General features: G+C 46.2%; 4 protein-coding genes and 1 pseudogene across 4 annotated transcripts; 2 read left to right on the forward strand and 3 right to left on the reverse strand.

Moving 5' to 3' along the window:
• The first annotated feature begins 905 nt into the window (after positions 1 to 905).
• LOC132357904 (uncharacterized) lies at positions 906 to 2,841 on the forward strand. Its single transcript, XM_059911727.1, has 3 exons — positions 906 to 1,212; positions 1,356 to 2,748; positions 2,838 to 2,841. The coding sequence occupies exons 1-3, from the start codon at positions 906 to 908 to the stop codon at positions 2,839 to 2,841; spliced, it is 1,704 nt and encodes a 567-aa protein (XP_059767710.1).
• A 191-nt stretch (positions 2,842 to 3,032) lies between these two features.
• On the reverse strand, positions 3,033 to 4,661 carry LOC132357905 (transcription factor SPT20 homolog; the record flags this gene model as incomplete). The annotated part of the gene is made up of 1 exon (XM_059911728.1): positions 3,033 to 4,661. A coding segment is annotated over exon 1 (1,629 nt), but the record flags the coding sequence as incomplete, so codon positions are not given.
• Positions 4,662 to 13,281: 8,620 nt separating this feature from the next.
• Positions 13,282 to 36,653, reverse strand: LOC132357906 (ferritin light chain-like; annotated as a pseudogene).
• An 11,476-nt stretch (positions 36,654 to 48,129) lies between these two features.
• On the forward strand, positions 48,130 to 49,758 carry LOC132357907 (transcription factor SPT20 homolog; the record flags this gene model as incomplete). Its single annotated transcript, XM_059911729.1, has 1 exon — positions 48,130 to 49,758. A coding segment is annotated over exon 1 (1,629 nt), but the record flags the coding sequence as incomplete, so codon positions are not given.
• A 191-nt stretch (positions 49,759 to 49,949) lies between these two features.
• Positions 49,950 to 51,930, reverse strand: LOC132357908 (uncharacterized). The gene is made up of 3 exons (XM_059911730.1): positions 51,624 to 51,930; positions 50,043 to 51,480; positions 49,950 to 49,953 (listed from the first exon to the last, which is right to left on the reverse strand). Exons 1-3 carry the CDS (start codon positions 51,928 to 51,930, stop codon positions 49,950 to 49,952), a joined length of 1,749 nt encoding a protein of 582 aa, XP_059767713.1.
• Positions 51,931 to 71,245: the final 19,315 nt, after the last annotated feature.

The following is a 71,245-nucleotide window of genomic DNA, read 5'->3' on the forward strand; positions in this document are numbered from 1 at the left end:
GCAAGTGCCCCTAAAGCATGCTGCGCACTTGGAGGTATCCCATGGCCTCAATATCAAGATGACAAGCATCAATTTTTGGTAGCGTTAGCTTGTTTTTGTTTTTTTCCCAAACCAAATGTATAAAAATTGCATTTCATACACTGGTGCAAAAAGCTTTTAAACTAAATAAACAAATAGGAAAGTGCACTCTCTTCCGAAGGACGTTTCTGATACTTCATAGGCCGCTTCAGTATATCTCATGTACACTGAAAGCACTTGTCAACAGCTACAACCTTCCTGTGGCACGCTAACATGGATGGACCTCGAGGACAGGACGTTAAGTGAAATGAGCCCGTCACGAAAGACAAATCCTGTGCGATCCCACCTCTACGAAGTATCTAAAGCAGTCACGCTCAGAGACACAGAAAATAGAGGGGTGGGGGCCAGGGCTGGGGGCGAGGGAAACAGGGAGCTGGTGCTCACGGGGATACAGCTTCACTTCTGCAAGAAGAAAACAACCCTAGAGATCTGTTGTACAGCAACGACAAAAGTCCACTTAACACTACTGAGCTGTACACGTAAAAGGGTGAAGCTGCGACAGTTATGTGTTAGTCACATCTTGTTAGAATAATACTAATTTTGACTTTACTGGTGTTGCAGTTTTATTGCTTGAGAGAAATTACAGGCTTCAGGAGTTTAAACTGACCCTAGTTTGGGTCTGGATACACTTGAGAACATCGCAATAAAAACAACTGTCAACAGCCACCGCCCAAGCGATGGCTTCGGCGAAACCATGCCAGTTTAGTAAAGCACTTCCCCATCTCTATGTAAAAATCACGGGCTTGTGCCTCTGCAGAAAGTCTGTACGTCTAACAACGTAAAAGAGCGACACATTAAAAAACCCCCAAATGCGGGTGAAACTCGCAATGCATTCGGTCGCTGCTCTTGTGTTTTCAAAACGAGAGGAAATCAGCCAGGCCTCAGGGCTTGGGAGCGGCTGGCGGGCCTCTATCCGCGGTCCCCGCGGCCTGGCTGCTGGGCTGCGGGCCCCGAGGGGGCGGCAAGTCGGCGCCGTGCACGGTGGAGTGCACCTGCGGCGGCGGGGCCGCGGAGGCCCGGCCCCTCTGCTGCAGGGGGCTCAGCCCGGGGCGGCTCCAGCCAGAGGCCGGCGGGGACAACAAGGGCACCTGGGGCGGCAGGAATCCGCCCACTGCACTGAGGTGAACGAGCAAGGCTTGCTGGGCACGCACGACCCAGTTGGAAACGGCGGCGCCCTCTGAACCTGAAGCCTGTGCCCCCGGACCCCGTAACCCCACACCCTGTACCCCCGGACCCCGTATCCCTGCACCCTGTGCCCCCGGACCCTGTACCCCCAGACCCTGTACCCCTGGACCCTGTGACCCCGGACCCTGGACCCCTGGACCCTGTGCCCCCGGACCCCATACGCCTGGACCCCGTACCACCGGACCGTGTGTCCCTGGACCCTGTACCCCCGGACCCCGTACCCCCGGACCCTGTACCCCCAGACCCTGTACCCCTGCACCCTGTACCCCCGGACCCTGTGCCCCCGGACCCTGTACCCCTGGACCCCGTGTCCCTGGACCCCGTACCCCCGGACCCCATGTCCCCGGACCCCGTACCCCCGGACCCCGTACCCCCGGACCGTGTGTCCCCGGACCCTGTACCCCCGGACCCCGTACCCCCGGACCCTGTACCCCCGGACACTGTACCCCTGCACCCTGTGCCCCTGGACCCTGTACCCCTGCACCCTGTACCCCCGGACCCTGTGCCCCCGGACCCTGTACCCCTGGACCCCGTGCCCCCGGACCGTGTGTCCCCGGACCGTGTGTCCCCGGACCCTGTACCCCCGGACCCCGTACCCCCGGACCCTGTACCCCCAGACACTGTACCCCTGCACCCTGTGTCCCCGGACCCTGTACCCCTGCACCCTGTGTCCCCGGACCCTGTACCCCTGCACCCTGTAACCCCGGACCCTGTGCCCCCGGACCCCGTACCCCTGGACCCCGTGCCCCCGGACCCCGTACCCCCGGACCGTGTGTCCCTGGACCCTGTACACCCGGACCCCATACCCCCGGACCCTGTACCCCCAGACCCTGTACCCCTGCACCCTGTGCCCCCGGACCCTGTACCCCTGCACCCTGTGTCCCCGGACCCTGTACCCCTGCACCCTGTACCCCCGGACCCCGTGCCCCCGGACCCCGCACCCCTGGATCCCGTGCCCCCGGACCCCGTACCCCCGGACCGTGTGTCCCTGGACCCTGTACACCCGGACCCCATACCCCCGGACCCTGTACCCCCAGACCCTGTACCCCTGCACCCTGTGCCCCCGGACTCTGTACCCCTGCACCCTGTACCCCCGGACCCTGTGCCCCCGGACCCTGTGCCCCTGGACCCCGTGCCCCCGGACCCCGTACCCCCGGACCCTGTGTCCCTGGACCCCGTAACCCCGGACCCCGTACCCCCGGACCCTGTGTCCCTGGACCCCGTACCCCCGGACCCTGTACCCCCAGACCCTGTACCCCTGCACCCTGTGCCCCCGGACCCTGTACCCCCGGACCCCGGACCCCCGGACCCTGTGTCCCTGGACCCCGTACCCCCGGACCCCGTGCCCCCGGACCCTGTACCCCTGGACCCCGTACTCCCGGACCCCGTGCCCCCAGACCTTGGGATGCCGGCAGCCGAGGAGGCGGGGCACAGGGCCACTGCGGGGGCCGCTTGGGAAGCAGCTGGGAGAGGCGCGGCTGCGGGGCCCGCTGCTGGCTTCTCCCCAGGAGAAAACCGTGGGGCAGCTGCACCACAGCAAAGGGCCCGAGACCCGAAGCGTCTTTCAAAAACAGCTGAACCTCTACCGGAGGAGGAGGAGGAGGCGGAGAAGGAGGAGGCGGAGGAGGAGGCGGAGGAGGAGGAGGCGGCGGCGGCGGAGCTCCTGCGGGCAGGTGGCCCGGCTGCATCCCCCCGGGAGCTGGGGCCCTGGTGGCACAGCCTCTCCCCGAGGCCTGGCCTCTGCGACTGGGGCCCACTACTCTGGTTACCTCCACGCCAACGGACATGACCGTGACCCGGGCATCCGGGGTCGTCCGTGATGAGCCCGCAGTGGACAGGGCGGTGGCAGGAAGCGTGCTAAACGGGCTCAGCTCCACAGAGGATTTCTGGGAAAGACCTGGTGGCTTAGGAGCAGGGCCAGGAGATGGACATGGCTGAGAGCTCCCTGCCTGCTGTGAAGTGAGGCTGTCACCCCAGGAGCTCCTTCGCGAGCGCCCAGGAAGTCTCATGGGTGGAGCTGGATGTTTGGCTCCTCTGCCGGGCACTGAAGACTGAACCCACCCAGTCTTAGGCTGTTCTGGTTCTTTCCCTGGAGAAGGTTGCCCGAGACCGGCGGAGCCACTGGAGCTGTGTGACATCTGCACTGGACACTGGGTGCTCTTCTGGACCGACTCCTCGGGCCGACTGACCACTCTCCCAGCATCAGTCTTTGGCCTGGGCAGGAAACTGCAGGGATGGCCATCTGCGGAGGGGCGGGGGGGAGACAGCTGTCTCTCCCACGTGGCTTCTTTACCGGACCCTTTTCCAGAGGCAAGTGAATTATCAGTCAGCTGCCTGACGGTCAGCCTTGTTGCCTGGGACTGGTAGCCAGCCTCACATCCAAATGCAAGACCACCTTGTACCTCATGCACGGGCCAGACTGTTGGTTGTGAATCATCGTATCCGACAGACTTTTTCCCTTTAGCATATTTCTCCACGTCCACTTGAGAAGGTACGGCCAAGTCACAGGGTCTCTGTTTCCACGTATCTACACAACTTCCTGCTTTAAAAGTTTTGAGGCCGGGATTCCCACCTGTTTTACTTTCTCTTATTCTTTTGCAGGAAGTCAGGGCTCTTAGCTCAGGAGGAGGTGGACGAGACAGCTCCTGCTGCCGATTCAGAGAGGCCATAGAATGCCTCTTGAAGTTCCTTTTCATGGGAAGAGTGTTCAGCTTTTGTTTGTTATAGAGCAGTCTGTTTTCAGTGCAGACCACTGATATAGAAGGGTCTAGACACAGTGGTTCAGCTGTAGCTAAGATCAGTTGGCTCTCAAGCAAAAGTTTGTCCTCCTGGGTCCAATTCTGATTATCGCTGGCTATGGCCTCTACATCGCAGGCTAAAGTCTGCATCGTGGGACGTAGGAGAATATGCCTGCTTTGGTAATGGGGAGGTTCCCGGCCGCTGGACTGCCTGTAGTCCCGTATTTCTGCTATGACACACCCACGACGAAAAACGTTAACCTGAGACTTTTCCAGGAAATCCACCAAAACAGGAGGTAATTCTTCTGCATCCAAGTATTCGAGCAATTGCCCTTCTTCATAGGGCAGTCGAATGGTCTCTGCAGACGATCCATGTTCCCCCTTGAGCATCAGCGAATAGCCCTCTTTTCCTGGGTACAGGTTGACCACCAAACACGGCAACGACTCTCTCCTAAGAAGCTTCTCTAACAGGTTCACATTGCTTCTTAATTCCTCCGTAACCTCAGGCTCCTTTTCACATTCTTCAACATAAATGTCATAAAGTTTTTCATAGAGAGACTTCTCCCCATTAGATGGGTATTTCCTTTCCGGAGGTCTCTGTTGGGCACTTGCAATGACATACTCCGCACGATCCAAAGCTCTTTCTAGAGCCTGCTGCATTGCGGTACAAAACAAAATGGGGGCCCTAAGAGAAGAGAAAACCTAAGTGAGCGGATGAACCGGGTGAAAACCCTGTCTGCAGTATCGACGAGCATTCTTGCAAACGCGGCCACTCCACAGTGGCGCGACCAGCCTCACCTCAAAAAGGACACCAAGACACCCGCCCCCGAAGAAGCAGCCCGCAAAGTACCTGCGTTTAGGGAAAGACCTAACAGTGTTCGAGCGGCCACCGCGCTGGATCTCGCTCGCCTCGCGCTGCAGCAGATGGCCCGGATGTGAATGTAAGCGTTCCCCGCCCCCCCACCCCGCCCCGCACGTCCTCCCCGCACGTCCTCCCCGCAGGCGCGCGCATCCGCGTGTGCGCCTGCGCAGATCGTAGGCTCAGGCCTCATCCTTCTATTGCCTGTTGGGCGCAGGCCCGCCCCGCTCACTTCTGGTTCTCGGGCCCGCACTTCCACCAAGGGCTGGGCTTCGCCACCCCTTCTTTTCTTGGAACCTTGAAAAGCACAAGCAGGCAACCAAAAAATCGATCATTTTTTGGTGCGGCTTTAATACACACCAATTTTCGTGGTACTGCAGTTGCCGGGAAGGTCATGAAAGGTGGTCATTTCTTGGCGATCACTTCACCAAGCATTATTCACTGTTTTTGGAATGTCTTGTTTGTTCCCGGTGGCAGGACTGCTCCTGGTGTCCATCGCCAATTTAACACACCCAAAGAGTCCCCATACATAGCTCTTGCCTACATGGAGGCTCGCTGTATGTGGTGCAAGCATCAGAATTCTTCATTGATTCTTCCAGTGATCTCCTGCCTAATGGTTTTCAGAGAGATGTGCACGTAACATGACATTCTTTTACAGAAGTACTTACCTTTTATTTCTCTAGGTATTTCAGAAAGGGCTTTATAGTCTTTTTCAAAGTATGTGGGAGGTATGTTATATCGTCTAAGAATTACATTCAGGATTAAATTGTTTGTTTTAAAAGGTGGTTTGCATCTGATAGGGTTGAGAACTGTTGTTCCAGGTGACGGCAGTACAGTTTAAATGGTTACTCTAACTGTAGACCACAGCTACAGTCCTAGTGGTGGTTTGGAGTGGTATGATTGAGTGGTAGGTAATTTATGGGCCATTGTTTTCCATTAATATTGTTGCCTTGCAATCTGCCAGCCTTTTTGGACAGGTTTTTTTTCTTTTTTTTTAAAGAATCTCTTGATGTTTAGGTGTAGACGTAATGATAATACAATATTCATAGTGAAGTCACAAATGAGAAGAATCCAAGATAAACTGGTGAAATTCCTGAATTACAGACTACCATAAAATAAATGTGTTTTTCTAACCAATAGCAATTATGATAATTACATATTACAGTAGATACAGTCTACTGAAATAGGATTAAAAACTCCTTGACTAAGAGTTCCTTAAACATGTCCCTCGTTCAGGAATGGACAAGAATAATTTTCTCCTGGCATATCAGTTGCCTTGGGGCAAATGTATACAGTCATCCCTCGGTATCAGCGGGTGATTGGTTCCAGGACACCCACCCGCCCCGCTCCGCCCCGCCTCAAGGATGCTAAAATCCTCAGATGCTCAAGTCCTTACAGTAGGCCCTCCGTATCCCCATCCCTGGTTCTCCCTCTGCAGATCTGATTATATTTGATCCGTGGTGGGTTGAAACCGCAAATGCGGAACCCGCGGATGTGAAAGGCCAATGTGAATACTTGTGGATGCCTCAGGGGGGGCTTGAAGTCGGTTTAGTTTCTTAGCTCTTTTAAGCATCCTTCCCTGTCTCTCTCTTTTCCCCTCCACATGCCCACCTTTAGGCTAAGTGTAAGACTGGATAGTTAAACCATAGTTTGCTATCCAGTCATCCAAATAGCCAACTGTAATCCAGCCCAACTGAATGAGGTGAGCGGGAGCTCTGACCCTCACCCAAAGCACTGCCTGTTCTTCCAGCCTGAACAGGTGAACTTAGCTGCCTGCCAGACTCTTGCAGGCTTCTCACCAACCATGATCCCGTTCACCTCCTGTCCTCAGGAATTTGCTGTGTGTTGGGTCTGAAAAAGTACCGGTCTGGGACAGTATTCCGTTTAGGTGGAGAGGCTAATTAGAAAGGGAAAGCTCTGCTTTCTTGGGGATCTGAAGTAGACTCTGTTGGAGGGGAAGTGGCACAGTGGACCTGTGTTTGAGTCAGGTTATCCTTCTAAAAAGTGAAGAAGTGCAAGATTTCTGGGGGCTGCTCCCAGCCTGCAGACCAGGCCCCGTAGCTTCTCAGCATGACAGGGGAGGAGGGCTGGGACTAGGGTGAGGCAACCAGGAGCCTAGGGCGTAGGGTGGAAGGAGACAGCCACCCTCGGCTTGTGCAGGTCCCAACAGGGCCGGTGCCCTGGATGCCTGGCTGGCTCACCTTGTCCCAGCCCTGCAGACAAGGCCCCTCACCAGCCGGCGCCTGTCTCCTCCCCACCTCTTTCCTCTCCTCTCTCTCCGTTGCTTTCTGTGCTCTGAGCGTAGTCACGGGGCACCGACAGGCCCACCCCTTCAGGGCTCTGTGCCCTCTCTGCTTAGCCACCTGCCGATCTCCACCCATCACCTCAAACATCCCTTCCTGACTTCCAAGGAGCTCGCCTCCTTGTCTCTGCTGTTCTGCCAAAGCACACGTACCACACGCCGTATCAGAGCCAGGCTTCGCGTCGGAAGGGAATCGAGTGTTTGCACCGTTCTCCACACCCAGCCTCTGGATTCTCTGAGGGCAGACACGATGCCTTTCCCATCTTTGTCTGCTCACCAACTTGGCACATTACTTGGCACAAAGTTGGCACAAGAATGAAGGAACGATTGAGCCCCTGCTCTAGTTACTTTACTTCAAGACTCGTGTGAAGAAATATTTCATCCCCTTTCTAGAGGTGAGAAAAGTGTCCCGAGCCGGGTCTTCTGAGTGTTGTGCTGTAGAGCGCCAGGGTGCCTGAGCCTTGGCACTAGTGGCACTTGTTAGGGGGCATTTTCCTGTGCACGGTAGGATGTTTAGCAGCATCCCTGGCCTTACCCGCTAGACGCCAGCAGCACTCGTCCCCCGTTGTGATAACCCAGAATGGCTCTAGATATTGCCCAACAGGCCTTGCGGGGGCAAAATCATCCCCCTGGTTCGGAACCCCTCCACTACCCTGCTCTGTAAACCATGAGCTTGATCCAAATGCAGCCCCTAAGCTGGCGTCCCCGGGTACCCCTCTCTCAGTAGAGAGGTGTATCTGCCCACTCTGTCATGGGACGGACTAGATGTTCACTTGTCGTCTTGACTGTGCCTTTGGTTGGGTTCCCCAGAAGCAAACCCTGACGAGAGGATCCGAGTGCAAGGACTTTATTTGGGAGCTCATCCCGAGAAACACTGGTCAGGGCAAGGGCAGCTCGGTCAGGGATGGGCAAGAAGGTGATCAAAGGCCCAGTCATGAGCAGAAGCCGGCTGTGGACAACTGGTCCCTGCTGGGCCCTTGGGAGACAGTACAGGACAAGCTCAGGTGGTTCCACCCTAGAGGCAAGGAAGCTGGGCTGTTTCTCCATCCACTCCTCTCTCTCACCTGACTGACGACAGTCCTGAGGGCATTATTCCCCGTCACTCTGGGTTGCCACATGTGAGAGCCACTCACGCTCCTGTGGCCTGGATGCCCTCAGAGAGAGCGTCAGGAGTGCTCACAGTAACACTCAGTCCTCGTGTACAGGATGGCAAGTACCCCGCGGAGATGGGCAGGGCCCCGGCAGCACCGGCTACACCTGCGGCTGAAGAGCCATGGAAGAATGCGGCCACTCACTCTTGGTGATGGAGAGAGTGTGCTCCGTAATATATCTGGGCGTGTGGAGAAGTGAAACTGTACTCCATCCGAGTGAACTGGGCGATCCCATGTGAGGTTTTCGTCAGCTACTACAGCCCACAATGCCAACAGTGGAGAGTGTGGCCCACGCCTTACTCTTCCCCGGGAGGACCCCCAAGGCAGTCTGGCCACACGTGCACTGGCTGAGGCTCTGTCCCTGGCCGTGCGTGTATTCCAGCGAGCTTTAGTTGGCCCGACAGCGCTTACCATGGCTCAGCACCCCCTGCACTTGAGCTCCCTAATCGCCTGGCTTTCCACAGGATGAGGCCTTTGGAAAACGTTCTCGGTGCCCACCATCTTTGGAGCCTTCCGAGCACACCAACGAGCACGCTGGCTGATTCTAAGGAGTCCAACTGCTGCCGTCCCCTACAGCAGCTCGACAGAGATGCACATGCTGAGAAAACCCATGGCCAGAAAAGACACGCTAGAGGAGGCAGAGAACTGAATTAATTGCAAGATGATTAACCTAATTTACAGTAGTCAATTGGTTCATTCTCTACCCACTGAGGTCTAGATCTAGGTTTTTGCCACCTCTCTTTCTGCGGGTAATTAGAGGGACCAGCCACAGCCTTGGAACTGCAGGGATCAAAGACTGGGGAAGGTAAAGAGTCATTGCTTGTTGGTCTCATCTCGGGTTAACCCTCCATCACTGGCATTGAGACTTAATGTGTTACTCCTGTGATCAGGCCCCAGATTCAGTAAAGCAAATCCCAGGGAACGTTGTAGCTCTGTGAGATTATGTGAGCGAAGATCACTCCCACAGCCTGTTACGTCATTCTGTGCTGCCACATCTACTAGTTGTTTATTGAATCTAAGAACTTCTCAGAGCCCGTAAGTGTTGCACTGCATATTTATTTTCCTCTTTTCCCCTTTTCTTGAACTGTGTCTCCCCTCCACCTTCTTCCACTTGTGCACCTTTTTTATCACTTTACTGAAAAATAAATGAAGTCGGATGTTTTTCTGGTGTTATTGCTCTGTTATAAACTCCCTGAGATAAATAGCCGTAGCCTGAGTCAGGGTTTCTCAGCCTCTGCTTGTTGACATTGCTGTGGGCGCTGTCCTGCGCAGTGTAGGGTGTTCATTAGCATCCCTGGCCTCTACCCACTAGACGCCGATAGCAGCCCCATCCCAGTTAAGACAACCAAACACGTCTATGGACATGGCTAAGTGTTCCGTGGGGGCGCAAAGTTATCCCCAGCTAAGAATCACGACACCATGGTATCACAAAATAGCTGGGTTTAGAGAAAGGAAGCAGCAATCTACAAACCACAAAACACTTTGCACCTTAATTTCTAGGACAGTTCCAATGATTAGGTGTGACTTTTACATTTTTTGTTTGTTTTTTGCTGCAATTACTGCTAAGGTTGGCCCTGAATTATCTTGCTAATGCTCTAAAATTTCCATTGGACCTGATTAATAAATAGAGTCTGGCCTGTAGGAGAGATGCAAACAAAAATATCATTAAATCTTTAGAAAGTAGATTTTCAAAAATATACTAGCAGAGATTTTCTTTTTTAATTCATCTGCCTGATAATAGTCACTAACGATTTCCAGATTTTCCAAGTTTATTCAACAATTGAGAATTTTTGCTCATTTCAATAATTTTTCTTTAATCTTCATTCAATATTTGCTCTTTCAATGTATGTTCTCTGCACTTTATTTTGCTTTCTTAATGTCAGACTGTCCCTGGACTCACTCCTTCTCCCACTTTTCTCTATTTACAGTCAATCCTTCAATGACTTCATCTAGTCTCATGGCTTTAGGTACCATCAATACATAGATGGTTCCTCAATTTATATCTCCAGGCTGGACCTCTCCCATGAGCTACTCATAACGTCAACCTTCCTATCCAAAAATCTCTACCTGGGGACTTCCCTGGTGGTGCACTGGTTAAGACTCCACGCTCCCAATGCAGCGGGCCCGGGTTTGATCCCTGGTCAGGGAACTAGATCCCATATGCATGCTGCAACTAAGAGTTCGCATGCCACAACTAAGGAGCCTGCCTGCCACAACTAAGACCCAGTGCAGCCAAAAAAAAGGTAATAAATAAATAAGTAAATAAAATAAAATGCTATGATGAATGTGGATAACTGAGAGCTATCAACTATCTGTAAAACAAAAAAAATCAGGACTTCCCTGGTGGCGCAGTGGTTAAGAATCTGCCTGCCAATGCAGGGGACACGGGTTCGATCCCTGGTCCAGGAAGATCCCACATGCCACGGAGCAACTAAGTCCGTACGCCACAACTACTGAGCCCGTGAGCCACAACTACTGAAGCCTGCGTGCCTAGAGCCCGTGCTCCACAACAAGAGAAGCCACCGCAATGAAGAGTAGACCCTGCTCACCGCAACTAGAGAAAGCCCGCACGCAGCAACGAAGACCCAACTCAGCCAAAAAAAAAAAATCTAGTTTTTAACTAGGAGACCCATGGATGGGTTTCAGAAGGTCTTTGAACTTTCTAAAATAGTAGATGAACTTCAGATCATTCCTGAGAACCTGTATGGTGTTTTTGGGTTTTTTTGAAGGAGGAGAGAAAGCATAGGGTGGCTGAGGGAGGTGAGAAAAAGACCAGAGACTGGTGGGGCCAGGAAGACATATTTCAGCTACCCTACAACTTTCTCATGAAGTGGAGGAAAAGTCACCACCCAGGAAGAGACCACTGTGTGTGTGCCACGTGGGCGAGTAGGACAAGCTAAGCCAGCCTGTGGGACTCATGGGCTATGGCCTAAAACATTACCCCTGGGAAACTGTGCACAATAAAACCACCAAGGGAGTTAAAACACTAAAACCAACTGTTCAAGAACGGCCTTTTCCTTCCTAAACCCTGTAGGCCAGATGCCACTTCCCAGCTGTTTCCTTTCATAGTTTCTCTGCTTCTGTGGATCCCTCAGGGGCCTGTTGATGAGTAAAGAATGTGGAGATCAAATGATAGCCCAGCCCATTCGAAAAGGGTAATTCAAGAAGAGCACAGGTCCCCATTGCTGCTGCTTCTGTCTGCCCAACCTACCAATCACCAGGTGAGTTTCCTTTGGAAAGCCGCAGACCTAACAATAAGGGCCGATGAAAACCATCCTGGAATTCATTTTAGAAAGAACCACTTTCTCCAAGTGATCTCTTCAGTGAGTTTCCCCAATCCCTGCACAAGTGTCCCCTCATCACAAAAATGTTCACTGGTCCTTCTTATTCTGGACAGTGATGTCAGCATTGGCAGTGAGTTTGTTTTGAACTTCTTTCCTTAAGCTGAGAGTTTTCTTCCTGAATTATAGCAGATTATTTAATGTAGACAAAGACCTTAGAATCATCATAGTAGACACTCCATAAATAGGGCCTATGTGCCACATAAAATAGGTGATATGCTTCCCAGTTTATAGGCAAGGAAATAGGTGCCCGGAGACTAATCAAAATCATCCTGGCTGACGACGGTCAGCCTTTAGAGCAGAGGTTTGTACCCGTGGCTATTCATTAAAGTCACCTAGGGAGATTTTAAAACTAGCAACACATGGAACCACCCCCAGAGATTCTGTTTCATTGGTCTGGGTGGTACCTGGGCATCCTTCACTTTCAAAAGCTTACCAGAGGATTCTAATGTGTAACCAGGATTGAGAACCAATACTTTAAAACTTCACTCTAGTCTACAAGCTCTGTTTGCCTCTTCCAGACAGCATTTGGTCCAATGGCACAGTTTCACAGATGAGAACACTGAGGTCCAGGGGAGATGAATGATTTTCTTAAGGCATCAGAACTGGAACTAACCATTTAAAAAAATCACATTTTATAACCCTTCTTTGCCTCTGCATCGTCTAAACGCAAACTTGGTTGAGCATAAGAATCACCTGATTGCTTGTCAAAAATAAAAACTCCCATGTTCCTCCCCTGGATATTATTATTAAGTAGATCTGTGGTAGGGTCCAGCTGTCTGTAATTTAATAAGTATCCCAGTGGTTAATATAATGTGGCCAATTTGTAGGTTCTGTATCATTTTTGTTTAAGATTCCACATATAAGTGATATCATGTGATATTTGTCTTTCTCTGTCTGGCTTACTTCACTTAGTTTGATGATCTCTAGGTCCATCTATGTTGCTGCAAGTGGCATTATTTCATTATTATTTTTTTTTAATTTTATTTCTTTTTGGCTGTGTTGGGTCTTTGTTGCTGCGTGCGGGCTTTCTCTAGTTGCGGCGAGCGGGGGCTATTCTTCTTTGCGGTGCTCAGGCTTCTCCTTGTGGTGGCTTCTCTTGTTGCGGAGCAGGGGCTCTAGGCGCGCGGGCTTCAGTAGTTGTGGCTCGCGGGCTATAGAGCGCAGGCTCAGTAATTGTGGTGCACAGGCTTAGTTGCTCCGCGGCATGTGGGATCTTCCTGGGCCAGGGATCGAATCCGTGTCCCCTGCATTGGCAGGCAGATTCTAATTCACTGCGGCAACAGGGAAGTCCCTATTTCATTCTTTTTTTTTATGGCTGAGTAATATTCCTTTGTGAATGGAATGTTACACACATGTGTGTGTAAAGAACACCACATGTTCTTTATCCATTCATCTGTCGATGGACACCTATGTCGATTCTGAACTAATGTGACGGTATTTTCTTTCTTTCTTCCTTCCTTTCTTTTTTTTTCCTGCAAAAAGCTTTATTGTTTCCATTTGGTCCAAGGCTTGGGAGAGGGCTCCAGGGTGGTCCAAAAGCTGCCTAGTGGCTGCAGAGAGGGGCTTCAGGCAGAAGCCCTGACGCCAGAGGGGCTCCTCAAAGGCCGCTGGGCTCCGGAGGCTCCTAGTCGTGCTGGAGGGTGAGCCTTTCGACGAGGGACTCGCCCAGCCCCGCCTGGGGACCGGCCGGCCTGCGGAGGTTGGTCAGGTGAGCGCGCATCTTCTGGATGAGTTTCACCTGCTCATCTAGGCGGCGGCTCTCTGGGAAGTCATAGAGGCGGGGGTCTGCGCGGGCAGAGCCCAGGGCGTGCAGGTCCGCAGGGGCCTGGTTCAGGTTCTGCTCCATGATAATGGCGGCTTCCACAGCGTCCTGGGTTTCACCCCGCTCATCCTGAGACGCTTCTGCACGTCCTGGAAGAGGGCGCGGCCGCCGCGCTGTTTCTGCATTTTCAAGAGGCGCTGGGCGCCCTCACGCTTCCCCTCGGGCACTTCGCGGAGAAAGTGGCCCAGGCCCTCCAGAGCCGCGTCGTGGCGGTGGAAATAGGAGCCCAGAGAGAGGTAGGTGCGCGAGGCCCGCAGGTGCATGTTGACCAGGCGGTTGACGGCGGCCTCCACCTCGGCGGAATCATTCTGACGAATCTGGGAGCTCGTGGTGGATCGGTAATACGGCGTTAAGCTCAAAATATGGTGCTGGCGGTCCCGGTGGCCGAGGACAGCTGAGCGGCTGGTTCCGAAGGTTGCGAGTGGAACACAGGTTGGAGGTGGTCGGAGGCGGGAGCAAGGGGCGCCCCTGGGTCTGTTCCGTCCATACACCGCCGTAGCAGGAGACGGAGCCGCGGGACTGCCCAGCGCACTGCCTGTTGATATTTTCTAAGCTAAAGAAAATGTTAGCTCTTTCACGGTGGTACAAAAAAGAACTTAAATATCATTTTAATGATTTCCCCTGTGTGAAGACATTAAGAAAAGGTAACAGCCCTGCTTTATCAAACTCTAGGCTTTAGTTACAATTCCGTAATTCTTATTTTGTTTGGTTGTTGTTGTTGAAGTGGGTAGTTCTTTACGCAGAAGAACATGGATATTCGTTTCAGTTTGTAATGAGTTGTGAGCTGAACTCAAATGGTTATGGCTTCCGGAACAGAGAATAAACTGGCTACTACTGTGACCAGTTATAATGACACATGCCACTCTGTTCTCTGCTCCAAGTTTGGTGGTTTCCAGTCAGGAAGGGTGAAGCAGCCGTAGTCTTAGGTGGCCAAGCGAAGAGTGCAGCTCAGCAACCATTTGTCGTAGGACCCCTGATGACCATGTGACTCCACAGGAATGCCCTTAAACTCCACTCTTCCAGGCAGCTTTACTAAGAGGTGTGGTGCAAAGAGCCCTGGAATCCAACTCTGAAAACCTAGGTTCTGAAATATTGTTCTCCCACCTACTTGCTCTAGAACTATGATCACATCATTTGACTTCTATGAGGCTCATTTCCACATCTGTAAAGAGAGGATAATGATATCCGTTCTACTTATCTAGTGAGGGATATTTGAGTATTATATTAGCTAACATATTAGTTAGCATTTGCCTTGTAACAATCACAAACCTCTGTGGTATATGACAATAAATATTTATTTTTCATAGATCTACAGGTTTTAGTTAATCTAGGCTGGGCTTCCTGGGCAACTCTGCCGATGTTGGCTGGATTCACATGCCTGGAACATTGACCGATCCCCCCGGGGCTGCACAAGGGTGATTAACCCAGATATATCCTTCTCATGGAAATGGCAGGAGTGCAAGATTGCAAGAGAACAAGCCCCATTGTGGAAGCACTTTTACAAGCCTCTCCTGTGTCATATCTACCATTGGTCAAAGCAAGCCACATGGCTGAACTGAAACTTAAGGAGTGGGCTTGTATACCTGGCCTTTTGATGGAAAGATGTGTAAAGTCACACAGTAAATGGTATGGTTACTGGGAAAGATGAAGAAATTGGGTTATTAATGCAGTCTAACACAGCTGATGCTTATAAAGTGCTATGCAAAATATATTAATGTAATGAAACTTCTGTGATCCAGAATATGTAAATTAACCATATGTGAACTAACTTGTGAGTAACTTTTATGGATAGAAGAGAGTATAACTCAGTTTATATTCCAAATATTTTCCGTTTTAGTGGGTTTATAGGTAGCGTTATATATAGTGCCTTCGTCAATTATTGTGCTGCTTGATTGGTAGTATGGGACACAAGTTTAAATGACTTGGTTGTCTGAGAGAATTTTTTCTTTTCTCCTGGATTAAGATCTTGAAGAAAGCCAGTTGTGTATGTCAGAGTTTCATTTCACAGTTTAAAACTATGTGTCTCTGGCTGATTCCAGGGAAGGAGCAAGATCGATTCAAGAGGAGCATATGGAATATCATGATATGTCAGGAAGTAAGGAAGTGATGAGAAAAATGTTAGGGACATGCCACAAGTACAGAGGAGCCAGCCTGAAGGGGCTTCTGCTGGCTAAATCTTGGACAATTTGAGCACCAAAATAATTAATTACAGTACTGAATTATAAACCAATGGAAAAACAGGTATATAAATGGATAAATGGGGGAGAGGGGTGGTGGGCTTTTGCTTACAAGTACAATGCCAAGGGTCAATGTGGAGGGAGCCCTAGAGTTGGAAGATTATCATTTTGCAACCATCATAATAAAGCCTCGGTCAGGCAAGAATCATCAATGGATACTAAATGTAGGGGAAATTTTGATGGGCAGGATATTTCCATGGTTGTTAAGTGTCTCCCCAGAGATTGCTCATTAGTAGCAAGGGAAGGAAAAAAATAGTAATTATACAATGGAAAAATTGGACAACACCTAGACCAGGTGACCAAAATTAACATCACCAGTGAAGGAGAGATGGATATCATGTAGCTTCAGAGGTGATACCCTGAAAAGGATACATGTGACCTATGTAGTATTTTGACTGAGAATGTATAATCTGAATCTAATCCTGAGGAAATATCAGCTGGACACAAAACAAGGAAAAGGAGGTGGGACAGTATTCTTTCAATGTCAGTGTCATAAAAGACAAAGAAAAGCTGCAGAAATGTTTGGGATTAAAGGAGTCTGAAAAGATATGACAGCTAAATGGCAACACCTGAGCCTAAACTGAACAGTATACTGCAGGGGAAGTGAAAATACCATAAAGGACATTATTAGGTCAACTGACAAAATTGAAATATGGACAGTAGATTAGACAGAAACATTGTTCTGACCATGATGAAGTAACAGGGACCAGATTTACCCTCCTACCTTAAACAACTAAAGAACCAGATAAAATGTACAAAACGATGGTTCGCAGACATTGGACAATAGGCAGCACAGGACAGAGATCCCTAAGAGAAGAGAAACAAACAAGGTGAACCCTATAATTGCCCCTGTTTACTGCCTGGAGCCAGTTTGCAAGCCTCAGTGCAGGGACGGGAAACGCAAACAGAACCCCCAGGTTTCCTGAGTTGAGGAGACATAGTTGAGAATTTGGAGAGGCCACGGTGGCTAGGATTCGCAGGGCAGGGGACCAGAGAGGAGAGCGCTGCCTGGAGATTGAACTCTGGAGGTCTGCAGAGGGGCTCCCTTGAATCGTCATCTTAGTGCTGATCTGTACCTGAGTTGTTTTTTTTTTTTTTTTTTGTACATGAGTTTTTAAGGAAACTAGCTGAGGCCAGGGAAATAATCTTACAAAAGTATCAAGTGGAAAACTTCTTGGCCATCACACAGGTTTGGGAGTAGTTCATCTTCCCTTTAGCTAGACTGGAGAACCCTCGTACTATGTGGGCATTAGGTAGAGTACTTAGAAAGGTGTTATCTCAATAGTGGGATCAAGCTAGGCCTAGACTAAAGGCTGCTCTGGTCTGATTCAGCCTAACAAAGCTGAAAAGCAAGATTTGAAAGAATCAAATTATTTCCAAGTAACTTAACTGCATCCCAGAGGAAAGCTCAAAATTATTTACCAAGAATTACAGAATATTACAAAAATTACTTTTAAAAAACCCAGCAGCTAACAATGAACCCAATGTCTGGCATCCAATTAGTCTGTAACTGTACTGTGGTTATGTAAAAGACTATCTCTACTCTTAGGAAATATACACAGAAATATTTAGGGATCAAGGGCCATGACGTATGAAATTTGCAAAGAGAGAGGGGTGGAGAATAGGTGAATCTGGGTAAAGGATATACAGGGTTCTTTGTACAATGTTTATTTTTACAGCTTGTGTATTTGAAATTATTTCCAAGTAAGTTAATTCAGAAAAGAAATATAAAAACGGTGTTTCTTATACCTCAGAAACCAGCAGAATCCTATTTGGATAGTGCTATGATGGTGCTCAATCAATCCACAATACTGTGTATAACTTTCAATTATCAACTGCTACAGAGAATTCAAAATAGCATTTAGGGGGGATCCTGCAAAGGCAGCAAATTGGGGGAAAAAAGAAGAGAAATATAACAAATAGCTATTTGTTACCATGATGGGCATTTGGAAATTCTTTAAGTGTTGGCTTTTTCCCCTCATCAGCCAATTTCTATATTTTGCTGAAGTGAGGGATTTTCCAATTTGCTTTTCTCCACCCTGTCCTGACATTGCTATCTATTGCATTCTGGATGAATGGAATCTAGAGCCTTTCTGATGTAGGTGCTGAGGCAATCTGACTTACTGCGCAAGGAAGGAACAGCTTCTAGTATGAGGCAACCAGCGACAGGGAGACCAGTTCCTGGTCTCAGTAGAACACAGCAGTTCCAGGTGGAGCCAACAGTTTTCTGCAGCACTTGATGCTACAGTGTTTCCACATGTTCAGTCAAAGGTGGGGGCATGTGAGCATTCTGATGGGAACTGGATTTGTCAGAACAATAGGAAATAGACTTAACCAGAGAATTCTGGTTCCTTCTCTTCCTGGATAACCCTTGAGGTCCTGCAATGTGGGTCTAATGTTCTGTTGAGGTCTTCATTGTTCTTCTCCTGTGACCAGTTGGAATTATTTTTCTACATCGTGTGATCCTCAGCTGCAAGAAGAAAATCCCTAAGTTTATGCTGCATCAAGGTGATGAATGTAAATTCCCTGATCAGTTTGGGTTTTGTGGCATCTGTAATATACTAGCATTTGGGCCTGAGAGAGAGGAGGAAGTGTCACAGGTTTTGAAGCCAATGGAATAGTCCCTATTTCTGATATTTGGGAATAAATTAGACCAAAGGAAATAGGTTATTAGTGGTGTGTGTGTGTGTGTGTGTATGTATGTATGTATGTGTGACAGTCCCTGTCTTTAATAGCCCAGGAACTTACCCCTCTAAGATGCCCAGAGAGGTGTTCATTGACCATTTTTCTGTCTCATGGTCTATTGATTTGCTTTAATATGAAACTTCTATTCCCATGTTGGGTCTTTCCTAATCAGAAACATTAAGCAAGCATAAAGTATTAAGTAATTTTATTTTGGGAAACCATGAAATTTAGTCTCATCCGTAACTAATGAAAATTTATGATTCAGACAATCTCTAAAAGTTCCGAAAACCATACACAAAAATCACTGACTAAGAACAAAATGGTCAGCCTGGCAGATAAAGAGGATGTTGAACGGCATTTATCAGATTCTATGCTGTATGAAGCCCAGGGGGATCTCAACTCTGGCTGCACATTAGAATCATTTGGGGAGCTTTAAAAATTCTATGACCAGGAAGCCGAACACTGGATTGATTAAATCAGAATCTCTGGAGGTGGCTTGGGTATTAGGAGCTTTTAAAGCTCCGCAGTTACATGTGGAACTTAAAAAATAAAACAAAACAAATTAATGAATATAGCAAAACAGAAACAGACTCACAGATGTAGAGGACAAACTGTTGGTTACCAGTGGGGAGAGGGAAGGCGGGAAGGACAAGATAGGGGGAGGGGATTGAGAGACACAAGCTACTATGTATAAAATAAATAAGCTACAAGGATATATTATACAGCACAAGGAATATAGCCAATATTTTATAATAACTATAAATGGAATATAACCTTTAAAAATTGTGAATCACTATGTTGTACACCTGAAACTTACATAATATTGTACATCAACTATACCTCAACTAAAAAAAATAAAGCTCCCCAGTTGATTCCCACGTGCAGCAGCGAGTATTGAGAACCACTGACCTAGAGTGATATCTGATTTTCACCTTCACCTTGCGGCAGGTATTTCAAAGAAGAAAACCCAGGGGATGATTTTCAGTTGTTCTACATACATGTATCAATTATGGCTATTTGTCCAAACTATAAACCCAAATTCCATTCTGTGCCTATAAGCAATTTCATCTTCATAGATTACTTTTTAGGGGATACAGAGACCACTATTTTACCACTATCTATAAATTTAAGGACCCATACATGAAAAATGAACGAATGGATGGAGATAATGCACATAAAGTGCGTAACAGGACATGTTATTAATACACTGCATTAACAGTTAAAATCAAGGAAAAGTCTGTCTTAATTTCAGCCAAGAATTAACCAATAGAGAAGGCTTTAAAATAATGTTTCTTATCGGGTGTCTTAGCCCATTCACGGAAATGTAGGCTTTTTCTAGCATGCACCTCAAAACTCCTCTAGTTATTACCCTGTTCCAATGCCGCTTCCACATTTTTATGTATTCTTTTATAGCAGCACCCCCATTTCTTGGTACCAATTTCTGTCTTAGTCTGTTCAGGCTGCTGTAACAGAATACCATAGATTGGGTGTGAGAAATAAAATACTGCCTGCCGTATCAGTAAACAAAGCATGTCACAGTCACCTCGGAGGTGAGCTGATGAGCCCTGAGGGAACTCCGGAAGGAAACAAAGAATACCTGCCATGTAGCAGCCATCAGACTGCAGCCACTCCCCACGGTGAGCCCTGAGGGAACTCAGGATGTGAAAACACAGGATACTGGCCCCAGATAGCTGAGGTGCATATCAAAGGAATGGTTTCAGTGAGCCCAGACTCTTGCATCTTCCCATACAAAGAAAAGTGCTAAATTCCTTAACTTGAGATTTCTAGCTTTCTTTAATTAACAGTAATCTTTTGTTCCTACTACCTGCCCTTTGTTGCAAAACTATTCTATATCCTAGCTCCCCACTCGCCTCCTCAGAGCAGTTTTTTCAGGGTTACCTGAGATGCTGCCTCCGGGTTTGAAGTCCTCAGTATGTCCCCCGAATAAAACATAACTCTCAACTTTTAGGTTGTGCATATTTTTTTAGTTGACAGGTGGCTTATAAACAACATAAATTTATTTCTCACAGTTCTGGAGGCTGGGAAGTCCAAGATCAAGGTGCTGGCAGATTTGGTGTCTGGTGAGGGCCTGCTTCTTGATTCGTAGATGGCCATCTTTTCACTATATCCTCACGTGGCAGAAGGCGCCAAGGAGCTTTGGGAGTCTCTTTTATAAATGCACTAATCATATCCCAAAGGCCCCACCTCCAAATACCATCTCAGTGGGGATTCAGTTGCAACATGAATTTTGGTGGGGCATAAACGCTCAGTCTATGGCACTGGGGATGAGAGGAGGGAAGCAAAGGAATGTCACAATCACCTGAAAAGTTTGTTCAAACCATACATACTCCTGACCGTCCTAGATTAATTCATTCCCTCCTTTTGGAATCACTGTCAACATTCAATCTTGGAGAAAAGTGTTAAGGATGGTTATATCAGTAGGTTGCTTTTGATAGCAAGTGACAGAAAATGTAACTCAAAATGGCTTAAATAATGAAGGGATTTATAACCCATGCAGGCAAAAAGTTTACAGACTAGGTTGGCTTTTGGAGAGCCTTGATCCAGTAGCCTAAATACATCAGCAAGGATTTTGTCTCTCCACTCTGCTTTTTGCAGAGTCATTCAACCTAAAGATGCATCCTGTTGCAGTCTCAGGATGGCTGCAGGCAATACCTAAGGTTCCTTTTTCTTCCTTCACTTCTAGCAGGAGAAAGAGAACTTGCTGCCTTCCCAGCAGCAGTTCTAATATTCACTCCGATTGGCCTAGAGCATGCCACATGCCTACCTCTGAACGAATCATTGTATAGAGAGATGGAGTGCACTTACGGGCTTAGTTTTGCTCAAATGCTCCACCCCTGAGAAATTGATGGCTGTTGGAAGGGAAAGTTGGGGGGTGGGGATGAGGAATTGATGTTGGCAATGCAGCCAACTGAGGCCATGGGATGGTCTCAAAGGTTAAGTGTGAATATACTTCAGTAATAAAAAAAAATAATGAGACTCATTTCACCCATCCTTACGACCAGTCTTGATAGTTTATAGCAGGAGTTCTCAACCTTACAACTATTGGCATTTGGGGCTAGATTTTGTTCTTGCTATGGGGGCTGTCCCATGCGTTGTAGGATGTCTAGCAGCATCCCTGGCTTCTCCGCACAAGATGCCAGTAGCACCCTCCACCATCACCACTCTCCCACATGTGGCAACCGAAAATGTTTCCAGACATTGCCAAATGTCCTCTGAGGGACAAAATTTCTCTCTTTTCAAACCACTGTTTTATTTATTTATTTTTTATTGAAGTATAGTTGATTTATAATGTTGTGTTAATTTCTGCTGTATAGCAAAGTGACTCAGTTTTATATATATATATAGACACACACACACACACACATTCTTTTTTATTTTCTTTTCCATTATGGACATTGAATATAGTTCCCTGTGCTATTCAGTAGGACATTCTTGTCCATCCATTCTATATGTAATAGTTTACATCTGCTAACCCCAAACTCCCAGTCCATCCCTCCCCCACCCCCTTGGCAACTACAGGTCTGTTCTCTATGTCTGTGAGTCTGTTTCTGCTTTGTAGATAGGTTCATTTATGTCATATTTTAGATTCCACATATAAGTGATATCATATGGTGTGTGTCTTTCTCTTTGTGACTTACTTCATTTAGTATGATAATCTTTAGACCCATCCATGTTGCTGCAAATGGCAATATTTCATTCTGTTTTACGTCTGAGTAGTATTCCATTGTATATATATACCACATCTTCTTTATCCATTCATCTGTCGATGGACATTTAGGTTGTTTCCATGTCTTGGCTATTGTGAATAGTGCTGCTATGAACATAGGGGTGCCTGTATCTTTTAAACCACTGTTTTATGGTTGAACCTCCTAGATAAAAATCTCTATTGCAGAAGCAGAGATCAGTTTTCCTCTGTTTCTCCAAGGTTTAGGAAAATAATTTAAACTATAGCATGAAGAAATAAGTTAGATATAAAGCAGAATCCCACCATTACACATGTGCATTAAATATTAAATTTATTCCTGTATTGCTATGTTATTCTTTACTGGAATTCTTTTTAAAAATGTTCTCGGGCTTCCCTGGTGGCGCAGTGGTTGAGAATCTGCCTGCCAATGCAGGGGACACGGGTTCGAGCCCTGGTCTGGGAAGATCCCACATGCCATGGAGCAACTAGGCCTGTGAGCCACAATTACTGAGCCTGCGCGTCTGGAGCCTGTGCTCCGCAACAAGAGAGGCCACGATAGTGAGAGGCCCGCGCACCGCGATGAAGAGTGGCCCCCACTTGCCACAACTAGAGAAAGCCCTCGCACAGAAATGAAGACCCAACACAGCCAAAAATAAATAAATAAATAAATAAAGTAAACAATGTGTAAAAAAAAAAAAATGTTCTCACATGTTTGAAGTGAAGCCCATCTAAGATGAAAAGTGTTACTAGATCACTTTTCAGGATTCTTCCTAAGCATCAGTTTGTAAGATTTCTCAGCCTCTTTCAGAGGAGAAGCATTGCACTGAATATTTGGAAATATAAATATTTGTAAATATTATAAATGTGGATGCTTCATTTTGGGTCACACTTTGAGTAGCAAAAAACTATAATTTGGCAGAATTCATTTGGGGACCTTTGGGCTCTGTTGGGCTCAACTTAGCTCCATGTGTCTTCTCATTCTGGAACCCAAGCTGAAGAGCAGATACTATCTGGAGCTCTTCTCATGGTGGAAGGCAGAAGGTCAAAAAGGGGAACAAAGCCATATCGAAAATAGCATGAGAGCTTGTATTAGGATGTGGTATAAGTCATAAATGTCCATGTTCCATTGGCTAAAGCAAGTTACATGACCAAGCCCCAAGTCTGTGGTGCGGGGGAATTCCTACATGTTAGAAAACACAGGGTGATAAGTGCTGCAGAGCATACACAAGTGGCTCAAAGGAGCTAGTTCTACCTGGGAGAGTCAAGGAAGACCTCAGAGAGAATATGATGGTTAAGCCAGATTTTGAAGGATAAGTAGAAGTTCCCAACAAACCAGGAATGGGGACCAAGGTGGGAGAGAGGGCATTCAAGACAAGGGAAGAGCATAAAGCAGAGAGGTACCTGTTCTCCAAAGAAGATCTCTATAATCACATGGAAGTATGCTCAGCATCATTAATCATCAGGGAAATGCAAATCAAAACCACAATGTGATACCACGTCACCCCCACTAGGATGTCTCTCATCAAAAAAACAGATAGTAATAAGAGCTGGTGAGATCGTGCAGAAATTGGAACCTTCATACACTGTTCTTGGGAATGTAAGATTATATAGCTACTTTGGAAAACAGCCTGCTAGTTCCTCAAAAGGTTAAACATGGAGTTACCATATGATCCAGCACTTCCACTCCAAGATACAGGCATACCTTATCTTATTGTGCTTTGCTTTATTGCGCTTCACAGGTACTATGTTTTTTACAAATTAAAGTTTGTGGCAACCCTGTGTTGTCAGATGACGGTTAGCATTTTTTAGCAATAAAGTATTTTTAAATTAAGGTATGTACATTTTTTTAGACATAATGCTATTGTGCATTTAATAGACTACAGTATAGTGTAGACATAACTTTTATATGCACTGGGAAACCAAAAAATTCATGTGACTCGCTTTATTGTGGTATTCAATTTATTGTGGTGGTCTGGAACCCAACCTGCAATATCTCCAAGGTATGCCTGTATATACCCAAGACAACTGAAGACATATTTTCACACAAATATTTGTACATGAATGATTCATAGCTGCATTATTCCTAATAGCCAAAAAATAGAAACAAGCCAAATGTCCATCAACTGATGAATGAATAAATACAATGTGGTATATCCATACAATGGAATATTATTTGTCAATAACAAGAAATAAAGTACTAATACATGCTATATCATTATGCAAATGAAAGACACCAGACACAAAAGGCTAAATACATGATTCCATTTATGTGAAATGTACAGAACAGGCAAATCCATAGAGACAAAATGTATATTGCTGATTGCCTAGGGCTGAGAGGGGATTGGAGAGAAATGGGGAGTGACAGCCAATGGGTAAGGGGTTTCTCTTGGGGCTGATGAAAATGTTCTAAAATCAATTGTGGCAATGGTTACACAACTTTGTAGATATACCAAAAACCATTGAATTATACACTTTTGTGGGTGAATTGTATGGTATGTGAATTATATCTCAGTAAAACTGTTAGCAAAAAATCTTCCACGTGGTAAGGCACAGAGGCACAGGAGCATAGTGTAGTCCAAGAACCTAAGCAGATTGGCATAACTGTTACAGAATGGGAATGGATACATCTAGGAAGGCAGGTAAGGATCAGATCATAGAGGATCTGAGGGCAGCTTGGAGCAAGAAGAACATTTTAGGAATATTAATTCATATGCGGAGACTGGGTTTGAAGGAAAAGGATGCAAAGAGGATGGGTAGTTAAGACTACTGCAGTAGATCCAATATTAGTTCACCAGGGCTGAGTCAAAATGATGGTGGCAGGGATGTAGAAAGGGAAGAGAGAATCCAAGAGATTTTTTAAAATATTTATTTATTTATTTATTTAGGCAGGCTGCGCCAGGCCTTAGTTGCGGCATGTGGACTCTTAGTTGCAGCATGCATGCGGGATCTAGTTCCCCGACCAGGGATCAAACCCGGGCCCCCTGCATCGGGAGCTCGGAGTCTTACCCACTGGGCCACCAGAGAAGTCCCTCCAAGAGATTTTTATGAGGCCAAAATAATAGGATTTTGTGGGCAGGGAAGAAGGAAAGGAAGGATCTTTCTTACACATTTTTTTTGTCCCCAACAACTTAAAATGTCTGACACAAAACAGTGCCCAATAATGTTTAGTGAATTAATGAATTAATGGAGTGGATGGTTACAATTTCAGAGTTTCTGTTACCAGATAGAGAACTTTGGGACACAGCAAGGTATTTTTTGGGGTGAGCTCAGGACTGTAACATTTAGAAAAAGGATACTTTTCGTATGAGGGGAATGGCTATTTCAGGGAGAGAAAGAAAATAATGGTAGATCCAAAGGTACACTTCATCTCTCTCAGTTTTGCCTACGGCCAGCCTGCTGTGTGCCTGTGGAATTTTTTTTTTAATGAGGAATTATAAAAAGCCAGTAAACTCCACCTAACTCTGGTGCCTTCAGGCTTTTGTACCCATTAGCCAAGTAGACAAAATCTACTCCCACATGTAAGACAGAACACAGCATGCTTTACAATATGTATTGACCAGATAAATATTTTAATGAGGCTCAGTAACTAAGATACAACTACCAGAAACCACTTAGATAATTTTATTCATTTCCTCCTGGTCAGCTATGGCCACCCTACTCCACTATGATACATCCTTAGATGCTCACACTGGAAGATCTAGCTTTCATATACTATAGCTTTGAGTTAAAAGTTGTGACCTAATTTCCAAGCAGAGCAGAAGAATCCTCTCTGGAGATGGATTACCTACAAGGAGATGAAGTGTTTATGTTTGTAATAACAGCATGCCTCCACAGAAGACTATGTTCTATCTAATGATCGAAGAACAACTTTTATTTGTGGATTTGCAGGGGTAGGGTGGGGAGGATTGCACATTTGCCTTATTCTGAGCCATCGTCAACCTATTGGCTATGACAAGGTGACTTCCTATGGACTTCCTTTCCCTGCTTCAGTAAGAGAAGCTTGTGGATGAGTAATGGAAAATCCTGCATTTGCCTAGTATTTGAAGTATTGACAAGGTAGTCCTGGGTCTAAGCTTGTGGGTAGTACTTGGGCTTACTTATGGCAAAAGGAAAGAATGCAAGGAGTATCTGGGGGTCTCCCTAGGGACCAGTTGCTAATTAAAGTGATTGAAACCAAGCACGACAGTCAGGGACATTGTAGAAGAGGTGACTTTTGACCAGGTAAGCCTTCTGAAGAAAGATTTCTTCTTTCTTTTTCTATCAAATGGTCTTTAGTTAAAGTACCACCAGCAAACTTGGAATGTGAACCAGGGTGTGGATTTGAGTAGTAGTGAAAAATAATGTTGCATCTTTTCTAGGGCTAAGGTTCTGGTTCAAGAACTTGTGACCATCTAGAAAGACCTGTCTATCTCTCAGTGGAATCATCCTGTCCCCTTTGGGAAATGAAACCCCATCTGGAGTGACTCTACCCTAATTTGGGCTATTCATGTCTTTGGAGCTCCTGGGGTGTCCCCTGATGTGGCTCAACCCCTAAGGGTTGTGGTCTGAAGATGTTTTCACATTGAGTGTGCTCCTTGGACACCCCAAAAATTCAGCTATACTTATTGCTATATACCCATCGTTTCTGAGCTAACACAGGGATCAAATTGGCAAATCAGACTTACAAGAATCACACATCTTACCCAGCATCAAGCTTTACTGATAATTTCAAGGGTACAAGTAATGAGCACAGACGAAGCGAGGGGAAGTCAGGGACTACCAGTGCAGCTCTCCTGGCCCTTTCTTGCCACATTAAGACACATACCAGGTCCGATTTAACATATAAGATCTTTTTTTTTTTTTTTACTTCACAGACACACACTGTATTTTATTTTTACAAGAGATAAATAGACTGACACCAAGCATTGTACATGGATGACCACAACAAAAGCAACAATGATTGCAATTACCAAACACGAAACACACTCATACTGTGTCATAATATTGACATTCAGTCCAGTAATCCTCCATTGTAACAGCTCCTTTACTTTGCAGTGAAAATTGATTTGTATATTTTTTGCCTCTGAGTCCTTGTGGGATTTTTTTTTTATTCAAACAGAATGTCACAAAAATTATAATCATCCTCATCAGTTCACTCAGTCCCATGTAATTAATTTTTTTCATCTTGATCTTTTGTTAGCACTTTTATGAGTTCATCACTTTTTCATTAGAGTTCTGAAAATGCTTATTCATTCAGTTCAGCAGCACAGTCAGATACCAGAAACCTGTACTTGTCAGAGTCTTTTCCATGAATTCCTTGAAGATGAAACCCTTTTGTAGGAACATATTTGCAAAAGCATCAGAGTACACCCAGAACTGTCTGTAAATGACAAAAGACTTAAAAATGACCACGGGTAAAGATTTGATGAAAGTTCATAATAATGCAATTGACAAGGAGATTTAGTTATTTCTGAGATATACATTTTAAAGTAATAACTAGAATTATGACTTATAACATTGTACCAGAACATATAAGATTTTTAGAAATTTCATGTAATATCTGAAACATTTATATTAACATATTTCCATACAAATAACCCAATGAAAGTTTAGTATTAGTTGTTTTATTTGTTTGTGTTTTTATACAAAAAAACCATATAAGATCTCTAAGCAATGTATGCAGTCATCACTTACAAGAAAAGAAAGCTACTTTGGTGATGGTATGTCTCCATTTTTTCTACTCTGATTGTTACATAACTTACATTTTCGAGGGAGCCATGCCCCATAACTACGTATGTTCCAGGTTTGTTAACCACACACAATGCCAGACAAACCAAGTACATCCTCCTCAAAGTATTCCATAGATAAAGACTCTCCTACTAGTTAATACTATTAGAGTGTTTGCTAGGAGGTCTGTCATTAGCATGTGTACAAGGAGATCTGACTGGCTCAATTTCTTTCCTTCCCAGGCAGTAGTCCTTCAATAGAAGGAAAGACTAGAGTGCACTCTTCTGCTTTCCTTCCCAGATTCCAAGGGACAGGAATGGGAGGCAGAGTGCCTTCTGTGTCTGTTTATAGCTGCCCAGATTGTGGAAGGTCTGGGGCACTGGGGGAAATGCATGTTTTGAAGTTGGACATATAGACGAATGAAGCTCAAATCTCAGTACTTCCCCTTTCTGGGTTACGTTAAAGAAGTCATTACAGCTCAGTCACTTCATCTGAGGACTGGGAATATTATCTACCTCACTGGTTTGTTGTTATACCTACATGAGTCTTTTTGTGTGAAAATACTTCTTAAACCATAACAGGCTATGTCCATGTACTGTATTACTGCTGTTATCAGTGAGAGTCTGCAGTCCTTTCTGTTTGGGTGTTCATTTGTGACCTGTGCCGAGGTTGGTGGCTCTGGGCTCTGAGTGCAAAGCCTCTTAGTGGTGAATGTGTGCAATTATATATTTGTATAGAAACAGTAACAGTTAACATCATTGAGCATTTACTACATGCTAAGTACTCGTCTGTGCACTTTAAATGTAATATCCCATTTAATCCTTCCAACAACCCAATGAGGTCATTATTTTTCCTTTTTAATAATAGATTTTAATGATTACAGAAATAAAGTTGTAGTATGTGTTCAAAATGCTATGTTCTGTTTTGATCAATTAGTAATAGATTGTGAGAATTTTTCTGTTACAGTCACCGTGGTTATCTTTTAAAAAGCTGTTGGACTTTTAGGCTGTCTCTAATTTTTCATAGGGATAAATAAAACTATAAAGAACATGTTTGTGCATAAAAATTGTCTTTTATCTAAATCTGTCTTTTTAAAAAATAAATGTATTTATTTATTTATTTTTGGCTGCGTCGGGTCTTCGTTGCTGCGCGCGGGCTTTCTCTAGTTGCAGCGAGCGGGGCCTACTCTTCGTTGCGGTGCACAGGCTTCTCATCGAGGTGGCTTCTCTTGTTGCAGAGCACGGGCTCTAGGCGCGCGGGCTTTCTCTAGTTTCAGCGAGCGGGGCCTACTCTTCGTTGCGGTGCACAGGCTTCTCATCGAGGTGGCTTCTCTTGTTGCGGAGCACGGGCTCTAGGCGCGCGGACTTCAGTAGTTGTGGCTCGCGGGCTCTGGAGCACAGGCTCAGTAGCTGTGGCTCACGGGCTTAGTTGCTCCGCGGCATGTGGGATCTTCCCAGACCAGGGTTCGAACCCGTGTACCCTGCATTGGCAGGCGGATTCTTAACCACTGCACCACCAGGAAAGCCCTAAATCTGTCTTTTAACTTTGTTCCTATAGTTTTTTCCCAACTTTTTATGGAAATGTTACCTACATGTAGAGGAGTTCACATGAATGTTCAGCCCAGTGAATTTTCACAAAGTGAGCACATTCGTGTAACCAGCAGCCAAAGAAGAAACACAGTATTACCTGAACTCTGGAGTCCCCCTCATGTCTCCTTCAGGTAATCACACCCTCACTTCTCACCAGGGGTAACCACTATCCTGACTTCTGACCCCATAGATTTCATTTTCCCTCTTTTTGAACTTTACGTAAATGGAGTCATACAGTGTGTACCCTTGTGTTTGGCTTCTTTCATTCAACATTCACCCATGTTGTGTGCAGTTACAGTTGGTTCATCTCAAAGAGGGTCGGTATTATTATTAATCCTACTTAATAGATGAGAAAACTGAGTCCCAGAGAGGTTAAGTGAACTTGCTCAGAATAGCAAGTGGCAGAGCTAGAATTTGAACCCGAGTAGTTTGAAGCCACTCTACTAACCATTATGTTATACTGCTCCTATTTATTTAATGTCCATCTCCTCCACTATACTGTAAGCTCCATTTTTTACTCAGCACCTAGCATTTAGCACATACCACATAATCAGTAAATATTTCCTGAGTGAATGAATACGGATGAATGAATGAATGAATATCAGATAGGGCTGCTTCTGCAATTCAGTGTTTTTGCCTAGGTTGCTAGAAGTGCGTGAGAAGGTTCTGTATCTTCCTTTCGTTCACCTTGATTATGGACATCTTCTCAGAGTCACTCCCACCACCTGTGGTCTCGGCCCCCTGTTATCCATTCTGCAGCAGACCCCTGTTGAAGAAAGATTTGCTTCTGTGTCTCGAGCTTGGAGAGTTCCTGGGCCTCATCTTGTCTTCCCACATGAGGGAGACTCAAGGGTAGTACCACTTGAGTGCTGCTCTGGGAGTTAGAATGACCCCTCTACAAATTGCTGCCTCTACAAGTCCCAGCGCAGTTAGAAATGATTATTGCACTTTTAACCCTAAGCTTCCTGTGCAGAATTTTTTTTTTTAATTAATTTATCTATTTATTTTATTTTTGACTTTGTTGGTTCTTCGTTTCTGTGCGAGGGCTTTCTCCAGTTGTGGCGAGCGGGGGCCACTCTTCATCGCTGTGCGCGGGCCTCTCACTGTTGCGGCCTCTTGTTGCGGAGCACAGGCTCCAGACGCGCAGGCTCAGTAATTGTGGCTCACGGGCCTAGTCGCTCCACGGCATGTGGGATCTTCCCGGACCAGGCCTCGAACCCGTGTCCCCTGCATCGGCAGGCAGACTCTCAACCACTGCGCCACCAGGGAAGCCCTCCTGTGCAGAATTTTGATGTCCATGGACAGTTGGTCTCCTGAAATTCACAATAACTTTTTTGGTCTGGTTTTCTCTTTCCTTGTCTATCAGTAAATCTTGTCCGTATAATATCCTTGAGGCGGGGACATTTAGAAACTGCTTTCAGCTGTATTCCATCCAAAGCAATGTGAGGTTGACCGTAGGGTTTGTACATCCCAAGCTTGTTCTTGATCAGGATGAGTGGTAAGACTTCAAGGAACAGCCTACCCTCTCCTCTGAAAATTGCCTTCACAGAAATTATTTTAAACCAACTGTCTAAAAGCCCATAAATGATCACTAGGGAATTTCCAAAACCGAGAGAAGGGGTCACTTTCGCCAATATCAGATTTCTTCTAGCACTCTGAAGCCTGGTGCTATAAAATAATAATAAAAAAATAAATATAGCAACAATTCTTTGTATTATTGGAGAACACTATTTCTTAGAACATTTTAGCCATTATTGTGACAATTCTGTATACTGGGCAGAAGTAAACTACTTAGATGGAGAAAACCATCCCAAGAGTTAATACCCATCTAGTGGTCTTATTCTCAATGTTTTCTCCTTATTAGATGAACACTATATTCAAAACAGGAAATACATATTTTGAAGAACATACCTGAGAGTATTAAAAGAAAGCTGATTATTTGCACTTCTTATGGTCTAGGATGGGGGTCAGCAAACTTCCTCTCCGAAGGACCAGATAGTAAATATTTTAGGCTTTGAGGCCCGTACAATCTGTCACAACTATCCTAGCCTGCCCTTCTAGTGTAAAAGCAACTGTAAACAATATATAAATGGATGGGCATGGCTGCGTTCCAATAAAACTTTATTTACAAAAGCAAGGGCAAGCTGTATTTAGCCCACAGGCCATAATTTGCTGATCCCTTGTCTGGGAGATCTGACAGAAAAAATTAATCCAGGGAACAAAATCTTTGTAAAACTTAAGTGGAGAAGTAGATATCTTCCTTAAAATTGATAAATCTTTTATAGAAATATTTATGTTGTCCGTGGTACCCTAAATAAAACAGTTGAACATGATAAAGAATGATTTCAAATGAGGATATGTGCAGAAAAGAGTTCACATAGCAGGCCTGACTGCAATCCTTTGAAAAGCCTGCTTATGTTGGCAGCTTAGGTTGCCTGCTAAAGGCCTGCCTAGGTTGGCTGTTGACTGGCATCTGGAAACTTCGATTGTGGAGAGAGTTCCCACTCTTAGCTGATAAGACTAGCTCACTGTGCCTGCACTGTACAAACAATATGGTTTATGCTGAACACCTGCTTTCCTTCCAAGAATCTAGAATTTTTATACATGCTAGGCAGAGGCTGCCTATGTGACCAGCCTCCAGTTAAAAAACCAGCTTCCAATAAAAAAAAGTTCTGTGAGTTCTAGTGAGTAATCAAACCTAGGGGTGGTCTTGGGTACCTCCCAACACAGATACATTCTTTTCTACCTTGTCCACTTAATATATTCTCCCTTCAGATATGAATCATTGTTAAAGAAAAGTATATTCAAGACCCTCATGATAGGTATAGGGCCCACTGGAGGAGAGAGATTGGATTTCACTCCAAATATGGCATGGGCAAGTGGGAATTTATTGCCAAGGAGCAGGGTGGGAGGTCAGTGGATAGAAAATTACTAAGGGAAAACATCAGGGGTAAGGGGGGGTTCTAGCTAAACTGACCTAACAGGATTCTTTACTGAAAACAAGGCAGGGTGGTCAGACATTACCTGGGGGATGGTGGAGGATGAGGAACCTGATCATATATTGAGGGCGATCAGATATCCAGGGGAGGGAGTTCTGGTTAAACTGATTTAGCAGGGTTCTTGCCAAAAATAGATTCTACAAGAAAGTGTGCAGATGGGCCTAGGAGAAGGTTCAAGAGCCCGACTGAAGTTTGGTCAAGCAAAGAATGTCTGTCACCATCAACTTTTAATTATGGAGATGTTCCTGATCACAGTGACAAACCCTGGGTTTAGCAAAGTAGGAGGTTTGCAGAATCCTGAGCCATGAGGGTATGAGAAATTGCAAGACAATGTGTGGTCAGGGCCCCACTAAAAGGAACTGAGCAGCCACTTACTGGAAAACTGGTCCAAATCAGCAGAAAAATGGCTTCATGATGCAACTGTGACTTTTTGCAGCCTATATATAACTCAACTGCATATCTGGGGTCAACATAACAGACTTGATGGGTAAACACAGTTCCTAAAAACCACAACCAGACTTGGGGTTCCGTAAATGGCCTGTGCCCGGCTTCATTACAATGAACCAATCTTGAACTGACAAGCTTGGTCTTGTTCAACCAGTCATCCTTTATGAAACTTTCTAGGTTTGATTTTTATAAGTCCCACCCTTGCTTTTGGTCTGAGAGGGTCTCCATGGCAGCTGTACTCCCTTGTGTAGTCCCTAAATATAAGTAAATCCTCAATACTTAAATTGTCTCTGAATTATTATTTGATAGTTAGTTTGAAGACTCCATCCCATAGGACCTAATCCTGCTGTGTTCGATCAGGTTTTCCCTCTCTTGTTCAGAAGTAAATTCACCTTAATACTATGTCTCAGAACTTCCCTGGCGGTCTAGCGGTTAAGACTCCACACTTCCAGTGCAGGGGGCGCGGGTTCAATCCCTGGTCGGGGAACTAAGATCCCACATGCCGCATGTTGTGGCCAAAAAAAAAAAAAAAAAATACTATGTCTCAAAGTCTTTATATTTCCTTTATCGTCAATTACCTCAAAGGTTGGGTACAGGGAAGCCTGGGATGATCTGAATCATGCAGATATCACTGACTGGAAAAATCAAGGAAACCACCAAGATGAACACATACAACAAAAGAGAGGAAGACAAAATCCAAAACTTGTGAAAAAAAACTAAAGGTGTTCTTTTCCACATCTTAAGATAAAAGCTGTTTCTCTAGGACCCAAGAAAATATTGCAGGGAGAGAGAAACTTTTCCTATATGCTTTTATGTTCAGTAGCTGGGGCCTGCTAATTAAACTGACAATAGACAGATTAACAGGAGAAAAGGTTTATTACATATGCACATGAGGGCCTCACAGAAAAGGAAGTAAAGACCCCAACAGGCACTTAGATCCAGGGGCTTATATTCCATTTTAACAAGGGGTGATAAGTTTGTGGAGAAGTGATAAGACAAAGAACAAGGGGTTTGGGATTCCAGGGGCAGTAAATTGTGGGAAGGTAAAATATATGGGAGAAACAAGTGGAAGATAAAAGCTGTTTAGTAAGGTTTGTTATGCAGACCCACCTTGGGACTGAGGTTCTGTCTCAGGTGATAATGGTGGTTTTCCTCTTCCTGGTGTGGGAGAGGGGAGTGGGAACACTTTTACAAGGAGAAATTTGTGCTCTGCTTCTAGGCAGATAGGAGGAGGGCAGAGAGTTCTTTCTGCATTTGTTGCTTCTTAACTGCCTTTAGCTCAAAATAATCCTTATGTCAAGGTGGCATATTTAGGGGTGGCATTTTCTTTTTCTTTTTCTTTTTAATATTTATTTATTTGGCTGTGCCAGGTCTTAGTTGCGGCCCGCGGGATTTTTAGTTGCAGAATGCGAACTCTTAGTTGGGGCATGTGGGATCTAGTTCCCTGACCAGGGATGGAACCTGGGCCCCCTGCATTGGGAGCGCGGAGTCTTAGCCGCTGGGCCACCAAGGAAGTCCCACAGGTGTGGCATTTTCTGATCCCCTTCTGCTTATGAATTAGTTGTATGTCTTCACTTCTGGAAGGTGATTTAAATTGAAGTTTTACATTTATGCCTCTTAAAATAAATGGTCCTTAACTTAAAACTCCCTTTCTAAAAAACCAGATGACATTCCTCATCTCCCCATCCCCAACGTATTTGCTTGGCAAAGGTCTCAAGCACCCTACCCCAAACCCACTTTTCTTTATGTTTGCTCTGCTCCCCACAGCCCTTTTATACTCAGGCTTCAGATTTCACATCCCTCCCCTCAAAACTTGCCCTGTCCTCCAAATGGAGCTTCACAAAGGGTTTGAGAGCCCAGGAAATGGCATAAATTCCTTACAGTAAAACAATAGATTTTAATGGAAAAAATGTTATTTTCTGGGGTCTGAAAAGCAACCACAGACCTCTCCTTTGTGAGACAAAAGCAATTTAAGGATTCCAATTAAAGACCTTTCTAGTCCATGAACAGATGAATGGATAAAGAAGTTGTGGTATATATATGCACAATGGGATATTATTCAGCCGTAAACAAGAATGAAATCCTGCCATGTGCGCGACAACATGGATGGAACTGGAGGGTATTATGCTAGGTGAAATAAGTCAGACAGAGAAAGACAAATACTGTACGATTTCACTTATATGTGGTATCTAAAACAAACAAACAAAACAACCTAAACTCATAGAAAAAGGTATCAAATATGTGGTTACCAGAGTGGGGGATGAGGGGAGGGGGAATTGGAGGAAGGTGGTCAAAAGGTACGAACTTGCAGTTATAAGGTAAAAAGTACTAGGGATGTAACGTACAACATGATGACTATAGTTAACACTGCTGGGTGGTATATAGGAAAGTTGTTAAGAGTAAATCCTAAGGGTTCTTAACATAAGGTAAAAAACCTTTTTTTCCTTTTTCTTTTTTTCTTTTGTACCTATATGAGCTGATGGATGTTAACTAAAATTATTGTCGTATGGACCCTGTTCGGGTCCAATCCTGGGTCAAGGCTCTCTGCCTCGGCAGGGGAGGGTTCTTTTTCCGTTCAGGTTAGAGCAGCCGAGTAATAACAAAACTGAGCTGAGATCGACTCAGCACAAGCTTTATTCAGCTGCCAAAGAATGGAGAAGGGGAACTAAGTTCACAGATCATCTTCTTGCCCACCTGGTGAGAGGGATTTAATTTTAAAGAGTGAAGACAAAGGGAGGAGGAGTGAGGCTAATGGTGGGGAGGCATATGCATTAGTCTACTGGGGAAGGGGCAGGGCTTTTTCCGAGGGAGTGGGGTGCCACCCCCTTTGTATTCTTTTTTCATCCTTAATGTCTGGTCATGGCCACCAGTAGGTGTGTCATTTAAATATGCTAATGTAGTAAAATCAGCAAATAATGAGACTCAGGGTCTGTTGGAGGTCAGATTCGTTGCTGTCTTGGTCCCAGCTGGTTCCATCTCGTGTTTTTTGTTTGTTTGTTTGTTTGTTTTTGTAGCTTCCTTTCTTATCTCTGGACCCTTTAATTTAAAGATTATGTTAACTCCTGCTAGAGGCAGTGGTTGGTGGGTTTTGAGCAAAGACCTGGAACAGCTCTGGCAATAATTTCACAATATATGTGAATCAAATCACTATGCTATGTACCTTAAACATATACAGTGCTGTACGTTGATTATATCTCAATAGAACTGGGTAGGGGAGGAAAGAGTTTACACTCTGCAAGCACCAAAAACAAAAAACAAAAAAGGACCTTTCCTTTGTAAAATGTTTCCACTGTTGTCACCCTACCCTACCACTTTACCACAAAGTACTTTTGGGTCTACCTGGATTTTGTTTAGAGCTGCCTTGAGTCACTTATGTAAATGGAAGAACCTAACCCTCAATCCTAATCCCAGGGCTTTCCTCTAGTTAGGAATTTACTACATTATTTTGATGCCTTGTTCCTTTTTACTTATTCAACATGTAAGAAATGTTTATTGATCACCTAACTGTGGTACAGTCATTAGAGATGCAGAGGTGAACAAGAAATAGTCCCTGTCTTTGAGATGCTTCCAGTATAGGGACAAAAAAAAGTAAGCAAGTTTGACAGTATGTACACTAATGGGGTAATTCAGTCATGTTATAAGAGCACACTGGAGGAGCGCTCACCTCAATATTAAGCACTGCTAAACAGTCTAAAGCAGAGAAACTTGCTTCATTTCCATTTTTCAAAATCACTGTCATGAAGACCACTATATTTGGCTGACCTGATTCATTGTATTCTAGTACATCGTAGATGACTTCTTCCATGACTCCTAGACCAGTGAATAATGGTGGATGCAGTAGTTCACAGAGGCTTCTTTGTTCTCAGAGTTCCCCTCGTTCTACTCATCCTTTCTCCTTGTCATAGATGATTGCATCGAGGATTGAAACTCCTTAGTAACAGCCAATCCTACTTTCTCTCCTGAGAATTTGAAAAAACGTTTACAGAGATTAAAGACAGAAGATGCCTGACTTGACCAAAGCAGTGGTTCTCAGCTTCGAGCATGCCTCAGAATTCCTGGAGGGCTTCCAACCCCAGAGCTTCTGATTCACTAGGTGTCAGGTGGGGGTCAGAGCATTTGTGCTTCTAACCAGTTCCCAGATGCTGCTGCTGGTGGTCCTGGCACCATAGTTTGAGAATCACTGGACCAGAGAAAAGAGATGTTTTTTGTCAAGGCCCCTGTTGAGTCGTTGTATTACTGAAAATGGCTCTCAGGGTAGATGGCTTGTTCTTTCACAACAGCATGTGATGGACTTACTTCCTGTGTATGGTTGGCACCCGGGCAGGAGGTAGAAGAGGGGAAGAGAATCAGCTTGGCCAATTATAGAATCTAATTTTGGGTAGAGCACCTCTTTGCAAGTTGTATTGCTTTGGGGAAAGTTTGTCCTCTTTAATCGGATTTAAATTTGTTGCTGAGAATGATTTTTTTGTCCTTGGGGCAGATGTTTATTTGGCCCAGCATTTACCCACTGCGGACTGGAGCAGTATAGTGGCGCAGTTTCATCCCACACTGATGGGGAGAGAACTCCAAAGGATTTGACTTATCGCACCAGAGACCCTGGGCTGTTCTGCTGCACTTTGGGAATGTACTGCCTGAGAATTATAGAGCCTTTGACTACACTTAAAAATGGGTAGAAAGGTGCTGCTTTAGGTTGGTTCCCGAGAAGAAGACCCTGAGATGAGGATCCGTATGAGAGTGATTTTTTTAAAGTAAGTGCTTCCAGGGAGACCTTTAAAGGGGTGAGAGAAGCGGGGGACTGGGAAGGGGAGGAACCCTGCAGGTGTGATCTCAGGTGAAGAGCCAGCCTCAGCCTGACCCTGCTGGGGAGCTCTGGAGTATGTCACGCCTCTGAGTTTGTCCCAACTTCAGGCCAGGGAGCTGGGCTTTCACATTCCTGTGCCTGCCTGTCCCTGGCTCTGGCTCTTTAAAGCAGTTCAAAGAGTCTCAAATTTAGACCATTAGAAGCAAAAGCACACAGAAGCCTCGAGAGGAGCGTAGAGAAACCGTAAATGGGATCCAAGAGGCCCTGGATGGGGCCCAAAGAGTGCCCACCACAGAAGATGATCAAGCCAGCACAGTGCTAACCCCTGAGGAGAGTGAGTGGAGTTTTCCTATAATGGAGTGAAAACTGTACACTGAACACATTTGAAGAAGGGGGCTCCTTCTCTCTCTCTCTGGAAGGGTCAGAGGAGAGGGGGCCTGGGAGCAAGGCTGAGAACTGGGATGTACCGTCAAAAGGACCCCACCCTCCTCAATGCAGTGTTTAATGTCCTTTGTTCTTTTCCTTTGGATTATGAGAGAATTCATATTTAGCATCCAGTTAAAAAGTACTTTCTACCCTGTACTATCAATAAGTTATCCCCAACTGGTCAGTAAAGTCTTAAACACATTCTCACCTGCCGTTGTGGGGGAATGGAGGGCAGGCCACCATAGGGCGCGGCCCACCCTCCCTGCTCCACGACAGCCTGGTCACAGGGGAGGGGAAGGCTTCCTGGGCTGGCCCCCGAGCAGGCGCTCCCAAAGCAGAAAGCGAGGCACCAACTGAATGACTCTGGAGCAGTCAGATGACAAACCCCTTTTTCTCCAAACATAATAGAGAAGAACATCACATTTGAAGAGAGTAGGGAGAAGCTAAGGCTTGGGTTACACTTAGAGTTTAAGTGTCACACCGGATGTGAGAGGTTCTTACAAGAGATGATACCTTCATGCCTTGGCCTTGTAAAGACTAGATTGTTATCAGAATGGTGATGGCACAAGGCATTGACTCTCTGAGACAGATGAACAGATAATGAACGATATTTCCAGAAAAATGTAGGCCAGGAGTCATATCTAGCTTTTATATATGACAAAACTAAAATTATAGTTGCGGTTGTCATCTTTTCTTAGTAATGCATTTCAACTGTAATTTAGTATTAGACAGTGTTACATATTTAGTAACATTAGTCAGCCATATTAAAATGGATCTGATGACAATTTTTTTTCTTTTAAAAATATATTAAGTTTTTACTCTTTTCAAAATGTAGGATGACGAAAAGTCGGAGGTACTTTGTCTGTAGGGACTTCTTTGGGTAAGGTAATGTGGTGACCTTGAATAGACACATAATTTTAATATATACATGTATTATATAAATATTAACATTATATATACCAAAACCTATTTTCCCTTATATTTTTGTATTTACCACATCTATTTATATACCTTATATATTTGTATGCTATTTAAATAATATTTAAATATGGAGTTTTAGCATTTATAAAATTATAAAGTATATACACACATATATACAGATATATTTTTATTTTTCTGAGCACCAAGCATACTTTCCATTTTCTGAGCTACATTTGGTAATTCTTGTAAAAACATGCAATCTGTGGACTGGCTTAGGGATTAGAGTGTTGTGGATAATGAAAAAGGTTTTTATTTTGTTTTTTTTAAATTAATTTTTTATTGGAGTAGAGTTGATTTACAATGTTGTATTGGTCTCTGCTCTACAGCAGAGTGAGTCAGTCATACATGTACATCTATACACTCTTTTTCAGATTCTCTTCCCATATAGGTCATTACAGTGTATTGAACAGAGTTCCCCATGCTATACAGTAGGTTCCCATGAAAAAGGTTTTGGTTTTAGCCCCTGTCCTTGGAAACGCTTCCAAGTGGCAGCAGGAGTCCACTTTCTGACCTCAGCAGGTGTGGTGTGGTGGGTGTAACTGAGTCTTTGTGTGATGCTGCCGATCTTGCTTTGCCTCCAGATCCTGATCCTGGATGTTCTTTTCATTATAAGTCTCCTGGGAATGAATCCATTTTGGATCTGCTCATTTTCTTGTGATGTTCCCCGTTCCAGTGTCTTGAAGTTCTGCTAATTGAGGCTCTGATGGACTGTAAGCCTCACCTGAATAAATGCTTCACCTTGGAAAGAATTAGAAATAGGGAAAAAAAATAGAAGCTGTGATTCCTAAAGTCCTTGCTAGAGTATCTGCCATTTTCCATATAAATGTTAGGCAGCCCAAAGGCTTCTAGGCAGCACATTTTAATTTCAGGGGAAAGATAAAGTTTGTCTTCTAGGAAAAACCATATATATTCCTGGATTTGCTCTAATTATGTGAGCTTTGACGAGTTTTAAAACCTTCTGGGTCTCTATTTCCTCATCTGTAAAACTGAGACTATAGTAGGCTTTGAGAGATTAAGGCATGCAGACACTGTACACTGTGAGCACTCAATAACTGTTAGCCATTGTAATTCTATAAAGCTAAACAGAGCTAAAGAACAGGTGATCTCTGTTTACATTAAAAACTCAGTTTACATAATCTAGGTTTACGTCATGGGGTTATCCCTGTCTCTGGTTACACCCAGGGCAGGGAGCTGGATTTGTTGAGCGTAAACTGTGAATTGAGGTCAGAAAGGGGCTGGCAGTGTATGTGCTGAGAAAGTGACCAGGCCAAAAGGCCCGCAGAAATGGAACATTCCCCTGCAGTCCTCCGAGAGGAAAATGGGGAGCTGGTGGCCTCTTCCTCCACGATGCAATCAGCAGTGGCCTGGGAGAAGCACACTTGGAAACAACCCGGTTAGCAAAATATGCCTCTTGGTTTTGGTTTTTCCTGGTTTCAGAGCCTGAGTTCCTACCACTATATTGTTCTGGTTGGGTTTGTTCTGCACTCCCCAAAGACGCTAAGCCTCTTACTTGTTTCTGACATTTGGGATCTTGGAAACAAAGCATTTTACAAAATTAAAGAAGGATGACAGTAGATGTTCTGGGAAAGGCTGCATGCATCTTTTTTCCCCCTCGATTTTAATCAGATATTAGACAACCAGGTGGTACTCTTGTTAGAGAGGCATGAGGTTCTGCAAACCTGGATTCAGTAAACTACAGGCAGCAGTATTCAGGTCTTCACTATTTCTCAACACTGTCTATCACATAAAACATATATATTCATTTTCTAGTGCTGCTATAATAAATTACCACAAATGTAGTGGCTTAAAACAACACAAATGTATAATCTTATATTTCTGGAATGCAGAAGTCTGAAATCGATCTCACTAAGAAAAAATTAAGGTGTTGACAAGGCTGCATTCCTTTTTGGAGACTCTAGGGAGGATTTGTTTCCTGGCCTTTTCCAGCTCCTAGAGGCCATCTGCATTCCTTGGCTTATAGCTCTTTCTTCCATCTTCAAGGCGAGCAGCGAAGCGTCTTTCAATCTCTCTCTCTCTCTCTCTCTCTCTCTCTGACTTCCCTCCCTCCCTCCTTCCCTTATAAGGACCCATGTGATTATATTGGGCCCACCCAGAGGGTCAAGGATACTATCCTCATCTCAAGCTCCATAGCTTAATCATACCCTCAAAGTCTCTTTTGCACTGGAAGGTAACATAGTCACTGGTTCCAAAGAGTAGGATTGGACATCTTTGCGGGGGGCGCATTATTCTGTCTACTGTGAGTACCTAGCAAGGCATTTTGCTATGCCCTAGGTAAGCAGTAGTGAGCAAAAATAGCAGTCCCTGCTCTTGTGGCAGTTTACAGTCTAAAGAATGCCACCATTCCCCAACTTCCTACAATCTTGACCCCCCCCCCAAAAGATTGTGAGTTATATGTGATACCATATAAGTTGCCACAAGCCACTCAGTCTCTTAAAGCTAGCGATTCTGAGTCAAATTCAACTTTCCTTGTTTTCAACTCCTATAACCAATTACTTATCAAGCCCTGCTCAATCTACCTGAGAAGTGATTCAAGTATTTCCTTCACATCTTCACTAACATTGACCTCATCATTTGCCACTGGGATATTGCAATCACTTCCGAACCTGTTTTTCCTGCCATCAGTCTCACCCTATTCCAGTCCATTGTCCTCACCATGGTGCCCCATTGTCTTAAAGAAATAAAAGAAAAGGCAATCGGAAGAGCGGTGGTGAGGGAAAAAATGGCTAACCTTTAATGAGTTCTCACTATGTCCCAGGCATTTTTCTACGGATATGGTTTATATGGACTATGTCACTTAAACTTCAAAACAATTAAACGAAGTAGACATCATCATCGTCATCAACCCAATTTATAAATGAAGAAACAGGGGCACAAGAGAATCAAGTAACTTGCTCAAGGGCACACAGATAATTAGTGGAACTACGGTTTAGACCTGACAATCTGTAGAAATTGACAAGATGATTCTAAAATGTATGAAAAGACAAAAGGACTAGGATAGCCAAAATTACTGTGCAAAAGAAGAACAAGGGTGGAGCTTTATCACTACCTGGTGTCAAAATTTATTATAAAGCTACCGTAATTAAGACACAGTGGTATTGGCACGGAGATAGACAAATAGATCAGTGGATCAGAACTGACAGTTCAGAAATAGGGCTTCACATATATGGTCAATTGATTTTTTGCAAAGGTGGGAAGGCAGTTCAATGGAGAAAGGACAATCTCTTCAACAAATGATACTGGAACGCTTGGACATCCATATGTAAAAAATGAACTTTGACTTATACTTGACACCTTATACAAAAATGAACTCAAAATGGATAATAAACCTAAATATAAAGCTTACTGCTATTAAATTTCTAGAAGAAAACATAGGAGAATAGCCTTTTTTAAAACAAAAAATGTATTTATTTATTTGGTTGCGTGGGGACTTAGGTGTGGCAGGCGAGATCCTTAGTTGTGGCATGCGAACTCTTAAGTTGCAGTATGCATGTGGGATCTAGTTCCCTGACCAGGGATCAAACCTGGGCCCCCTGCATTAGGAGCACAGAGTCTTATCCACTGCACCACCAGGGAAGTCCCAGGAGAATAGCTTTGTGACCTTGGGTTAGGCAAAGATTACTTAGATCTGATACAAAAAGCATAACCTAGAAAAGAAAAAAGTGATCAATTGGACTTCGTAAAAATTAAGAAATTCTGCTCTTCAAAAAGGCACTGTTAGGAGAATGAAAAGACAGGCTACAGACTGGGAGAAAATGTTTGCAAAACACGTGTCTCCTAAACGACTTGTATCCAGATTGTATAAGGACTCTCAAACCTCAATGATAAGAAAACAACCCAATAAAGAATAGGCAAAATATTTGAAGAAACACATCAACAAACATATAAATGGAAATAAGCTCATAAAATGGTACTCAGTATCACTAGTCATTAGGGAAATGGAAAATAAAACCACAATGAAATACACTAGACACCTATTAGAATGGTTTAAAACAAAACGAACCTGTCAATACCAAGTGCTGACAAGGATGTGGAGCAACTGAGACTCTAAACATTGCTGTTGGGGATACAAAATGGTACAACCACTTTAAAAAGCAGTTTGACCGTTTCTTATAAAGTTAAATGCAGACTTACCACGTGACCCAACGTTGCCATGCCTGGATATTTACGCAAGTGAAATGAAAACTTATGTTCACAGAAAATCTTGTTTGCAAATGTTTACACTGACTTTGTTCATAATCACCCCAAAGTGGAAACAACCAAAATATCTTTCAACTGTTAAATGGGTAAGCAAACCCTGGTACATCCACATGATGGAATACTATGCAGCAATAAGAAGGAACAAACTAATAATAAAAGGAACAACATGGATGAGTCTTAAATGTAGGTATGTTAAGGAAGCCAGTTCCCAAAGCTATATGAATTATGACTCTATTTATATGACATTCTGGAAAAGGTGATATATAGGCACAAAAACATTAATGGTTGCTAGGAACTCTGGATGAGGGAGGAATTGACTCCAAATATGGATGAGGGAATTTTTATATAGGGAACAGTTTTATATCTTGATGTGGTGCCTGCATGCTTGACAACATTTTTCAAACCTCCCAGAACTGTGCACTGAAAATGGTAAATGTTACTCTATGTATATTATAACTAAAAAAAGTTTCACGCTTGACTCAGTGAATATGGAACAAACTGGTTGACTACTGTAAATTAGGTTAATCATCTTGCAATTAATTCAGTTCTCTGCCTCCTCTAGCGTGTCTTTTCTGGCCATGGGTTTTCTCAGCATGTGCATCTCTGTCGAGCTGCTGTAGGGGACGGCAGCAGTTGGACTCCTTAGAATCAGCCAGCGTGCTCGTTGGTGTGCTCGGAAGGCTCCAAAGATGGTGGGCACCGAGAACGTTTTCCAAAGGCCTCATCCTGTGGAAAGCCAGGCGATTAGGGAGCTCAAGTGCAGGGGGTGCTGAGCCATGGTAAGCGCTGTCGGGCCAACTAAAGCTCGCTGGAATACACGCACGGCCAGGGACAGAGCCTCAGCCAGTGCACGTGTGGCCAGACTGCCTTGGGGGTCCTCCCGGGGAAGAGTAAGGCGTGGGCCACACTCTCCACTGTTGGCATTGTGGGCTGTAGTAGCTGACGAAAACCTCACATGGGATCGCCCAGTTCACTCGGATGGAGTACAGTTTCACTTCTCCACACGCCCAGATATATTACGGAGCACACTCTCTCCATCACCAAGAGTGAGTGGCCGCATTCTTCCATGGCTCTTCAGCCGCAGGTGTAGCCGGTGCTGCCGGGGCCCTGCCCATCTCCGCGGGGTACTTGCCATCCTGTACACGAGGACTGAGTGTTACTGTGAGCACTCCTGACGCTCTCTCTGAGGGCATCCAGGCCACAGGAGCGTGAGTGGCTCTCACATGTGGCAACCCAGAGTGACGGGGAATAATGCCCTCAGGACTGTCGTCAGTCAGGTGAGAGAGAGGAGTGGATGGAGAAACAGCCCAGCTTCCTTGCCTCTAGGGTGGAACCACCTGAGCTTGTCCTGTACTGTCTCCCAAGGGCCCAGCAGGGACCAGTTGTCCACAGCCGGCTTCTGCTCATGACTGGGCCTTTGATCACCTTCTTGCCCATCCCTGACCGAGCTGCCCTTGCCCTGACCAGTGTTTCTCGGGATGAGCTCCCAAATAAAGTCCTTGCACTCGGATCCTCTCGTCAGGGTTTGCTTCTGGGGAACCCAACCAAAGGCACAGTCAAGACGACAAGTGAACATCTAGTCCGTCCCATGACAGAGTGGGCAGATACACCTCTCTACTGAGAGAGGGGTACCCGGGGACGCCAGCTTAGGGGCTGCATTTGGATCAAGCTCATGGTTTACAGAGCAGGGTAGTGGAGGGGTTCCGAACCAGGGGGATGATTTTGCCCCCGCAAGGCCTGTTGGGCAATATCTAGAGCCATTCTGGGTTATCACAACGGGGGACGAGTGCTGCTGGCGTCTAGCGGGTAAGGCCAGGGATGCTGCTAAACATCCTACCGTGCACAGGAAAATGCCCCCTAACAAGTGCCACTAGTGCCAAGGCTCAGGCACCCTGGCGCTCTACAGCACAACACTCAGAAGACCCGGCTCGGGACACTTTTCTCACCTCTAGAAAGGGGATGAAATATTTCTTCACACGAGTCTTGAAGTAAAGTAACTAGAGCAGGGGCTCAATCGTTCCTTCATTCTTGTGCCAACTTTGTGCCAAGTAATGTGCCAAGTTGGTGAGCAGACAAAGATGGGAAAGGCATCGTGTCTGCCCTCAGAGAATCCAGAGGCTGGGTGTGGAGAACGGTGCAAACACTCGATTCCCTTCCGACGCGAAGCCTGGCTCTGATACGGCGTGTGGTACGTGTGCTTTGGCAGAACAGCAGAGACAAGGAGGCGAGCTCCTTGGAAGTCAGGAAGGGATGTTTGAGGTGATGGGTGGAGATCGGCAGGTGGCTAAGCAGAGAGGGCACAGAGCCCTGAAGGGGTGGGCCTGTCGGTGCCCCGTGACTACGCTCAGAGCACAGAAAGCAACGGAGAGAGAGGAGAGGAAAGAGGTGGGGAGGAGACAGGCGCCGGCTGGTGAGGGGCCTTGTCTGCAGGGCTGGGACAAGGTGAGCCAGCCAGGCATCCAGGGCACCGGCCCTGTTGGGACCTGCACAAGCCGAGGGTGGCTGTCTCCTTCCACCCTACGCCCTAGGCTCCTGGTTGCCTCACCCTAGTCCCAGCCCTCCTCCCCTGTCATGCTGAGAAGCTACGGGGCCTGGTCTGCAGGCTGGGAGCAGCCCCCAGAAATCTTGCACTTCTTCACTTTTTAGAAGGATAACCTGACTCAAACACAGGTCCACTGTGCCACTTCCCCTCCAACAGAGTCTACTTCAGATCCCCAAGAAAGCAGAGCTTTCCCTTTCTAATTAGCCTCTCCACCTAAACGGAATACTGTCCCAGACCGGTACTTTTTCAGACCCAACACACAGCAAATTCCTGAGGACAGGAGGTGAACGGGATCATGGTTGGTGAGAAGCCTGCAAGAGTCTGGCAGGCAGCTAAGTTCACCTGTTCAGGCTGGAAGAACAGGCAGTGCTTTGGGTGAGGGTCAGAGCTCCCGCTCACCTCATTCAGTTGGGCTGGATTACAGTTGGCTATTTGGATGACTGGATAGCAAACTATGGTTTAACTATCCAGTCTTACACTTAGCCTAAAGGTGGGCATGTGGAGGGGAAAAGAGAGAGACAGGGAAGGATGCTTAAAAGAGCTAAGAAACTAAACCGACTTCAAGCCCCCCCTGAGGCATCCACAAGTATTCACATTGGCCTTTCACATCCGCGGGTTCCGCATTTGCGGTTTCAACCCACCACGGATCAAATATAATCAGATCTGCAGAGGGAGAACCAGGGATGGGGATACGGAGGGCCTACTGTAAGGACTTGAGCATCTGAGGATTTTAGCATCCTTGAGGCGGGGCGGAGCGGGGCGGGTGGGTGTCCTGGAACCAATCACCCGCTGATACCGAGGGATGACTGTATACATTTGCCCCAAGGCAACTGATATGCCAGGAGAAAATTATTCTTGTCCATTCCTGAACGAGGGACATGTTTAAGGAACTCTTAGTCAAGGAGTTTTTAATCCTATTTCAGTAGACTGTATCTACTGTAATATGTAATTATCATAATTGCTATTGGTTAGAAAAACACATTTATTTTATGGTAGTCTGTAATTCAGGAATTTCACCAGTTTATCTTGGATTCTTCTCATTTGTGACTTCACTATGAATATTGTATTATCATTACGTCTACACCTAAACATCAAGAGATTCTTTAAAAAAAAAGAAAAAAAACCTGTCCAAAAAGGCTGGCAGATTGCAAGGCAACAATATTAATGGAAAACAATGGCCCATAAATTACCTACCACTCAATCATACCACTCCAAACCACCACTAGGACTGTAGCTGTGGTCTACAGTTAGAGTAACCATTTAAACTGTACTGCCGTCACCTGGAACAACAGTTCTCAACCCTATCAGATGCAAACCACCTTTTAAAACAAACAATTTAATCCTGAATGTAATTCTTAGACGATATAACATACCTCCCACATACTTTGAAAAAGACTATAAAGCCCTTTCTGAAATACCTAGAGAAATAAAAGGTAAGTACTTCTGTAAAAGAATGTCATGTTACGTGCACATCTCTCTGAAAACCATTAGGCAGGAGATCACTGGAAGAATCAATGAAGAATTCTGATGCTTGCACCACATACAGCGAGCCTCCATGTAGGCAAGAGCTATGTATGGGGACTCTTTGGGTGTGTTAAATTGGCGATGGACACCAGGAGCAGTCCTGCCACCGGGAACAAACAAGACATTCCAAAAACAGTGAATAATGCTTGGTGAAGTGATCGCCAAGAAATGACCACCTTTCATGACCTTCCCGGCAACTGCAGTACCACGAAAATTGGTGTGTATTAAAGCCGCACCAAAAAATGATCGATTTTTTGGTTGCCTGCTTGTGCTTTTCAAGGTTCCAAGAAAAGAAGGGGTGGCGAAGCCCAGCCCTTGGTGGAAGTGCGGGCCCGAGAACCAGAAGTGAGCGGGGCGGGCCTGCGCCCAACAGGCAATAGAAGGATGAGGCCTGAGCCTACGATCTGCGCAGGCGCACACGCGGATGCGCGCGCCTGCGGGGAGGACGTGCGGGGAGGACGTGCGGGGAGGACGTGCGGGGCGGGGTGGGGGGGCGGGGAACGCTTACATTCACATCCGGGCCATCTGCTGCAGCGCGAGGCGAGCGAGATCCAGCGCGGTGGCCGCTCGAACACTGTTAGGTCTTTCCCTAAACGCAGGTACTTTGCGGGCTGCTTCTTCGGGGGCGGGTGTCTTGGTGTCCTTTTTGAGGTGAGGCTGGTCGCGCCACTGTGGAGTGGCCGCGTTTGCAAGAATGCTCGTCGATACTGCAGACAGGGTTTTCACCCGGTTCATCCGCTCACTTAGGTTTTCTCTTCTCTTAGGGCCCCCATTTTGTTTTGTACCGCAATGCAGCAGGCTCTAGAAAGAGCTTTGGATCGTGCGGAGTATGTCATTGCAAGTGCCCAACAGAGACCTCCGGAAAGGAAATACCCATCTAATGGGGAGAAGTCTCTCTATGAAAAACTTTATGACATTTATGTTGAAGAATGTGAAAAGGAGCCTGAGGTTACGGAGGAATTAAGAAGCAATGTGAACCTGTTAGAGAAGCTTCTTAGGAGAGAGTCGTTGCCGTGTTTGGTGGTCAACCTGTACCCAGGAAAAGAGGGCTATTCGCTGATGCTCAAGGGGGAACATGGATCGTCTGCAGAGACCATTCGACTGCCCTATGAAGAAGGGCAATTGCTCGAATACTTGGATGCAGAAGAATTACCTCCTGTTTTGGTGGATTTCCTGGAAAAGTCTCAGGTTAACGTTTTTCGTCGTGGGTGTGTCATAGCAGAAATACGGGACTACAGGCAGTCCAGCGGCCGGGAACCTCCCCATTACCAAAGCAGGCATATTCTCCTACGTCCCACGATGCAGACTTTAGCCTGCGATGTAGAGGCCATAGCCAGCGATAATCAGAATTGGACCCAGGAGGACAAACTTTTGCTTGAGAGCCAACTGATCTTAGCTACAGCTGAACCACTGTGTCTAGACCCTTCTATATCAGTGGTCTGCACTGAAAACAGACTGCTCTATAACAAACAAAAGCTGAACACTCTTCCCATGAAAAGGAACTTCAAGAGGCATTCTATGGCCTCTCTGAATCGGCAGCAGGAGCTGTCTCGTCCACCTCCTCCTGAGCTAAGAGCCCTGACTTCCTGCAAAAGAATAAGAGAAAGTAAAACAGGTGGGAATCCCGGCCTCAAAACTTTTAAAGCAGGAAGTTGTGTAGATACGTGGAAACAGAGACCCTGTGACTTGGCCGTACCTTCTCAAGTGGACGTGGAGAAATATGCTAAAGGGAAAAAGTCTGTCGGATACGATGATTCACAACCAACAGTCTGGCCCGTGCATGAGGTACAAGGTGGTCTTGCATTTGGATGTGAGGCTGGCTACCAGTCCCAGGCAACAAGGCTGACCGTCAGGCAGCTGACTGATAATTCACTTGCCTCTGGAAAAGGGTCCGGTAAAGAAGCCACGTGGGAGAGACAGCTGTCTCCCCCCCGCCCCTCCGCAGATGGCCATCCCTGCAGTTTCCTGCCCAGGCCAAAGACTGATGCTGGGAGAGTGGTCAGTCGGCCCGAGGAGTCGGTCCAGAAGAGCACCCAGTGTCCAGTGCAGATGTCACACAGCTCCAGTGGCTCCGCCGGTCTCGGGCAACCTTCTCCAGGGAAAGAACCAGAACAGCCTAAGACTGGGTGGGTTCAGTCTTCAGTGCCCGGCAGAGGAGCCAAACATCCAGCTCCACCCATGAGACTTCCTGGGCGCTCGCGAAGGAGCTCCTGGGGTGACAGCCTCACTTCACAGCAGGCAGGGAGCTCTCAGCCATGTCCATCTCCTGGCCCTGCTCCTAAGCCACCAGGTCTTTCCCAGAAATCCTCTGTGGAGCTGAGCCCGTTTAGCACGCTTCCTGCCACCGCCCTGTCCACTGCGGGCTCATCACGGACGACCCCGGATGCCCGGGTCACGGTCATGTCCGTTGGCGTGGAGGTAACCAGAGTAGTGGGCCCCAGTCGCAGAGGCCAGGCCTCGGGGAGAGGCTGTGCCACCAGGGCCCCAGCTCCCGGGGGGATGCAGCCGGGCCACCTGCCCGCAGGAGCTCCGCCGCCGCCGCCTCCTCCTCCTCCGCCTCCTCCTCCGCCTCCTCCTTCTCCGCCTCCTCCTCCTCCTCCGGTAGAGGTTCAGCTGTTTTTGAAAGACGCTTCGGGTCTCGGGCCCTTTGCTGTGGTGCAGCTGCCCCACGGTTTTCTCCTGGGGAGAAGCCAGCAGCGGGCCCCGCAGCCGCGCCTCTCCCAGCTGCTTCCCAAGCGGCCCCCGCAGTGGCCCTGTGCCCCGCCTCCTCGGCTGCCGGCATCCCAAGGTCTGGGGGCACGGGGTCCGGGAGTACGGGGTCCAGGGGTACAGGGTCCGGGGGCACGGGGTCCGGGGGTACGGGGTCCAGGGACACAGGGTCCGGGGGTCCGGGGTCCGGGGGCACAGGGTCCAGGGGTACAGGGTCCGGGGGCACAGGGTCCGGGGGTACAGGGTGCAGGGGTACAGGATCCGGGGGCACAGGGTGCAGGGGTACAGGGTCCGGGGGTACAGGGTCCGGGGGCACAGGGTGCAGGGGTACAGGGTCTGGGGGTACAGGGTCCGGGGGTACGGGGTCCAGGGACACAGGGTCCGGGGGTACGGGGTCCGGGGTTACGGGGTCCAGGGACACAGGGTCCGGGGGTACGGGGTCCGGGGGCACGGGGTCCAGGGGCACAGGGTCCGGGGGCACAGGGTCCGGGGGTACAGGGTGCAGGGGTACAGAGTCCGGGGGCACAGGGTGCAGGGGTACAGGGTCTGGGGGTACAGGGTCCGGGGGTATGGGGTCCGGGTGTACAGGGTCCAGGGACACACGGTCCGGGGGTACGGGGTCCGGGGGCACGGGATCCAGGGGTGCGGGGTCCGGGGGCACGGGGTCCGGGGGTACAGGGTGCAGGGGTACAGGGTCCGGGGACACAGGGTGCAGGGGTACAGGGTCTGGGGGTACAGGGTCCGGGGGTACGGGGTCCGGGTGTACAGGGTCCAGGGACACACGGTCCGGGGGTACGGGGTCCGGGGGCACGGGGTCCAGGGGTACGGGGTCCGGGGGCACAGGGTCCGGGGTTACAGGGTGCAGGGGTACAGGGTCCGGGGACACAGGGTGCAGGGGTACAGGGTCCGGGGACACAGGGTGCAGGGGTACAGTGTCTGGGGGTACAGGGTCCGGGGGTACGGGGTCCGGGGGTACAGGGTCCGGGGACACACGGTCCGGGGACACACGGTCCGGGGGCACGGGGTCCAGGGGTACAGGGTCCGGGGGCACAGGGTCCGGGGGTACAGGGTGCAGGGGTACAGGGTCCAGGGGCACAGGGTGCAGGGGTACAGTGTCCGGGGGTACAGGGTCCGGGGGTACGGGGTCCGGGGGTACAGGGTCCGGGGGTACAGGGTGCAGGGGTACGGGGTCCGGGGGTACGGGGTCCGGGGACATGGGGTCCGGGGGTACAGGGTCCAGGGACACGGGGTCCAGGGGTACAGGGTCCGGGGGCACAGGGTCCGGGGGTACAGGGTGCAGGGGTACGGGGTCCGGGGGTACAGGGTCCAGGGACACACGGTCCGGTGGTACGGGGTCCAGGCGTATGGGGTCCGGGGGCACAGGGTCCAGGGGTCCAGGGTCCGGGGTCACAGGGTCCAGGGGTACAGGGTCTGGGGGTACAGGGTCCGGGGGCACAGGGTGCAGGGATACGGGGTCCGGGGGTACAGGGTGTGGGGTTACGGGGTCCGGGGGCACAGGCTTCAGGTTCAGAGGGCGCCGCCGTTTCCAACTGGGTCGTGCGTGCCCAGCAAGCCTTGCTCGTTCACCTCAGTGCAGTGGGCGGATTCCTGCCGCCCCAGGTGCCCTTGTTGTCCCCGCCGGCCTCTGGCTGGAGCCGCCCCGGGCTGAGCCCCCTGCAGCAGAGGGGCCGGGCCTCCGCGGCCCCGCCGCCGCAGGTGCACTCCACCGTGCACGGCGCCGACTTGCCGCCCCCTCGGGGCCCGCAGCCCAGCAGCCAGGCCGCGGGGACCGCGGATAGAGGCCCGCCAGCCGCTCCCAAGCCCTGAGGCCTGGCTGATTTCCTCTCGTTTTGAAAACACAAGAGCAGCGACCGAATGCATTGCGAGTTTCACCCGCATTTGGGGGTTTTTTAATGTGTCGCTCTTTTACGTTGTTAGACGTACAGACTTTCTGCAGAGGCACAAGCCCGTGATTTTTACATAGAGATGGGGAAGTGCTTTACTAAACTGGCATGGTTTCGCCGAAGCCATCGCTTGGGCGGTGGCTGTTGACAGTTGTTTTTATTGCGATGTTCTCAAGTGTATCCAGACCCAAACTAGGGTCAGTTTAAACTCCTGAAGCCTGTAATTTCTCTCAAGCAATAAAACTGCAACACCAGTAAAGTCAAAATTAGTATTATTCTAACAAGATGTGACTAACACATAACTGTCGCAGCTTCACCCTTTTACGTGTACAGCTCAGTAGTGTTAAGTGGACTTTTGTCGTTGCTGTACAACAGATCTCTAGGGTTGTTTTCTTCTTGCAGAAGTGAAGCTGTATCCCCGTGAGCACCAGCTCCCTGTTTCCCTCGCCCCCAGCCCTGGCCCCCACCCCTCTATTTTCTGTGTCTCTGAGCGTGACTGCTTTAGATACTTCGTAGAGGTGGGCTCGCACAGGATTTGTCTTTCGTGACGGGCTCATTTCACTTAACGTCCTGTCCTCGAGGTCCATCCATGTTAGCGTGCCACAGGAAGGTTGTAGCTGTTGACAAGTGCTTTCAGTGTACATGAGATATACTGAAGCGGCCTATGAAGTATCAGAAACGTCCTTCGGAAGAGAGTGCACTTTCCTATTTGTTTATTTAGTTTAAAAGCTTTTTGCACCAGTGTATGAAATGCAATTTTTATACATTTGGTTTGGGAAAAAAACAAAAACAAGCTAACGCTACCAAAAATTGATGCTTGTCATCTTGATATTGAGGCCATGGGATACCTCCAAGTGCGCAGCATGCTTTAGGGGCACTTGCTTGCGTGGATGTCCCCAGCCCTTTAAAAGGTGCCCCTCCCCTCCCCCCACCCCCAGCCCAGCTCTTCTCCTCTAGGCTGCAGTCACTGGCCTTGAAAGGGCACTTCTGGGATGTTGTCTTCTCTCTTTATAAAACCATTTACATTTTTGAGGACCCAGGGTTATTTGCAGAAGGTAAATATCTAAACATCTGGAAATGAGTTTGTTTTTCAAGTGTTTTCAACTTTGGTACGTTCTGAAGTGGAGTCCCTCTCCCCCGCGTTCCTTCTTTTCCCTTCCCTTGCTGAGTGATCACCAACTGGTCAGCTGTCCCTGCTTCCTCATCTCTTTTTACCTTCTTTCTTGTTTCAGTGGGGCTCAGAAGACCCCTGAAGTTTTCTGTTTTCTTTTTCCGTTTCTTATTGTGGTATAATTTACATAAGAATCAACCATTTTAAAGTGTACAATTCATTGGCATTTACTGCATTTAGAATGTTGTGGGACCACAGCCTCTGTCTGCTTCCAAAACATTTTCATCGCCCAAGAGAAATCTCTGTACCCATTCAGCACTCACTTCCCAGCTTCCTCTCCCCCAGCCCAGGAAACCACCAATTTGCGTTCTGTCTCTACGGACTCCCCCATCTCGATTTTTCCTAAAAATGGAATCAGAGACTATGTGACCTCTTCTGTCTGGCCCCTTTCACTTGGCATAATGTTTTCGAGGTTCATCCACATCGTAACACGTATTGGTACTTCATTCCTTTTTAGGGCTGAATAACATTCCCTGGTTTGTGTACGCCACATTTTGTTTATCCATCATCTGTTGATGTACATTTGAGTTGGTCCCACCTTTTGCCATTGTGTATAGTGTGGCTATGAACAGTTGTGTACAAGTATCTGAAGGCCTCTCGTATTTTGTTCTTACAACTTTGAAGGACAACCTGTGTATATAAAAGTATTTTTTCCAAGTACACATGTACGTTTCCCTGCCTTTTGCCCCAACCAAAAAAAGGAAGTTTGGCAGTTCCAAAAGAGATGAGTGAAGAGGCAGGTAACCGGTGATTCTTAGTGCATTAACCCGGCTGTACTAACGTGCTACCGATCCTGTTAAGGGAAGATTTGGTCAGCTTGAAGCCAACATCGCAGATATGCCAGCGGAGTGACACTGAGCCCAGTAGAGCTTTACGTAGCCCACCCTGGACATCTTTAGGAAGGGTGCCTGCACTTTGAAGAAGCGACCAATTGCAAAGAAGAGCTTATACTCAGCCTTGGGAGCCAACCAGACAAGTGAACTCTGAATCTCACTAGGTTTTGTGTACCTTCTCCCTTTTTGTGCTCACTCTCATCCTTTCAAGTACGACTGCACGGAGAGACCAGCTGACGTTGTGCTCCCTTCCCAGGCAAGCAAATAAATGCAGCTTTGTTTCAGATTACCATTTGTCGGTCTTCATTTCCTCCTAATAATCCTCACCAAGGTTGGTACTTGATACAGGATCCCTTTTGAGCATATTAGCTGTCTGTGTTATGTGAATATACTTTTCACTGATTTTAGTATCATGAGCACCTGGAGCCTCTCCCCTACCCCAGGTCAGATCCATGCACTTCATCTGAAATTAGTTTCTTGCAGGCTGTGTCTTCACGACTTAGGCTGACCGTTCATAGTGAGGTGGTTGTGTGAAAGCAGATGGCCTCAGAATTTTCCCATAGACAGCAGAGAAACTGACCCAGGTGATGATCATACAGGAAAATCCAGGTGGAGCCGGTACAACCTAACCTGTTTCGCAGAGTTGGGGCCCTTGTCACAGGAAGGGGCTTTGGGATCAGGATTATGTTCCTTGAGGATAGTATCAAGTGAAGAGAGGACACTGGTTCTAGGTCAGCACTGTCTGAAAGAAATAGATTGTGAGTTCTATATGTTTAGAATTTTCTACTAGCCACATTTTAATAAGTAAAAGGAAGCAGGAGAACTTACCCTTAGTAATTTATCTAACCAAATATATCCAGAGGATTATCATTTCCACATGTAATCAATATTTTAAAATTCTTAGTGAGACATTTTATATTCTTTTATTTTTACTAAATCTTCAAAATCCAGACATTTCCAGCCTGTCTAAATTCGGATGCAAAATTTTTATCAGAAATCCTGGATCTGTATTTAGATTTTTACATAAAATTTACAGTTGAAAATGTAGATTCTTCTTCCAAATGTAGTTTTCCAAAAATTGAATTAAGTACCAGTTTAAAAAATTTTTATTTATTTATTTATTTATTTTTGGCTATGTTGGGTCTTCGTTGCTGCACGCGGGCTTTCTCTAGTTGTGGCGAGTGGCGGTACTCTTCGTTGTGGTGCGCGGGCTTCTCATTGTGGTGGCTTCTCGTTGCAGAGCATGGACTCTAGGCGTGCAGGCTTCAGTAGTTGTGGCTCACGGGCTCAGTAGTTGTGGCTCACGGGCTCAGTAGTTGTGGCTCGCAGGCTCAGTAGTTGTGGCGCACGGGCTTAGTTGCTCCGCAGCATGTGGGATCTTCCCAGACCAGGGCTCAAACCCGTGTCCCCTGCATTGGCAGGCGGATTCTTAACTACTGCTCCACCAGGGAAGCCCCAAGTACCAGTTTTTAAATTTAAATTAGTTAAGATTAAAGTTTCTTCCTCAGTCTCACTAGCCATGTTTCAAGTAGTCAGCAGCTGCCTATGGCTATGGAGTTGATCAGCGCAGTTCTGGACGGAAGAGCAAAGCAGATAATAGAGACAGAGCCTCAGGCATGATCTGGATACCGCTTCTGGAGATAAGGCAGGAGCCGATCATCAGAGCACAAGGTTGGAGTGGGAGAGGTGACACTGGTTCCATGTGCTGTGCAGAGCTCCCAGGAATCCCCACTGCCTGCGGTCACCTGGGCCTGGACTTGCAGGTAGAGGTCCAGTGGTCACTGGAAAACAAGGGTCAGCCTTTTGCTAATTGTATTCCAAATGGCGATGCAGAGGCACTAGCCGTCCCAGCAATGAATTAAAACTCACCTATCCCACGTGCACCCTGAGGAGCTTGGAATCTGAGAGAATTCGAGAGCGGAGATGCACCATCAGCTCTTTCCTTTTCCTGTCACTCCTCCTCCCTGTCCAGCTTTGGGGTCTCTAGCTCCTTGGCACAGATGAAACCAGAGCGACCATGAGCTGGGTGATGGGTATATGGAGGCTCATTCTTCTTCTTCTCTCTACTTTGGTGTATATTTGAAATTGGCCATACAGGTGTAAATCGTTTTATTGCGTCGTGACTAATTTAAGGTTTGTGGCAACCCTGCGTCAAGCAAGTCTATCGGCGCCATTTTTCCAACAGCATTGGCTCACTTTGTGTTTCTGTGTCACATTCAGGTAATTCTCGCGATATTTCAAACTTTCTCATTGTTACTGTATTTGTTATGGTGATCTATGATCAGCGATCTTGGATGTTACTGCTGCAACTTGCTGAAGGCTCAGATGATGGTTAGCGTCTTTTAGCAATAAAGTATTTTTAATTAAGGTATGTACATTTCTTAGACGTAATGCCATTGCACACTTAATAGAATACAGCATAGTGTGAACGTAACTTTTATATACACTGGGAAACCGAAAAATTCGTGTTACTTGCTTTATTGTGATATTCGCTTTATTGTGGTGGTCTGGAAGTGAACCCGCAGTATCTCCGAGGTCTGCCTGTATGTATCCATTTGAAATCAAGTTCCTGATGTTCCTGCAGCCCCATTTCACACCTTGCCTCATCCTAACCTTCATCTTGCACCCAAAGTCCTGCTGGGCCCTGGCCCTCGGCTTGCCCTTCCTTCTTCCTGGCTTTGCTGCCGTAGCCGCAGGCAGCAAAGAGTGTGCAAGTTAATTGTTAAATTCAGTTCAACAAGTTCCTCATTAGGTACAAATTACCTGAGTTTGAAATCTGCTAATTTTCCAATCAGAGTGAGTGTTTGCACTTGTGATTTGGAAATAATTACCATATGGTAAAAAGCAAAACCTATGTGGGGATTAAAGTAAAGGTGAGGGAGGACAGGAGCTTATTTCAGTATCTTCCCCAGGAGCTCGTGGTAGCAAGTGCAGATTAGTGGAGGTGCCTCTGGGGTTGGGGTGGGACAGCTCACCTGTAGCACCATTTTGTAAAGGCTGTTTGCTTCCTGGGCTAATACCCCTGAAATGTGACCTTGGTCTTGAGGGGAGAGCTCTGTGGCCTTCACAGGCCTGAATTGGGTCTGGAAAGGGAAGAGTCCTTTCAATTTAGCTCTTTCATCGAAAAATACATCTCTACTTTTGCTTAGATCTGTCCTCTGCCTAAAGCTGCTGCATGAGTTACAAATAAAAACATTTGCTTGGGGGTGGAAGTGGTGACTTTAAATGCCCTTTGTGTGATCTTACAATGTATGTGTTAGGGAAAGCTCATCTGAGAGAATTTGAAGAATTGTGGGATAATAATTGCTGCAGAATACCACTGTGATCCGAAGTGTAGAAATCTGGGTCATTCACCTTCAGAAGTTTGTTCCAGTCCCAATTACTGTATTACTAGTTCTAAAGCTTTGGAAACGCATGGTGAAGAATAGTCAAGGTTTCAGGTAATTTACAAGCCAATGTAGAAAAACTCCTCCTGAGATAACTGCTTTTGAAATTTGGAACAAGAAAAGCTTTTCACCCCTGAGAAGGTAGTACCCCTCCTCCTTTCAGATAACTGGAATTGTACACGTTCTCAGGTTTCCTTTTGCACCTTGGCTGCCAGGAAACTCAAAACCAAATTTGAAATAGAAATTGCCAAGTTTATATTTATGGTTAGTATCTCAGCGTTCCTTGCTCCTTATTGTTTATTTCTGTTGTTTTTTGTTGTAGACTATTTCAAATCTTCTGTCAAAGGAAACTGGGAACAAATGGCTCCGTACATGCATAAACGTGCATTAATAAATAGTAGCTTCTGTTCGTTTATATATACACTGCCTCTAATCTTTTAATAACCTTGCCTATTAGGTATTACTGTCCTCTTACAGATGAAGAAACTGAGGCTCATATAGGACTTGCCTGAGGCAATAAAGCTATTAAGTGGTGCCCATGGTATTTTCTTTCTTCTTCTGAAGTCCTGTGCCTGGGTACATGTAACTAATGTGTTGACAGGTCTGGATTCAGTGGCGGACTGTATACATGGAACTGTTTTATTTTTTCCAATCACTGCTTTCAGTGCAGCACCAAGCCCCTTTTCCCATTCTTTAATGACACCTTGGGCAGATCTCATAACTTTGTGGGTTATCTTGGTTGGTAAAGCTGACCAGTCCCAATTACAAATTCACCATGGCATCCTCTGGTCTGGGGAGCAGAGAGGCCAGACATCTTCTGTGGATATGGTCCTTTTCCAGGTCTGATGCTGTGATCTGCTGAGGGGGGGGAGGGGGGAGGGGGGGCGGCTCCGCACAGGGGCCTGTTCGGTTTTGCACCTGGGCTCCTCCTCCCCTGGGGCCTCCCTCAGAGAAGAGCAGCTTTGCCTGCTGACTCCCACCCCCTTCTGCAGGTTCTGTCTCCCATCTCTTGGACAGCCCTCTAAGTAAGCCCTGTGTTCCTCCATATGCAGCTTTGGGAATTGCTGAGGTCCTTTTTTTGAACTCTGAAGGCTGTGGGGTCATGGATCAAGGTGGGCGTGAGGTTCTCGTTTTCTTTCCAGGCGTACTACCCCTCAGTATCTTTGGAGCCGCTCTCGTTCAGATATCTCTCGACCACAAGGGGGCACCAGACTCCAGGTTCACACGCAACACGCAGCACGGGGAGGATTCGTTAAGCTCTGGCAAGAATTCCCTCCCCAGCAGCTCCCCAGGCTGCGGGGCGGGCAGCCGGGTCTGTGCAGCTCACCCGGAGTTCCGGCAGGAAACTGAATGCCCACTTTCCCTTCGTGCGGACCTGCCCCTCTTCTCCAGCAGCTCTCTTGGAGTTCTCCCTTGCACGTCTCGGCTTGGGGGAGCCGGGGGCACCCCTACTCCTCCTCGCTCCCCTTCCCACTCGGCCCCAAGAGAAAGCAGTCTGTCACCGGGAGCCCTTGGCTCTCTTCCCTCACCTTTCCGGTCCTCCCGTATTTACACAGGGTGGCGCATGGTGGTTGCAGGGAACCACCACGTGGCCCAGGTGTGATAGGGCCACGTGTACCAGTCCTTAGCACTCTCTCTGAGAGGACGTGTTGGCTGGCTGTTTGGAGTCTTTCTTCAGGATGTGGGAGCCCCTGATGCTTTTCGTTTCCAGCTTTGAGTTAGCAACTCTGGGACAACAGGAAAAGACCCACTGCATACACACAGAGACACACACAGACACACAGACACACACAGACACACACACACACACAGAGCGTCCCAGCCTTCTCCCATTCTTGTCTATTTAAAAGCTCTGGCTTTGCCCTCCCATTTTCCAGTGGCATAGGGCAGAGGCCTATGGCTGGTGAAACCATTTCTCAAAGGACTGTTTTGGGTGAGTTTTCTAGAGTTTACTGTAAGACTTGAATAAGAAGTCATTGGGGAGGATGGGGTGCTGCTTGGGAAGCTTTAGCCCTCCACCCCTATAGTCACTATGGGGGACATTCTTTGATATGGAAAAGTGACATTCTCTCAGGATTGTGTAAAGAGTTATGCAAATATAGCTTTGAAACAAATCCCCTCATGCCTGTCCCCACCCAGCAAGATTCCTCTTGGGTTCTAATTGGCTCCTGTACAGAAGTGTGGTAACTTCTACTGGAAGTAAGAGTTGGAGAGGAAAGGGGATGCTTTTAGGAAGTGTTATTTGGGGCTATGAATCTTCTTCATGCCCTTCGAGAAAGCAGAGTTTTTTTTTTTAAGATTTATTTATTGATTGATTGATTGATTGCTATGTTGGGTCTTCGTTTCTGTGCTAGGGCTTTCTCTAGTTGCGGCAAGCGGGGGCCACTCTTCATCGTGGTGTGTGGGCCTCTCACTATCGTGGCCTCTCTTGTTGCGGAGCACAGGCTCCAGACGCACAGGCTCAGTAGTTGTGGCTCACGGGCCTAGTCACTCCGCAGCATGTGGGATCTTCCCAGACCAGGGCTCGAACCCGTGTCCCCTGCATTAGTAGGTAGACTCTCAACCACTGCGCCACCAGGGAAGCCCAGCAGAGTTATTTTGAAGTTATTTTTTTGGCATTGTTTGGAGAGTGGGGCATTTGAAGCTGAGATTATGGAGGCCTATGGTTATTGTGGAGGTTTTTGGTCTCAGGTAAAACTATGGGAGTGTCTGCCTGTTGGAGGTGGTGAACACAGTCATTGGAAGAGAGGAGGTCAAGGAGACCAGGGGCTAGGCTACCGGAAGGACCATCTGTGTGGATACTGAAATCAGCAAGAAGTGTTACAAAGTGTTGGAGAGTGACCATGAATCAGGCCCTAGAATCTTCAAGGTATGCGGGGGAGTAGAATTCCCACAGTGGGGAAGAAGACTGGTTTTGTTTTGTTTTGCAGGTCAATTAGATCAAGATGTCCCTTAATGTTGGTTGTGGGAGACTTCCTCGATGTTGTCTTTTGATTATTGAGAGCTTGCTTGCATGCAAGGCCTTTTGCTCGGTACTTGGAGGAGGAGTAAGGTGCATTCTCTGTCTTCAGTGGGATTAAAGCCTACTCAGAGAAAACAGATTGTAACTATGTGAGGTGGTAGACATTACTTAAACTTATTGTGGTAATCATCCATTCATATATATATATATATATATATATATGTCAAATCATTATGTTGTACACCTAAAACTGATACAGTGTTATATGTCAATTATATCTCAATAAAATTGGAAAAAAATAAAGCCTACTCAGAGAGAGAAGGGAAGTATGCAAATGACTATAAATCAAGGGCACTGTGGCAAACACTGTTAAAAATCAATCTTACTGGATCTCAGATGGAGAAAGACAAATACTATATGATATCACTTATATGTGGAATCTAAAAAATACAACAAACTAGTGAATATAACAAAAAAGAAGCAGACTCACAGATATAGAGAACAAACTAGTGGTTACCAGTGGGGTGAGGGAAGGGGGAGGGGCAGAATAGGGGTAGGGGATTAAGAGGGGTAGGGGTAAGGGATTAATAAACTACAAGAATATATTGTACAACACGGGGAATATAGCCGATCTTTTATAAGTATAAATGGAGTGTAACCTTTAAAACTGTGAATCACTATACTGTACACCTGTAACATATAATATTGTACATCAACTATACTTCAATTAAAAAAAAGATAAATCTTACTGGATGGACTTGGGGAAGGCCTCACAAAGAAGGTGACCTTTGGGTAGATCTTGGCTTGGATTTGGTAGGTTGAGATGGGTGTGGGAAGAGGGTGTTCTAAGTAGGGGAACAGCACTAGCTAAGGAGCGGTGGAGGCTGATATGTGCAGAAGAGGAGCTACGTATATAGCTATGTGTATAGCATGGTGTATGAGCAGAGCGGAAGGGAGGGATAAGGCCAAAATGACCCTGGCTCACACATGATGGTTGGCTCCACATCATGGATCTTCTTGGTAATTGAAATGAAACAAAGACTCCGCTGTTTACGTAAGGAATGCAGCAGAGTCACAACAGGACTTATAACACTTTCGTGCCTAAAGGGAGACAAAGAGATTCCAAAGTTCTTCTTCCACTTAACAGAGAAATCTGTTAGATATATTTGTTCCCTTATGGAAAGCAGAACTGACAGTTTAAGTATTACTATTACCAGAGCAAGACATTCAACGACATGACCAATCATAGTTGCAGACCTTTAGGTGTTACAGTTTCCATTTTACAAGGTGTAGCAACAAACTCTGATATTCAGGTATCTTAAGAGATATATTTCTTTACAGATAACACTCCCAAGGACAGTTTTATAGTAACAGAGAACAAAACAGGACCACAGCCTTTCACTCAAACCTCCACACTGGCCAGGAGATGGGGACAGACAGATCCTTGAGTCAATGTTCCCAATTCTAATCTTGTGACACAGAACTGGCTTCACACCACACAATGGTGTCTCTGTACCTGTGGGGGAAGAGGGAACATTTTCTCTTTATCTTTCTGAGGTTATCCGCCAACAACTGGGGCTGGCAGTTTTAAGATTAAGCATTAAAATTTTGAGAAGCTTTGGGGCTTCCCTGGTGGCACAGTGGTTGGGAGTCTGCCTGCCAATGCAGGAGACACGGGTTCGAGCCCTGGTCTGGGAAGATCCCACATGCCACGGAGCAACTGGGCCCGTGAGCCACAATTACTGAGCCTGCGCATCTGGAGCCCATGCTCCGCAACAAGAGAGGCCGCGATAGTGAGAGGCCCGTGCACCGCGATGAAGAGTGGCCCCCGCTTGCCACAACTAGAGAAAGCCCTCGCACAGCAACGAAGACCCAACACAGCCAAAAATAAATAAATTAATTAAAAAAAAAATTTTGAGAAGCTTAAATCTTTACAATATGGAAACAAAAAAAGGCTGTAGAGAATTTTAACAAATTAAGTATGAGATAGATAATATTCGGTTGAACCGTATGAAATTGCTGATATTTGGCCATTTTTGCCCAGTTAAAATGGCAATTTCATACGGTTCAATCTAACAGCTAGTTTGTCTTGAATGCCAGGTGAGATATATGAAGTTAATTTGGTAAATATTGGGGAGGCAGCACTGGGGGAAAATGGTCTCATTGGAGCTGTGGTTTAGCACAGTTTATGTGGCAGGAGTGTGAAGGAGAGACTGGAGAACGCAGCCTGCAGATTAAACCTTAGCTTCATACTCATCGTACTTGAAATATACCCCTAGATCCATATCCATAGTATAAATCGATTAAGAAATGCAATTAGCCTTAAACTTAAGTTAAAGGTTGAGAGTTTAAATTTCTCCCCAATGATAGGCTACAATGGGTGGACTGTAAAAATGGGCTTTTATGCCCCAGTAGATCCAAATCTTGGCGAACTGTTCTACCAACTTGATTTAAAAAACACTCACTCGGGACTTCCCTGGTGGTCCAGTGGTTAAGACTCCATGCTCCCAATGCCGGGGGCCCGGGTTCCATCCCTGGTTGGGGAACTAAGATCCCACATGCCGCAACTAGAGAAGCCCATGTGCTGCAATGAAGACGCGGCGCAGCCAAAATAAATATATAATAAATTTTAAAAAAAACCACTCACTCATCTACCTCCATCAAGGGGGAAAGGAGGCGTTTGGAATATTCCATGCTTCTCCCCACTTGCCTTCACGCAACCACAGATCCCACACAGCCTGTTGTGACCCTTCCCTCAAACGAATCCTCTTGAGAAACACAGATTTATATCTACACAGTAATACTGTAAGTGGCATTTATCATTTTAAATACTTTTTTGAGAATAAGGCAGACTGACAAAGGATTAAGGTCCATGGGCTTATAAACTACTCTCAGGGCTTTGGGGGCAGGCCTGTGGTAGCTGTGTGGCATCTCAGAACAAAGCCAAGTCACAGAATAGGCTCGCTAGCAGGTAATACCCTTATTGTTTCTCAAAATTTAGTGTACACCAGAATCACCGGGGGATGGGGGTGGGCGCCTGAGAATGTGCGCCTCTAACAAGTTACCAGGTGGTACTGATGCTTCTGGCCCTGCTGACCTCTGGAGTCCTCGGCCTGCAGCGGCTTGAAGCAAGATTTCGGTTCCTGGCCAGAGACTGAAGTCAGGCCGTGGCAGTGAGAGCGCTGAATCCTCGCCACTAGACCAGTGGCCAGCGACAAGGCCCTGGGCTGTCAGCTGTGTAGAAATGAATTTCCACAGAGAGACAGAAAGTAGTGAAGCAAGTAAAGTGTTTACTCGGAGGAAAAGGGTATGTGTGGGTAGACACAAGGGCGGGCTTAGTGAGAGAGCCCGCCCCCTCGTGGTAGTTTGAATCATTTATGTGGGACGTTTCTTCCGGGTTTCCTTTGGCCAATCGTCTTGCTTTGCCTGGTTCTGAGTCCGTTTGGTTTATCTGAGGGTCCTCCCATGTGTGCACACGCATCTCTTAGCCAAGATGGACTCTAGCAAAGACGCCTATGGATAGGTTGACATCACACCCTTTTTGACCTCCAAGGAGCCTTTCTGCGCGTGTGTAGTCAGGAAGGTCTCCTTGACCTCGAGAATGAGAGATATGTGGTCTCTTCTCTGGGCAGGGCTCAGCTCCTCTCTCGCTCCTGCTATCAATATTTTGGAGGATCTGTCCACAGGGGACGAACTCCAGCTGCTCAGCCTGGGGCCCATCTGTCTCCTGCCTCACTGGGACCACACTTTGAGAACCACTGCTCTCTTCCATGGGGAAAGGTCTGAATATGCCAGTGAGAAGGGTTCTCTGCTTCTGAAGAAAGAAAGAAAAACATAAAAGGTTAAAAAAAAAAAGGCTAGAATACTTAGGTAACTGAAGTCATCCAGCTAGGTCTACAGAGTGAGCCCTGAGAATCAGCATTTCTAAAACTCTCAGCTGCTGCTGCTGCTACTACTGGGCCAGGGGCCACCCACACTTTGAGGACTACAGTCTGTGTGCCAATCACACCCGCCCTCCAGGGCGAGTGCCCTATTTCCAAATGTAAACCTGAGCTATACTTAGGGGAAATGCAGGTTCTCTGGGCAGAACGCCATTGTGTTCCAGACCCAATACCTTTTCTTAGGGAAATGGGTAGAAAAGACAGAGAAGGAACCTGTGGGAGGGGGAGGTGGGAGAGGACAACTATTGCATCACCTAATAATCTCTTGCTAGAGAGACCCATTGGTTCCCAAGCTGCCAGATCTCCAAAGCTAAATATAGATCCATGTGAGTATTGTAAGCAAGGGAGAAAATAGGAAAATATCAAAGGTGATGGTCTAGACACAATGTTATTAAGATTCATTTTTAAGCCTGCTGGCTATGTTTGTTACATTAAAACCTTTTGAAAGAGAAAAACTACAATCATTACTCTTTGACCTGGACATTCTTGGAAACTGGAGGGCCTTGGTTTTATAAGAATCAACCTGTCTTCTGGAATGCCATTTACTTCATAAAAATACCATGTTTGCTTTCTTTGCTATTCCAATTTTAAAATCCTTTCCTCTAGTTAAGAATGTTATCAAATATCCACTTAATAAATTACTGTCAAATAATACTTTATTATATCAAGGATGAGCTTGGAGGCCTCAAGAACTGGTTTCTTATCAATGCCAAAGAGGAGATAGTTATTGGCACAGAGTGAGGCCTACAGTGAATGGAGGTATAAGGGCACCTCTATTTGATCACATCTTGAAATTATAGGGTTGTTGGGAACGTATTATCAAGTCTCCCTGAGAACTGGCAATGTTCTAGTTGCTATACTTTTTGTTTTGTTTTTGAAGCAAAGCATAAATACAGTCATAAGAAAAGAATCTGGGTCTTGTTTTTTCCACTTCCTATGATGACCTTAATGTGGTAGTCACTCATTGATGTAAGAAAGGGATTAGACAATTAAGGAAGGAAGGTTTGCTTTCTAATCAGTGACATGACCCACAAATACCATTTCTCCCTGCTACAGTCCTAGTACTTAGGACCATCACAGCCTGTCTATGGAGGATGGATTCAGTTGCAGAGAAATTAGTATGACTCTATGAATGATAGTACAATTTTCACTTTTTAGTCATCATTTATATTGATTTTCCCAGACATTATTCCTCTGAAAATTGTCTTCAAAAAAGAACAACAGCCAGGCGCCCTTTCTGGCCAAGATAAGGTCAAATCTGCTTCCTCTGGTCATGGGTAGAGAACCTTTGAATCAAACTCTCTATTGGAGGAGGCAAGGTCAATGTTACTGGGAATCTGTAATTAGGGTTGCCAGATTTAGCAAATAAAAACACAGGACACCCAATTAAATTTGAATTTCAGGTAAACAACGAAAAAATTTTTAGTATAGCTATGTCCCACATGTGGCTATTCAAATTTAAATTAATTAAAATTAAATAAAATGTAAAATGCAATTCCCCACTTGCACTAGCCATATTGTCAAATGCTACATGTGGCTAGTGGCTACTGTATGTACTGGACAGTGCAGATCAGTGTGGATTAGAGAAAATTTCCATCATCAGAGAAAGTTCCGTTGGACAGTGCTGCTTAGAGCAAACCAGGAAGATGGAGCCGGGTCCCCAGGTAGATAGGCTAGGCTAGCAGGCTCTTGACATGCCATCTCTTCCTTCTTCACATATACAAATGCAGGGGATCCCCAAAGACCATAGCGAAAGGGATAGTCCAACCCCCTGCCTATTAGCAGGGCTGATAACTCAGGATCTCAGCAGAACCAGTTGTTAAATTCTCTGCCTAGCTGCTTCTGAGAGAAATAAATCCTTTATGTTTGTATAGGGCTTTGCAGAAAACGGAGCATTTCCAAGTCCACACAGGATTTTATTCCTGCAGTAATGGTGGGTGGTAAGCGGGCCCATGAGAGAAATGAGAACATGCAAGGAAAACCGGTGCCAGAAGCAATTGCCTCATGCTACAGTGGGGTCCTCACATTTGAGCATGCATCAAAATCTCCTGGAGGGCTTGCTAAAACACAAATTGCTGGCCCCCAGCCCCAAAGCTCCTGGCTCAGTAGGTCTGGGCTGGGGCCCAAAGATTTGTATTTCTCACAAATACCCAGGTCAAAAATGCCAGTCCGGGGACCACACTTTGAAAACCACTGCTATTGTGTCATGGCCCTACCCCAGCCTAATGATGCAAGGAGTTTGGGCTTTTTGTTCCTCTGACCCTGTGGACAGCTTACTCTACTAGGGCTGCTTTGACAAACTACATCTGTTCACTCATTGGGATCATTATCATACTTATTATCCTTTGTGCAGCTTTTATCCATCAGCTGGTTTGATAGTAAATTGAAGTGAAAGCAATGTCTTTGCATCTGACTGTGGTGTGCCCACATCGTGGTCTGGCCAAGCTCACTGGGTAGATGTTTTAAATCCTCATATATATATATACAAACTGAGCTTCAGAAAAAGGAAAAGGAAATCATTCACTCAGGGTCACAGAGCTAGTGAGAAGTGGAACCAGGATATGAATCCAAGATTTCCAATTTCAATTTTGGTATTAAGAATGCCCAGGGGGACTTCCCTAGTGGCACAGTGGTTAAGACGCTGTGCTCCCAATGCAATGGCCCCGGGTTCAATCCCTGGTCAGGGAACTAGATCCCATGTGCATGCTGCAACTAAGAGTTTGCATGCCACAACTAAGGAGCCCTTGAGTCGCAACTAAGGAGCCTGCCTGCCACAACTAAGACCCAGTGCAACCAAATAAATTAATTAATTAAAAAAAAAAAGAATGCCCAGGGATTTGTGAAGTGTTCTGAGGTTCATGATATTTAAAAATGATAGTGAAGTCTGTTCTAATTTCAGTTGTAAAGGCCTCCAAATGTGGAATAGGTGTCTGGGGCAGTGAGTGGAAATCAGCTGGGCCTGTTTCAACATCAGCTATTTTGTTGTTTTATCACTCAGCTGACTATTTCACCTGCTACAATGGTGGTTTTCACCATTTTATAGCTTTCGATTTTTTAAAAAATTATTTATTTATTTATTTTTGGCTGCATTGGGTCTTCGTTGCTGTGCGTGGGCTTTCTCTAGTTGCGGCGAGCGGGGGCTACTCTTCCCTGCAGTGCACAGGCTTCTCATTGCGGTGGCTTCTCTTGTTGCAGAGCATGGGCTCTAGGGCACACGGGCTTAGTTGCTCCTCAGCATGTGGCATCTTCCCGGACCAGGGCTCGAACCCGTGTCTCCTGAATTGGCAGGCAGATTCTTAACCACTGCACCACGAGGGAAGCCCCAGCTTTCAATTATTTTTATTCCATTGTTTAACACAACGGCTTATTGGTTAAAGAGAGGCTCAAGAATACTGATTTAGTGAACAGAATGAGCTACTGAACTGTGCACTTAAAAATGGTTAAAATGGTTAAAAAAAATAGAATAAATGAGCTAATGAGGGACATAAACACCATCATTCTGGATTTTGACCTCAGACCTGTAAGGTATATTCATATCATTGCTTAGTACATCAGGATATCTCTAGCTCTTCAGAACAGAAGTTAAAAGGAGAAATTTTTATCCAGTTTGGCTTTTTCTTTATGGGTAATAAAATTATCCAAACCCACAGAGTGTTATTTCTGGAGAAGTACTTGCAAATAGCAGCCAGAAAGTGCTCATGTCTCCTCTTTTAGAAACAAAACATGAAAATTATAATAATAAGGTAATTGATTTTTTTATAGTGCAAAATTCAAGAATTCCAAATATCAGGTCATGGAAGCAGTTTGGAGGGTTGTAACACATAGTTAAATTTCAATCTACATATTAATATGCATTTGGTCCCCAAACACAATATTATTATGTCATTTTGAATTTGTAGATAAACCATGCTCCTTCTTGCATACTTTTTTTCTTCTTGCCTACTTAATTTAAAATAAGTTAAGCAACAGGCATCACTTGTTAAATGGGAAAAAATCGAACTTTGTCCTTATATGTTATGAATATTACTAAACAATACATTAAAATGGAAATTATAATGCAATCTTTAATAGTACACTGATCTAAATTCATTTTTTTAAACTTAAATTTGCTTCCTCTTATACTCCACACTAAAATAACACAGTCATTTAGCATTTCCGTGGGGAGTTGCTGAGATTACAGATTTCTGTGAATGTAGTTTATAAGGGTGGAGAGTGGAAGTGTGTGGGGTGACTACCGTGGAGAGGGTAGGATAGGTTGGTGTGTGTCTGAGTGTGCGTTTTCCGTCAGGGCTTGTGTGCGACACCATTTCTAGTGCAAGTAATAGAAATCCAATTCAAGCCAGTTTAAGCAAACAGAGGGATTTACTGGCTCAGGAAACTGGCACATCCAGAGGTAGAGCTTGTCTCAGGGACTCTAAGGTGTCAAATGACATCATAAGGGCTATCTGTCACCCCTTCTCTCCCCTCAACTCTGCGTTTCTCTTTATATTGGTCTCTTTATTGCCTAAATATTCTTCCATGTAGTGGGGGAAGAAGGCAAACTCATGTCATCCCAGCTTAGTTGACCCCAGAGATGAGAGCTTCTCTCTTCTACAATCCATAGGTGGATGGACAACCAGATGATAGGAAGGAAGCAAGAAAGGACAGAAGAAGGAGATAAAACTCCAGGGAAGAATCCCATTGGGCTCGACTTGGCTCATGCTCCCACCTCCAGTGACTGGGGAGATGGAGTGTCATGATTGGCCAGGCCTTGAGGACATGCCACCCTTGTCGTGGGATGGGGATAGAGAACCACACAAGTAGGAGAAAGGCAATTCCACATAACAAAGCAGCTTCTGTTACCAGAAGAAAGAGGGCTGAGGTGCTGGACAAAGACAAGCTACAGGGAACTTCCCTGGCAGCCTAGTGGTTAAGAATCCGAGCTTCCACTGCAGGGGGCATGGGTTAGATCCCTGGTCGGGGAACTAAGATCCTGCATGCCTCGAGGCAAGGCCAAAAAAAAAAAAAAAGACCAGTTACAGACAGTGGCTCTGGTGTGTGTGTGTGTGTGTGTGTGTGTGTGTGTGTGTGTGTGTGTAAGCTAGAGGTCTTCAGGATCTCCAAATAATAGCTTGGAAAACAGTTTGAGCTCCTGGGCTGGATATTCTCCATTTGTCTCTCCAGATCCCATCTGAAGGGTGGCTCCTTCTGTTGGGTCCAGTCAATGGGGACACTGGCAGGAAATTGGAGGCAGGAAGAGAGGTCGGGGTATTTACTCCCGCAGCTCCTGCTTGCCTGGCTGGGCTGGACAGCAGCTGTTTTTCTCTAGTGAAGGCCACACCTCCTACCAGGTAGCCCTCTCCCCGAGCTACAACTGCCACGAGCTACAACTGCCACCACTTTCGGTGACTACTCCCTCCTCTTGCCCCTTCAGGCCTAGGTGTGAGGCTGCTTCCTCCTCTTGCCCTGGTGTGTTTCCCCATCCCTTGTTGATTTCCTCTAACCCTGCGCTCATTTTGTACTTCGTCTCTTTATTAAACTCTCCCCACTTCCACTTTTTCAGCATGCCATCTCTTTCCTGCAGGGACCTGCTCGGTACTCTGCCCATCTTCCACACCACCACCGTTCCAGTCCTCCCAGATTCCCTCTTCTAAATATTTCTGCGAGAGCTTTGCTGAAGGCTCCTATACTCCCACAAATCATCCTGGTCAGGGCTGTCACCTCAGCCAGCCTGTGTCTGCAGAGGTTTGGGGTCAGGGGATTTTTGCTCTCTAGAACTTTGCTCCCAGCAATGGACGCAAGCCCCTCCTTTAATTTTCCAAAGACAAACTCACAATATTTGACAAACATTTACTGAAGGTGTAGGGAAAACATAAAGAAATAACAAGGTAGAAAAGGAAAGCAAAACTGAGTCTGAAAGCTCCGGGGTCATGAGTCTCCTTAGAGAGCTGTGTGTGCCCTTGGGAACCGCTCTCTAGTTCCTGGGGCCCTGAACAAATCCCTTTTAATAGGCCAGTTTGCACCTGGCAAGAGACGTTGTACTGATTCCCTGGGAATGTGCAGAAGGTCACTTCAGTAGGCCTGATGAGCATAAGCAAGTTCTTTGAGGTGCAGATGGAGCTGGTGTACTGGCAGGAACTGACTACTCAAGTGGTCAGGACTTTAATTGATTTTAAGAGCGGGGTTGACAAAACCGCTGCTGTCCTTTGCTGCCTAAAGGCAGAAAGAATCCAAACAGTTAAAGAATGTCAGCTGTGTTAGTTAGAAGAAAATGCATTTAACGTGTGAAAATTTTCTGGATCCCTCTGTAGCCCTGGAGATGGATGCAGACAAGGCTCATGGCCCCCATTTGGTTTTTAACCAGAGATTTCAACAGTGAGAGGAGAAAAGTGTGTTGTGTAGTTTTGTTACCAAATCCAAGCTCGGTCTGCTCACTGCACAGCAGGCCAATAATAGGGAGGTGAGGTGTTGAGGCAAGGAATAGCGACTTTATTCAGAAAGCTGGGTGTCCGAGAAGATGGCGGACTAGCATCCCAGAATACTATCTTATGGGGTCTGGATATTAGTTTCTTTTATAGAACAGAGAGGGGGAGAAGGTGAGGAAGTAAAGTAAAAAGGCCGTAAGTCTTGCAAAACATCTCCTGGTTTGGCCAGCTTCAGGGAGGGGATGTGTTAATTTCTTCTTTTCTGTAGCCATTCACAGGTGGGCAGGGTCAGGGTGTTTCCCTGTGAGCTGAACAAAGGCACTTTAGTTTAACATTCAGGCAGAGGGGCACGGTTCCCTGAGGGAGGCCATTATGTATGCTTAAGGCTATAGACAGCAACCTTTTAGTGATTATAGTAACAAAAGCAATGAAAAGCAAAGGTTAAAGTAAAAGAAACAGATCCAACATGGAGTCAGATTTTGCTCTTCCCTGTTGCAGTTTTGTGTTAAAAAGTTTTACATTCCCAAGTCTTTTGAGGACTGGAGACTCAGGGGAGGTGGGGCTGGCAAACGAGAGGGGATGTACTTGAATGTCC

Source organism: Balaenoptera ricei, chromosome X (genome assembly GCF_028023285.1).
Source record: "Balaenoptera ricei isolate mBalRic1 chromosome X, mBalRic1.hap2, whole genome shotgun sequence".
Taxonomy (NCBI): Eukaryota; Metazoa; Chordata; class Mammalia; order Artiodactyla; family Balaenopteridae; genus Balaenoptera; species Balaenoptera ricei.

What these genes read in the sequence shown, in the direction of transcription:
- LOC132357904 (XM_059911727.1), top strand. Translation starts at nt 906, where the DNA reads ATGCATTCGGTCGCTGCTCTTGTGTTTTCAAAACGAGAGGAAATCAGC. An exon ending in CACTGAGGTGAACGAGCAAG is followed by an intron (nt 1,213 to 1,355) that starts GCTTGCTGGGCA and finishes CTGTACCCCCAG; the next exon opens with ACCCTGTACCCCTGGACCCT.
- LOC132357908 (XM_059911730.1), bottom strand. Translation starts at nt 51,930, where the DNA reads ATGCATTCGGTCGCTGCTCTTGTGTTTTCAAAACGAGAGGAAATCAGC. An exon ending in CACTGAGGTGAACGAGCAAG is followed by an intron (nt 51,481 to 51,623) that starts GCTTGCTGGGCA and finishes CTGTACCCCCAG; the next exon opens with ACCCTGTACCCCTGGACCCT.